This window comes from Aquarana catesbeiana, linkage group LG06 (genome assembly GCF_042186555.1).
Source record: "Aquarana catesbeiana isolate 2022-GZ linkage group LG06, ASM4218655v1, whole genome shotgun sequence".
NCBI lineage: Eukaryota > Metazoa > Chordata > Amphibia > Anura > Ranidae > Aquarana > Aquarana catesbeiana.
The window spans coordinates 129,210,792-129,282,880 of NC_133329.1; positions in this window are offsets into that span (position 1 = coordinate 129,210,792).

Sequence of the window (72,089 nt, forward strand, 5' to 3'; positions counted from 1 at the left end):
CAGGCCTTAACAGGGAACCCTATATTAACCTGTGCACTGCAAGCCAGCAGTGCTGATCAACCATTGTGTGTTAGCTTTCGTGTGTACTTGCTGTGTTTCCTACATCTGTTTCCAGTTACCGACCTTGGCTTGTTCTCGACTATCTCTGTCTGCTTGTGACCCTGACCTATGGTGTATTATGTTTATCCTTGTCTGCTAGTCGCCCTGACATTTGGCTTATCCCTTACTTTCCTTGTTGTTTCAGCCTGCTGCCTCCTACCTCTTCTCCTGTAGTCTACCGTGAGCGTGAGCTGTGAGACCCTGGGGGCCCCGACCTGGAGCCAGACTGCAGCGCAGTCCATCCTCACCACTAGAGGTTCTGGTGAACACCTGCTGGCTCTTAGACTCCGCGCCCTGGGGAATCTATGCTCTAGCTCCCAGTGGGATCTGTGTTAGTGTTCCAGTAGACCTGCTTCCTGAACCCCCCAGGGTTCAATCTGCAGCAGTCAGTCCTAGGGTCCACTACCTTAGCGGTGCACTCCTGACTTCCACGGATGCATCTGTCACTTGGTATCAGGTGACCTGACAGTTTGATCAGCCATGGACCCAGCTGATGTGCCGCTACCCGCAGATGATCCGTTGCAGGGCTTAGTTAGCAGACTTGAGACCCAGGAATCGCATCAGACCCAGGTGATGCGATTCCTTCAGCATTTGGCATCCTGTTTTGAACAGGTTCAGGCCTCATTAGGACCCCTGGTTCAACAACCTCAACCGCTATCTGCTGCTGCACCTATTGCATCAGTCGCAGCCACACATTCATTACAACTGCCAGCTCTGGCCCGTTTCTCTGGGGACTCCAAGGCTTGGAGGGCGTTCCTTAGCCAGTGCACAATTCATTTTGAACTTCAGCCCCAAAGCTTTCTGTCTGATTGGGCAAAAGTAGCCTATATTATATCCCTCCTGTCCGGCAAGGTGCTAGTTTGGGCTGCCCCTCTGTGGGAACTGAATGATCCAGTGGTTTCTAGCCTGTCTGATTTCTTGAAACTTTTTTGGAATATCTTTGAGGAACCGGGTCGTGTCTCCTCAGCGGCTAGCACTCTTTTACGTCTCCGTCAAGAGTCCACTTCTGTGGGACAGTATGCTCTTCAGTTCCGTATCCTCACAGGTGAATTGAGCTGGAATAATGAGGCCCTAGTTGCAACCTTTTTACATGGCCTCTCTGATAGAGTGAAGGATGAATTAGCAGGAAGATCCCTTCCTGCTGATCTGGACGGTGTCATCACCTTGTATAACCAGATCGATATTTGCTTTCAGGAGAGGGCCCTGGAAAAAAGACGCCAGCACTCCCCGTTCCTTAGGCAGCCTGAACTCTCAGTCCCTTCTCTTCGATCCAAGGAGCACCCCCTGCCCGCTGAGGAACCTATGCAGCTGGGCTGGACCAAGTTGTCTCCTGAAGAACGCGCTAGGCGCAGAACTCTGGGTCTGTGCCTCTATTGTGGGGCCAAAGGTCATTTTCGTGACACTTGTTTTCTTCATCCGGAAAATTGCTCGGGGCTAATACATCTGGAAGGTGGAGTATTAGACCTTGAAATATCACCTTCACCTTCTCATCTTCTTCTTTCTGTGCTCCTTCATGTCGGCGCTTCCTCTCGTTCGGTCTCGGCACATTTGGATGCCGGAGCCGCTGGCAATTTCATGGATTGGGAAACTGCATCTTTTATGAGATTACCCTTTTGCCCCTTTCAACGCCATTGGTGGTCTTGGCGATTGATGGCACTCTTCTCCCAGGAGGTCCTATCCACTTCCAGACCCTCCCTGTTAAGAGGTCGGTAGGGACACTCCACCAGGAGTGGATATCCTTCCTTGTCTTACCTAAGGCTTCATCTCCTATCATATTAGGTCTTCCTTGGTTATGGTTCCATTCTCCACACATTGACTGGACTGCTGGACGGATCCTGGCTTGGGGTTCCTCCTGTTCCTCTTCCTGCCCAAAAGAGAAAATTCCTGTTGCCACCATCCCAGTATCTTCTGCTCTTCCCGCTGCATATAGCGATTTCTGGAATGTCTCCTGCAATAGTCGGGCTGAGGCACTCTCTGGGTCATGTGGCACTCTGGATGAGGAGCCCACCTGTGAACTTGAGCCGATCATTCACTCCACTTTGCATGGCCATTTACTTTTGCCTGTCCCTGGACCCCCTTGGACGCACACCCAGGCTGACTCGTCCACCAGTTCCACAGTCGCTACGCCCTGTGATGCGATTCTGGTGGTCGCTGCACCTGGCAATGCTGTTCAGTCGGCCTCTGCACCAGTTCAGCCTATGCCCAGTGAAGCTATCCAGCTTGACTTCTGTGACACATCACTTTCTAACCAACCTGGTCTCAGGGATCCACTGACTTCTGCCCAGTCTGATGATCCTGTGCTGGATGTTCAGCTCATCTTTTACGGTCTGGGGGACCCTGCTCAGACTCCTGATGGTCTTCTTATGCTTTTGCCCATTCCTAAGAAGCCTTTAGCCCACAATAAGTCCTCTCATCCTCTCCCTACCTAGGTTTCAGTCTCTGAGGATAATCTTAAGTACGAGGTTAGTCAAGTTCTGGATTCCCGGCGCCGTAGAGGCATTCTTCAGTACCTCGTACATTGGGAAGGGTTTGGTCCTGAGGAGAGGTCTTGGATAACTGTATCTGAGATCTTTGCACCCCATCTGTTGAGGAGGTTTCATCTGGAGTTTCCCTTTAAGCCAGGGCCCAGGCGGGGGAGGCCTCATAAGAGGGGGGGTACTGTCATGGATATGCAGTAATCTTTCTCTGTCAGCTTACCTTCTCCTCTTGTGTTCAGACTAAGAGGCCAGCCACTCACACCTATCTGGTTTTATAACCTCTCCTCTAAGCATGGCCCCCACCCCAGGCCCTATCAGGGAACCCTATATTAACCTGTGCACTGCAAGCCAGCAGTGCTGATCAACCATTGTGTGTTAGCTTACGTGTGTACTTGCTGTGTTTCCTACGTCTGTTTCCACCTTGGCCTGTTCTCGACTATCCCTGTCTGCTTGTGACCCTGACCTTTGGTGTGTTATGTTTATCCTTGTCTGCTAGTCGCCCTGACATTTGGCTTATCCCTTACTTTCCTTGTTGTTTCAGCCTGCTGCCTCCTACCTCTTCTCCTGTAGTCTACCGTGAGCTGTGAGACCCTGGGGGCCGCGACCTGGAGCCAGACTGCAGCGCAGTCCATCCTCACCACTAGAGGCTCTGGTGAACACCTGCTGGCTCTTAGACTCCGCGCCCTGGGGAATCTATGCTCTAGCTCTCAGTGGGATCTGTGTTAGTGTTCCAGTAGACCTGCTTCCTGAAACTCCCAGGGTTCAATCCGCAGCAGTCAGTCCTAGGGTCCACTACCTTAGCGGTGCACTCCTGACTTCCACGGAGTGCATTTGTCACCTGGTCTCAGGTGACCTGACACTTGACCAGACATATGTTGACCTGCCATGCAGTTCATTGGCAAACGTACCTAAAAGACCCACACCAAAGAACAAAGAGGACCTCTCCTTGCTCCTCATCAGCTGGGATCTCCAACCCCACTATACCTTCAGTCCTCTCTGAGACCTGCACTGAGAGGAATGAAGGTGTAGAATTAGGTGTGTCACAGCCAAGTACTTGGGGGCAATCTGCTATCGGTACACCGACGTCAGATTGTTCCAGGCAAATTTCCCTGCCCCAGCTGCTGCACCGCCGAAAGAAGTTTGCTGCCAGCCATCCACATGCCCAGCAGTTGAATGCTAGCTTGGCTAAATTGCTAGCACTTCAACTGCTGCCTTTTCAGTTGGTAGACTCTGCCCCCTTCCATGAGTTTGTGGAATGTGCGGTTCCTTGGTGGCAGGTTCCCAAATGCCACTTTTTCTCACGGAAGACGATTCCGGCTCTCTACCGGAATGTGCAAGGCAATGTCTTGGCCTCGCTGGACAGGGCGGTCAGCAGTAAGGTGCATATTACCACTGACTCATGGTCCAGCAGGCATGGACAGGGACGTTACCTATCTTTCACCGCGCACTGGGTGACTCTTCTGGCAGCTGGGAAGGATGCAGGACAGGGTGCAGTAGTGTTGGAGGTTGTTCCACCACCACGCCTCCAAAATACTACTAGTGGTGATTCTGCCACACCTCTCTCCTCCACCCCTCCTCTTCTTCTTCCTCCATGGCCTCTTCCTGTGCTGATTTGTCTTCGGAATCAGTGGTGCTCTGTAGGCGTTCAAGGTGCTACGCAAGCACGCAGGCCAAAAGATGCCATGCCGTGCTTGAGCTGGTGTGCTTGGGGGACAGGAGCCACACTGAGGCAGAGATTCTGTCAGCTCTGCAGGGGCAGATTCAGAGGTGGTTGATGCCACGCCAGCTTAAGGCAGGTATGGTGGTTTGTGACAATGGCACCAGCCTCCTCTCTGCCCTCCGACAGGGACAACTGACCCATGTGACCTGTTTGGCTCACGTCCTTAACTTGGTGGTGCAGCGGTTCTTGGGCAGGTACCCGGGCTTACAGGATGTCCTGAGGCAGGCCAGGAAAGTCCGTGTGCATTTCCGCAGGTCATATAATGCCAGTGCTCAGCTGGCTGACCTCCAAATAGAATTTAACCTGCCCAAGAACCGCCTAATCTGTGACATGCCCAGCAGGTGGAACTCAATGTTGGCCATGCTGCAGCGGCTGCATATGCAGCAGAGGGCCATCAATGAGTACCTGTGCGATTATGGCACCAGGACAGGGGCAGGGGAGCTTGTTTGTTTTTCCCCACGCCAGTGGGCCATGATCAGGGATGCATGCACTGTCCTGTCACTATTTGAGGAGGCCACGAGGATGGTGAGAAGTCACAGTGCATGCATCAGTGACACTATCCCCCTTGTCCACCTGTTGGAGCACACGCTGCATGGAATAATGGACAGGGCACTTGAGGCAGAACAGAGGCAGGAAGAGGAGGACTTCCTTAGCTCTCAAGGTCCCCTTTATCCAGACAGTGTTCCTGCGTGCCCGCCGATCACAGAGGAAGAGGAGGAGGAGGAGGAGGTGGAAGAGGAGGATTGTGTCAGCATGGAGGTGGAGCCTGGCACTCAGCATCAGCTGCAGTCTTTAAGGGATCATTTACAGTCCCAAGAAACCCATGGACTTGTACGTGGCTGGGAGGAGGTGGCTGCAGATCAGGTCGTCCTTTGTGAATCAGAGGACTCCGGACCGAATGCCTCAGCAAACCTACGCTGCATGGCCTCCCTGATCCTGCCAAGCCTGCGGAAGGATCCTTGTATTCGTGGTATCAAGGAGAGGGATCAATACTGGCTTGCAACCCTCCTTGATCCACGTTACAAGGGTAAGGTTGTGGACCTTATCTTGCCATCGCAGACGGAGCAGAGGATGAAACATCTTCGGGAGGCCTTGCAGAAAGGTCTGTGCAACGCGTTCCCAGAGACTGGGAGGTTACAAACTCCTGTTCCTGGACAACGTGCTGCTGAGGCTTCGATCAGTCAAAGAAGGAGCGGTGGAGAAGGTGGCTGTCTGACCGATGCGTTCAGACAATTTTTTAGTCCACAGCCCCAAGGTATGATCGGTTTCAGCAACCATCGCCAGCATCTGTTTTACATGGTGCAGGAATACCTAGGGGCAAGATCCCACTTGGACACCTTTCCCACCAAAAATCCTGGGTTACTGGGTCTTAAGGATGGATCACTGGCCAGAGCTTGCACAGTATGCAATTGAGCTACTGGCCTGTCCTGCATCCAGCGTTCTTTCAGGAAAGCACATTCAGTGCTGCTGGAGGCTTTGTAACAGATCACAGGGAGCGCCTGTCCACTGACTCGGTCGATCGACTGACCTTCATAAAAATGAATCAGTCTTGGATCACCACCAACTACCAAGCACTTGATGCTGATGTAACCGAATATTTTTTTTTGAAATGTCAGATCCCTTCAAGACTGCCTATGCTGATGCTGAGTGACTATCCTGTTATGCTGAGTGACTATCCTCTTCCTCCTCAATGATCATGCTGATAGCTTGTAAGAATATTTTTGGTTCTGGGCGCCGCCACCAGTGCTCGTTTCTGCGCTCCAACTAGAGTATCTGTGAGGGGTTGCAGTGTTGTGTCACCAGCACCAGTGCCTAAGGCCCAATTTTTCAGCCCCTGTTTAACAGGGGCGCGTAATTACAATTTTTGATGTAATACTTTGCAGCAGGGCTCGTTCCTGTGCTCCAACTAGAGTATCTGTGAGGGGTTGCAGTGTTGTGGCACCAGCACCAGTGCCTAAGGCCCAATTTTTCAGCCCCTGTTTAACAGGGGCGTGTAATTACAATTTTTGATGCAATACTTTGCAGCAGGGCTCGTTCCTGCACTCCAACTAGAGTATCAGTGAGGGTTGCAGTGTTGTGGCACCAGCACCAGTGCCTAAGGCCCAATTCTTCAGCCGGGCGTGTAATTACAATTTTTGATGCAATACTTTGAAGCAGGGCTCGTTCCTGCGCTCCAACTAGAGTATCTGTGAGGGGTTGCAGTGTTCTGGCACCAGCACCAGTGCCTAAAGCCCAATTTTTCAGCCCATGTTTAACAGGGGCATGTAATTACAATTTTTGATGCAATATTTTGCAGGAGGGCTCATTCCTGCGCTCCAACTAGAGTATCTGTGAGGGGTTGCAGTGTTGTGGCACCAGTGTCTAAGGCCCAATTTTTCTGCCCCTGTTCAGCAGGGACATGTAATTACAATTCTTGATCTAATATTTCATAGCAGGGCCCGTTTCACACAATGTGTGTGCCCCTGCAATCCGGTGCCAAACACCTCAGCTCTGCTCTCCTCCACCTCTCCCAGCCGCCAACGGGGGACCCCGCCCCCCCTTTGCAATGCTTGGAGCGGAGGTCTTGCAGGTCAAAAAGGTAGGTTTTATTGGATCAAACCAATATACAAATAATTAAAAAACGTGATCACATGAAATAAGATAAAATGAAGTGTAGAGAATGATGTGCCTTACTGACGCGTTTCGTCCAATTGGACTTCTGCAGGGGCATCAAACTGTTCTCCTACACTTCATGAAATATATAAATAATCTAAAAACAATACAACCAATCAGAATCAATGAATTTAATCAGGAAGTGATTTGGCGTTTGATCCAATAAAACCTACCTTTTTGACCTGCACCATTGGAGCACTCCATTTTTTCTTTCCTTACACTCTTTGGATTGGACACGAAATTTGGATGCCCTCCATTTCATGCAAGGTCCCTTCCGGATGATGAACACCATTACAGTAGGTCTAGCGTAAAAGAGATGTCCTTTGTGATCCAGGACTTCCATCTCTTCTCAGGACAACTATCCATCTGGATCTCTAACCCTGTTCGATTCGGTGTCGCTGACATCCGAATCCACCAGTTCTGGTAAGAGTATTTCACCTCTCTCTACTTCAAGATTTTCCATACTGATGAACCATACACTAGAAGATTTTTCACTTGCACTGGATTTCATATCTTATTGCATTGTGGGACTTTATCACTTTTGTTGTTTATATTCATCTTATAGTGGATATTACCCACTGGTCATTGAACTTTATTCACTCATATATTTTGTTTTGTTTTGGTTTTAGCGCTACATTTTCACACTACCCCATTTGAATACTTGTCACATTTTTGTGTAGCAGCTTCATGTTTTTTCACTGGGTTAGCGCAGTGATATTATTGTTTTCACTAGGGTGCAAAATAGTCTAGCGCCGGCCCTGGCTGGAGTACATTCTACAGTTGTGCTACTTCACATGCAGAGTTAAGGTACCCTCAAAGGATAGTATTTAAAGGAACTGTGCATTTTTAATGTCGCCCTTGAAGCCTTATTAAAGCAGAGCTCCAGCCCCCCTCCCCCTCCAAAAATTAAAAGTCAAATACTGTAGCTACTGACTTTTAATATTAGGACACTTACCTGTCCAGGGATCCTGCAATGTCGGCACCCCGGCCAATTTATCAGTCGGCTCTCGTGTGCTGCCGCCGCCATTCCTTTTAAGGGAAACAGCCGATTCCCTTCTGTGCATGTGCGAAGTGTGCTGCACTTCCTGAATGGCCCAGCAGCAGTGAAAGGAGGAGGGGGGATAAACTTCTGGAGGACCTTGCCACGGCAAGGGCTCCCTGAAGTGGGGACAGGTACCTGTCAAAAACAGGTACTCGCTCCCCCCCAAAAGGTGACAAATATGGCAGCGGAAGAGGGGAGGAAGCAAAAAAGTGGAGCTCTTTAATGACTTGCTCCCTGAGATCCAGTATTTTTACAAAAAGTTTGTATTGATACATTTCCCCAATGGCAGTGCCCAGCTACCCATGCCTTTTTTTTTAACTAAAAATTTCAAACTAACCTTAGAAATGCCAGGTCCAAAAGCTGGTGTGGTTTGTGTTCCTTGGTTAGAGTGTGGAAACAACTGTTTTTCAATTTTAATGTACTACAACATAGGCTAATGGGCACAATAGTGCTTGAGAAGCTTACCTCCATTCCATTCAACGCCCATGCCAAATTCCTTCATTGCTGGGGGAGACCCCCTCTTGCTCCCAGACAAGGTTCCCTTGTAGCTCTTCTCACTGTTTATCTTTTCCATCTACAGTGCCTTGAAAAAGTATTCACACCTGTTGAAATTTTCCACATTTTGTCATGTTACAGCCCAAAACATAAATGTATTTTATTAGGATTTTATGTGACAGACCAACACAAAGAGGCACATAATTGTGAAGTGGAAGGAAAATGATAAATGGTTTTCAACATTTTCTTACAAATAAATATGTGAAAAGTGTGGCATTTATTTGTATTTAGCCCCCTTTACTCTGATACCCCAAGTGGAATCAATAGCCCTCAAAAGTCACCTAATTAGTAAATAGAGCCCGCCTGTTTGTAATTTAATCTCAGTGTAATTACCGCTGTTCTGTGAAGCCCTCATAGGTTTGTTAGAGAACCTTAGTGAACAAACAGCATTGTTAAGGCCAAGGAACACACCAAGCAAGTCAGGGATAATGTTGTGGAGAAGTTTAAAGCAGGGTTAGGTTATAAAAAAATATCCCAAGCTTTGAACATCTCACGGAGCACTGTTCAATCCATCATCTGAAATTGGAAAGATTATGGTACAAGTGCAAACCTACCAAGACATGGCCATCCACCTAAACTGACAGGCAAGGAGAGCATTGATTACAGAAGCAGCCAAGAGGCCCATGGTAACTTTGGAGGAGCTGCAGAGATCCATAGCTCAAGTGAGAGAATCTGTCAACAAAACAACTATTAGTCGTGCACTCCACAAATCTGTGGCAAGAAGAAAGCCATTGTTGAAAGAAAGTCATAAGAAGTTCCTTATGCAGTTTGTGAGAAGCCATGTGGGGGACACAGAAAACATGTGAAAGAAGGTGCTCTGGTCAAATGAGACCAAAATTAAACTTTTCGGCCTAAAAGCAAAATGCTATGTGTGGTGGAAAACTGACACTGCACATCACCTTGAACACACCATCCCCACCGTGAAATCTTTGCTGCTATATGTTACCGTGACACCGAAGCCTCTTATGAAGTGTGCCTTCCCTTGCCATACTACTTGCACTATTTCACTGTGCCTTTGCCTGCTGTTCACTCCTTTTTTTATTGCAAAACTTGAAAACCAATTACATTTTTTTGTAAAACAGAAATGCCAGGTCCAATGGACTGCAATGGGTTTTAGGTGCTATATTTGGAGCTTGTAGGTTTTTTAACATTTTTAGTGAACGTCCAGAAAACTGAACTTTGGTTCACTCATCACTAATAGCCCATCAACAGGTTCACTTTAAAGTGCATCTGTACCCACAAAGCACTCCAAATTAAAGATATGTCTCAATGTCTGCATCAACCACTTCCAGACCACCCTATAGCAGATTTACAGCTACAGGGCGACCTCCTGTGCAGGATCACATATATCCACACGTGATTGATCATAGCAGAAGCCAAACTGCGGGTCCCGGGCACTGGATATCCGCCGGTACCCACAAATCATCGGTAAAACACACAGAATAGAGATCTGCCTGTGTACACAAGGCATATCTCCGTTGTGACAGGGGGAAAGGGATGGATTTTGTGTACTTGCAAAGCAGGGAATAATAGCCATCTCTTCCCCTATTAAAAGCAGCACATACAGTAAACAAAAACACTGGCTAGGCACACAGTTAACCATTTGATCGCCCTAGATGTTTAACCCCTTCCCAGCCAGTGTCATTAGTGCAGTGACAGTGCATACTTTTAGCCCAGATCACTGTATTAGTGTCATTAGTTTCCGCAAGTGTCAAAAGTGTCAGCTAGTGTCCAATTGTCTGCCACAATATTGCAATCGCTGTTCGCTGCCATTACTAGTATAAAAATAAATAAATAAATAAATAAAAATTCCATAAATATATACCATAGTTTGTAGACACTATAACGTTCATTAAAACCAATCAATGTACGCTTATCAGGATTTTTTTTACCAAAAATATGTAGCAGAATACATATTGGCCTAAGTTTATGAAGAAATTAGATTTTTACATTTTTTTTATATATTGTTTTTTTTTCTCAAAATTGTCAGCCTTTTTTTGTTTATAGCGCAAAAAAAAAAATGCACTGGTGATCAAACACCAGCAAAAAAAATCTCTATTTGTGAGAAAAAATTACATACATTTTATTTTGGTATAACATTGCATGACCACTCAATTATCAGTTAACGTAGTATTATCAGTTAACAAGTAACGCAGTGCCGTATTGCAAAAAATGGCCTGGTCATGAAGGGGGGTAAATCGTCTGCAGGTCAAGTGGTTAAGTAGCCAGGCCACAGGTTCACTTTAAATATGAGGCTTGATTCACACCTATGCATTTTTAGTGCTTTTTGCATTTTTCAGATTTGCTCTACAGAACGTGTTCCATAGGAAACCATGTTAAATGGACTGTAGTGCAAATCTGCAAAATGCAAAAAGCACTAAAAATGCATAGATGTGAATCCAGCCTCAGTTAGAGATTATTATCTTCTGAGTGTTTTAAATTACTGCTTGTTTTTTTATTGTACACTAATTTAGACATATCTTCGTTTAAAATACTCAGAAGATAATAATCTCTAACTCATATTTAAAGTGGACCTGTGGCCTGGCTATTTAACCACTTGACCTGCAGAAGATTTAAAGTCAGCAGAGCGCATCATGAAAAAAATAGAAATAAGGACAATGGAAAATAAATTACTGCTTGTTTTTTTATTGTATACTAATTTAGACATATCTTCATTTATTTTACATTGTCCTTATTTCTATTTTTTTCATGATACGCTCTGCTGACTTTATCATAGAGATCCCATGAGGGTAGTAGAGAAGAAAGAAATGAAAGTTAATGAAATAACTTCCAGTATGTTTGAAGGCTAAATAAATGCAAGAGATAAAGATGGCACAACAAAACGTAAAATAAACATGACTTTAGCTTAGCTCTTGCTGGTGTTCTGGGTCAATGATGCAGAACATATTGAAGCCAGAAGTTCAGCCTGACATCTAGGCATATAGGATTTTCAGAAGAAGGTCAACAGTGGTATCTTCCTCCATATTTTTCTCATAACAGGTTTCCTTTTATGAAATGCTATGAGCCAAAGGTTCCACAGGAAAAAAACATAGCATTTATTATGTGTTTGTTAAATATTATAGGCTACACAGAGAATAACTTTAACCTCAAAGGTAACAATTACACAGCATTTAGATTTCAGTTTTTCCAGGAAACATTGCACTTTATTATAAATATAGCAAAAAAAAGAGATGAGGTGAAGGTACGAGAAGCATTTTACCTAATGGCCATTTTATTTGTTGTAAGTTTCCACTTTTAAAAACTGTAAGCACCTATCAAATATACTGCATGATGAGTTATCAAAATTACAGCATTTTATCATCTTATTTCCAAACGATACAAGCACGGCAAAATTACAAACTGTAATCATCAACCCTCAGTGCAATACTTCCCTCCTCTTCTGTGCTGTCACCTGCAGAACCACAGATCTGCAATTCAGCACTCCGCTTCTTCCAGGTAAACTGAGTCTTTTATGGACATGTTCCCTGAGGGTTCATCATCCTGCTGGCCTGGGTTCAGGGTAATCCTGTACAGAATGATGTTCACAAATAATTACATGACCGCCACTCTGTACACTGTGCACCGCTGTCACCAGAGGAAAAGAAGAAGGACCTGTGATGTCACATGAATGGCTTGAAGACTGCTAAAAAATACATATACGGTGGAACCTCGGATTACAAGCATAATCCGTTCCAGGAGTACTCGCATATCAAACTGCACACCGCTTTTGGCCTGAATCCTGCTCGTTTTGCGAGACAACACTCGCAAACCGAGTTAGGATTTTTAGAAATACAGTGCTCGTTTTGCAAAACACTCGTTAACCGTGTTACTTGCAAACCGATGTTCCACTGCAAAGTGATTTTTTAAAACAAATGAGAGGAGAAGCTTCATGGGGTGGGGGAAGGAGTAGGGGAGTGTAATTACAAAATATGGAGTTGGGCTTTAAATAAATTAATAAAAGACATATGTGACAACTTACACACCAATTATCCATTGCTATTGTTATCTGTATTTTACTTTGTGTTTTTTAAGGTTCTTTGTAGTGGTGCACCGAAATGAAAATTCTGGACTAAAACTGAAAATTTGGGATGCACTTCGAAGAAAACCGAATCCGAAATGGACAGTTTTTGAAAATTTTTTTTTTTATATATATATAATTCTATTATATTCAACTTTTTATTTTATTTCATGTATTTATTTCAAATGATTTTAATTGATTTGAAAAAAAATTTATAGCACGAGCATGACAGTTAAGAAAATAGTGTTACAAATAACAGCTTACAAATGCAAAGGTAGTAGTACAGACCTAGCAAAGGATGTGGTCACAATTTCACAAATGCTTATAAACTTAATGGCTTTTAAACTACTCATGTATTTTTTTTTTTTATTTCAAATGAATATAATGAATTTAAATGAATATGAATTTTAAAAAGATGATCCAATAACGTAAAATATATTTTATAGAAACGAATGCACAAAAATTAGACATAAAATAAAATGAAATATATAAAATAAATTAAGAAACTTAAATCTGCTGCATATAATACAATAATTTAGAGAAAAAAAAAAACAGACAAAACATAGAATGGCAAAGAGCGTCTATGTTTATGTAAAGAAAGGGGAAAGGTCTGGTGTCCCCAGTAATACACTTCCATCCCTGTAACATATAATAAAACAAAGGATTCACCCCGGGACTTTAAATGAAGTGGGTACCGTTTCCACCAGTAAACATAACAGTATTAAATACAGTATATGATTTATTCAAGTAAAATTGTTTACATGCATAGATATCACCAACAGTTGGCAATTTAATAAAAGATACATAAACAAGGAATATTGATACATAACTGTAATAGCAGTCATAGTACACGGGCATCATACTACCCGACTAGTTTTGCGAGAAGCAGCTCGCTCTTCAGGGGTGGATGTGTGTAACGATGTACCGTTGAGCTTGACCATGGCAACAGGTATGCGGCTCCAAGACGGCGGCAGCAGGTGCTTCACCAGGGAGCTGAGGGGGTGGAGTCAGATGGGCCAGGGACCAAATGGAGAGCAGGCATGGCATGGGTGTAGTGATGTATCCCTAGAGACCTCGTTAGTCCATAAAGAGTATAGGCTGAGTATGGTGAATATCTTGAGTATAAGACTCAATCTGACTCCGCCCCCTCCCTGGTGAGGCACCTGCTGCCGCCGTCTTGGAGCCGCACACCTGTAGCCATGGTCAAGCTCAGTGGTACATTGTTACACACATCCACCCCTGAAGAGCGAGCTGGATCTCTCGAAACTAGTCGGGTAGTATGATGCCCGTGTACTATGACTATTACATATATGTACCAATATTCCTTGTTTATGTATCTTTTTTAAATTGGCAACTGTTGGTGATATCTATGCATGTAAACAATTTTACTTGAATAAATCATATACTGTATTTACTACTGTTATGTTTACTGGCGGAAACGGTACCCACTTCATTTAAAGTCCCGAGGCGAATCCTTTGTTTTATTATAGTCTATGTTTATGTAGACGTATTTTCACTTTTATTAATTATTGTGCAATACAGTAGTAATAAACAGAACTACCCAGTAGAATGGCAAAAGGTCTCTAATCTTTTTCATGTAAATGTATTTTCCCTTTAATTGCAAAGTTACTGTGCAAAACAGTAATAACCAACAGAATGGCAGAAGGCCGTTATTCCATTTTATATAAACATTTATATTTTAATTGAAGATTATTGTGAAAATTTTTTTCTAAACTAACTCTAAAATATTTCCACATTACAGACATGGTGATATGGTAAGATTAACAGCTAGAGTGAGAGTGAAATCTGAGGGGAAAAAAGGGCTAAACAATTTTATACTAAACCCTTGCTATAAATGAAAAAAGAAAAAGTGAAAGTGACTAGTTTCATAAAAAATGAACTGTTTGGGAATGGGTCCGGTGGGCGGAGTTAGCGAGCGTGGGCTGCCTCGAAGCAGAGGCGGCAAGCACCGCCGGCAGGCGGGGTTGAATGGGAGCCATTCTCCCAGCGATCGCTATGGGAAAGAGAGAGGGAAGGACGAGGAGAGCTGGCCGGATCTTCACAGAGTGGGAATTGCCCGCTGTAACAGCTTTCATTTGAATAGCCGTCCACTCGCAGTCACACACAGTCCCGTCTCCTGACCCGGAGCCTGGGACAGACAGAACACGTCCCGGCATTGGACCGGCCTTCTGTCTGTCACAGGTGACGGGTCAGGAGGCAGGACTGTATGTGACAGCGAGCGGACGATAATTCAAAAGAAAGCTGTTACAGTGGGCAATCCCCGCTCTGTGATGATCCAGCTGCCCTCTCTCTTCCTCTGCACAGGTCATGCTGCAATGATGGGCACTGATCACGCTGCAATGATGGGCACAGGCAAGGCTGCATTGGTGGGCACTGGTCACACTGCAATGATGGGCACAGATGAGGCTGCATTGGTGGGCACTGGTCATGCGTCAATGATGGGCACAGGTAAGGCTACATTGGTGGGCAATGGTCACACTGCAATGATGGGCACAGGTGAGGCTGCGTTGGTGGGCACTGGTCACACTGCATTGATGGGCACAGGTCAGGCTGCATTGAGGGGCACTAGTCACACTGCAATGATAGGCACAGGTGAGGCTGCATTGGTGGGCCCAGGTGAGGCTGCATTGGTAGGCACTGGTCACAATGTAAAGATGGGCACAGGTGAGGCTGCATTAATGGGCACTGTTGCCCATTAATTAATGGGCACTGGTCACGCTTCATTAATGGGTACAGGTGAGGCTGCATTGGTGGGCACTGGTCACGCTGCATTGATGGGCACAGGTGATGCTGCATTGGTGGTCACTGGTCACGCTGCATTGATGGGCACAGGTTAGGCTGCATAGATGGGCACAGGTGAGGCTGCACTGATGGGCACAGGTGAGGCTGCATTGATGGGTAATGGTCAGTCTGCATTGATGGGCACAGATGAGGCTGCATTGAAGGGCACAGGTGAGGCTGCATTGATGAGCACAGGTGAGGCTGCAATAATGGGCACAGATGAGGCTGCATTAATGGCACAGATGAGGCTGCATTGATGGGCACAGGTGAGGCTGCATTGATGAGCACAGGTGAGGCTGCATTAATGGGCACTGATAAAGTTGTTGTTCATATTTATTTTTGTAACTTAATTCTTCATAAAATATTTAAGTGTAATTTCATGAGATAATTTATAAGGAGAGTGTTTAGGGGTGGAATTAGGGGCGGGGCAGGGTAGGGGTTGGTTGGGGCAACTGGTGGCAAGTAACCCTTAAGGCCTAAACCCTGGGCGGAGGTCACTGTCAGGAATGGTTTCACCTGCTGGTGGCGATGTCAGATCTATGGGCCGCAGTACTGGTGTCCACCAGCAGGTGTCTCCCAACAGGCTGGAGCCGACATCATCTCCTGCAATCAGGCGTCACCTGAGACTAATTGCAGGAGGATTACTTATACCCGGCAGATGCTTGCACTCATTGCCTTGGTATTGTTTCTTGAGCCCTGACCTGTATTTGCAATCCTGAAACCTGTATTCCTGTACCTTGTATCCTGTGTTCCTGACCCTGCAACCCTCCCTGGACTCCTGTCTTGCAGTCTGATCCCTTCCACCTCATGTCCTCTCCCTGTCCCGTCCTGTTCCCTGTTATATCTAATTGATCTCCCGTGTATGACCCTGGCTTGGTTACGTTTATGATTGTATCTTACACCTGTATATACATTTGGTTTGGAGAGTTATTATTGTGTGTCACCGTGGTTGGTTGCTGGTTTATTTTATTGTTTGTCACATCAGAGGTGCGTCTACTTTGGTGTATCACTTATCCTCATAATAAATCATATTATGATTCCTTTACATGCGTTTGGTCTTCTGTATCGCAGTTCACACATTTCTGTTCGCACTGGTTCATGACATAATACCAAGGCCACCCCTGAACACAAGTGGCTGTACAGAGGAGCAATCTTGGTTCTGCTGTTTTTGCTAAAATGCATTCGGAAGAAGTTTTCCATCTTTCCTTACTGGTGACGGAGGAAAATAATTATTGCCGTCAGATATTGAAGGAGTGGGCCAGAGATCAACGTTTAAAGTGTATCTATCTTGCCCATTCTTTAGTTGATCGGGCAGTATGCTGTTTTAAAATGTTCAGCCTTTGATTCAGGTGTGTGCAGAGCTAGCTTTGTCCAGTATTGCTAAAGGCAGTGATGACTTTTCTCCCCCCTTCAATATGGCTCAGGTAGAATCTCTGGTGTGGTTATTGGAGGATGACTCTGTGTATTTCTTTGAACACTATTCAGCATGTTCCCAACTGGTGCTAATGGAGTGCATTAACGCGGTGCAGTCTCTTGTCAGACATGCAGCATGTAAACTGAATTTTGTTCAGCCATTACTCCAAGCATGGTCAGATATATTGCACTCAGCCTCAGTCAGCTTGCAGCAACCCATTCCTGCTGCCAGACACCTGCCTGCTCAAATGTCTCTCTCTCCATCACCCACGGCAACCCCAGTCTCAGCCCAATATATCCTGCTACCAACTAAGTATCAGTACCCTGTTTCCACTTGCTGCCCCTATCCTGCCTTTTACCCACCTGCCTCTTCTCTGCTGCCTGCAACAATCCCACAAAAATTCCCTCTTCCTTACTGTATTCCAGCCCTTCTCTTCAACCAGCTGCACCCCCTACTTACAGCCCTGCAGTCACTTACAGAACTTCAGTGGCTAAACTGAAGAAGAAGCAGAAGTTTTTCCCAACTTATACAATCCTGCCATTATCCCAGCCTGCCTCCACACCAGCCAATCTGCTCCAGCCTGCTTCAACATCAACCAATCTGTTCCAGCCTGCTTCAACACCAGCCGATCTGCTCCAGCTTGTTTCCAAGCCAGCCGATCTGTTCCAGCCTGCCTCCATGCCAGCCGATCTGCTCCAGACTGCCTCCACACCAGCCGATTTGCTCCAGGCTGCCTCCACGCCAGCCGAACTGCTCCAGCCTGCCTCCACGCCAGCTGAACTGCTCCAGCCTGCCTCCATGCCAGCCAATCTGCTCCAGCCTGCCTCCACACCAGCCGATCTGCTCCAGCCTTCCTCCATGCCAGCCGATCTGCTCAAGGCTGCCTGATCCTGAACTTGATGACCCACCTAACCCTGCCAACCTTCTGCCTGCTATTCGGCCTGATGCTCCAGTGTTTGCTGTTCAGCCTGATGTTTCAGTGCCCACGGTCCAGCCTGATGTGCCAGTGCCCATTACCCAGCCTGCTGGGCCAGTGTCCGTCACCCAGCCTGTTGAGCCAGTGTCCGTCACGCAGCTTGTTGAGCCGGTGCCCGTCACCCAGCTTGCTGAGCCGGTGCCCGTTACCCAGTATGCTGATACGGTGCATGTTAAAACAGTTCCAGCCACTGCCCAGCCTGTTATTCCAGTGCCCACTGTTCAGCCTGTCACTCCAGTGCCCACTGCCTGGCCTGATGTTCCAGTGCCTGTTGTCCAGTCTGATGATCCAAAGCCTGATATCCAGCTTGATGATCCAGTTGCTGATGCCTGGCTTGATGTTCCAGTGCCCTCTGGCCAGTCTGATGTTGCGGTGCCCTCTGTCCGGCCTGATGTTCCAGTGCCCTCTGTCCGGCCTGATGTTCCAGTGTCTGCAGTCCAGTCTGATGCTTCAGTGCCCGCTGCCCAGCCTGATACTCCAGTGCCTGTTGTCCAGTCTGATGATCCGATGCCCGATGTCCGGCTTGATCCAGTCCCTGATGCCTGGCCTGGTGTTCCATTGGCCATTGTCCAGCCTGATGTTCCAGTGTCTGCTGTCCAGTCTGATGACCCGATGCCTGATGTCCAGCTTGATGATCCAGTTCCTGATGCCTGGCCTGATGTCCCAGTGCCTGCTGTCTGGCCTGATGTTCCAATGCCCATTGTCTGGCTTGATGCTCCAGTGCCTGCTGCCCAGCCTGATTTTCCAGTGCCTGTTGTCCAGTCTGATGATCCAAAGCCCGATATCCAGCTTGATGATCCAGTTCCTGATGCCTGGCTTGATGTTCCAGTGCCATCTGTCCAGTCTGATGTTCCAGTGCCCTCTGTCCGGCCTGATGTTCTAGTGCCCTCTGTCCAGCCTGATGTTCCAGTGCCTATTGTTCAGTCTGATGTTCCAGTGTCTGCTGTCCAGACACTGCTGACCCAATGCCTGATGTCCAGCTCAGTGATCCAGTACCTGATGTCCCAGTGCCCGCTGTCCGGCCTGATGTTCCAATGCGTGTTGTCCGGCCTGATGCTCCAGTGCCCGCTGCCTGGCCTGATGTTCCAGTGCCTGCAGTCCAGTCTGATGAGCCAAGGCCCGATGTCCGGCCTGATATTCCAGTGCCCGCTGTTCTGGCTGATGTTCCAGTGCCTGCTCCCCAGTCTGATCTGATGCTTGATGATCCAGTTCCTGATGCCCGGCCCGATGTTCCAGTGCCCGCTGCCCGGTCTGATGTTCCAGTGCCCGCTGCCCAGTCTGATGATCCGATGCCCGATGTTCGGCTTGATGATCCAGTTCCTGACACCCGGCCTGATATTCCAGTGCCCGCTGCCTGGCCTGATGTTCCAGTGGCTGCTCTCCAGTCTGATGATCGGATGCCTGATGTCCGGCTTGATCCAATTCCTGATGCCTGGCCTGATATTCCAGTGCCCGCTGTTCGGCCTGATGTTCCAGTGCCTGCTCTCCAGTCTGATCTGATGCTTGATGATCCAATTCCTGATGCCCGGCCCAATGTTCCAGTGCCCGCTGCCCGGTCTGCTGTTCCAGTGCCCGCTGCCCAGTCTGATGATCCAATGCCCGATGTTCAGCTTGATGATCCAGTTCCTGATGCCCGGCCTGATATTCCAGTGCCCGTTGCCTGGCCTGATGATCCAGTGCCTGCTCTCCAGTCTGATGATCGGATGCCTGATGTCCAGCTTGATGATCCAGTTCCTGATGCCCGGCCTGATGTTCCAGTGCCCACCGTCTGGTCTGATGTTCCAGTGCCCGCTGTTCGGTCTGATGTTCCAGTGCCTTGGCCTGCCATCCAATCTGATGTGCCTCTGCCCAGCTTAATGTGCCTTTACCTGCTGCTCAGCTTGATGTGCCTCTGCCCGCTGCTAAGCTTGATGTGCCTCTGCCCGCTGCTCAGCTTGATGTGCCTCTGCCCGCTGCTCAGCTTGATGTGCCTCTGCCCACTGCCCAGCTTGATGTGCCTCTGCCCCCTGCCCAGCTTGATGTGCCTCTGCCCGCTGCCTGGCTTAATGTCATGGACTTTTTGCAGCTACTAGTTGGAGTGTCCGGAGGTCACTCCTTCGAGGGGGGTACTGTCAGGAATGGTTTCAACTGCTGGTGGCGCTGTCAGATCTATGGGCCGCAGTACTGGTGTCCACCAGTGGGTGTCTCCTGGCAGTCTGGAGCCGACATCATCTGCTGCAATCAGGCGTCACCTGAGACTGATTGCAGGAGGTGTACCTATACCCAGCAGATGCTTGCACTCATCGCCTGGGTATTGTTCCTTGAGCCCTGACCTGTATTTGCTATCCTGAAACCTGTATTCCTGTACCTTTTATCCTGTGTTCCTGAACCCTGCATCCATCCATGGACTCCTGTCTTGCAGACTGATCCCTTCCTCCTGTTGTCCTCTCCCTGTCCCGTCCTGTTCCCTGTTCTATCTGATTGATCTCCATTGATCTCCCGCGTATGACCCTGGCTTGGTTACGTTTATGATTGTATCTTACAGCTGTATATACATTTGGTTTGGAGAGTTCTTATTGTGTGTCACCATGGTTGGTTGCAAGTTTATTTTACTGTTTGTCACATCATAGGTGCATTTACTTTGGTGTATCACTTATCCTCACAATGAATCATATTATTGTTACTTTACATGCGTTTGGTCTTCCCTATCGCAGTCAATACATTTCTGGTCACGCTGGTTCATGACAGTCACACAAAAATAGCCAGGCAATTGAGGGCAGACACTGGAGTAGAGTAATTACCGCAGAAACAGAGCGATGTCCGTGGAGGCCAGTGCCATGCCATAATACGTGTGAGGTAAGCTAATCTTTTTGGTCATTATCAGTTCAGTTCAGTTTTTTTCTCACCCAATTTTTGGCTAATCATTTTCGGCAGTGATATATCGGTGCATCCCTAGTTCTTTGCAGTAAAAGCAAGGAAGCATAGAAACCTCTGCAGTGTATTATTGTACTTTTACTAAACAAATGCTGTAAATGCAAACTATTACAATTCTAGGAATACAATACAAGACTGACAGATATACATACAAGCATGTACAAACATTACCTATCTATACAATAGGAATACACTAAAAGTTACTTAACTCTGGGTATAGTAGCTTCACGATTTCCATAGGCAATAAAGGTTTAAGGCTTACTCTACAAGCAATTACAAGAAATAGGACACTAGCATCTTTGGTCCTGTGAAGTTTCCTCTGGCATAGATCTTCCTTGTTGTTGTCTCACCATGGAACCCATCTGTCAGCTTATGTTGCTGACCTTTTATTTGGAGGACTTGGGTAGACAATCCCACATGGTGTATCCTTTCTTATTACTTAGTTTGTATTGGTGAACATTTCCCAACTCGACCTCTAGATGGCACTGTTGTATCATACATGCCATAGGTCATATATGTTAAAAGGTCAAGCTATTATTGACATTGGTTACCTAAATATATAATTTGACCATTATTCCTGTAAGACAATGGAAGCACCTAACTGCCAACTGACATTTGCCCAATATACAACTGTAGTATCCATGTTCCAACTGCATTAGAGGACAGCTTGTACAAATGTTTCCAACCTGCATTTGTTTGAGAAGTGTCCACTCAACAAACAAACTGATTTATATGAGCCTGAGAAAATTAAAAAAAAACATCTATCTATCTATCTATCTATCTATCTATCTATCTACACACATCAAACACAATCTGCAGCTTAGAGATCAAAATGATTCGCACTACCCCTTGTTATCCAATCAGTTGATAGTTTAAAGTAGAAGAAATGCCTAATTATATCTATCCTTAAAAATGTACCCTCCTCCTACCTATCCTGCCTAACCTGTATAGAAAAGATCTGTATACTTACTTATTTTAAATCTATTCCTTCCCAGTCATGTGGTCCTACAGCTTCAGCTCTCCTTTGTCAGTGAGCTGTGCTGCAGGAGAGAGAAGGGAGCACCTACAAACGCTGAACTATGAGAACCTATGGGTGATCTCATGGCTCCCAGAATTCAGAACCATTGTCGAGTGCTTCCCTACACAAAGCTGCAGGATCATGTGACCAGGCCAAAGTAAATTAAAAATAGGTAGGTATACAGATTTTTTTTTTTAAATCTTAGGCAGGGTAGGTAGGAGGAGGGGGAAGGGGACATATTTAAAAATAGATATAGATGGGGTTTTCTTTCACTTTACATTCCAAAGCTATGAAAGCCACTGATGGTGATTCTATTGATGTATCATGGTTCAATGAAAGATAAAGACATCCCTGGTCCGTAGCAGCTCTTCAAGTATTAAATATTGAAAGTGAGAAGGCAGATCTCTGATTAGTTATGGTCCATGAACTGCCAACTTCCTAACCTCCACTGTGCAGGAGAAGCAAACACAGAGTGTGAATCTCTAATTTAGCCAGAGTAACAACATGAAAATGAAATCTTGCAGGATATTGCACCCTTATATCATATTTTAACATTAGACTAAGTATTGAAAAGAGCAAGTAAAGTAGAAACAACTTTCTAAAGCGTTTCTAAAGCCAAAACCTATTTTTTATTTGTTTTTAGATTTAGATAAAGAACGGTTAAAACATCTGTCAATTTTCTTGTCTGAACCATTGGGGAGATTTCCCTTTGCTTATTGTCCTGGAGACATAACAGATTTTCCCCTAAGGGGGAAAATATCCTCTTAAACAGTTTTCCCTAGAAGACATACCTCTAACTTCCCAAATGAAACATTTTGGATATTTAAATGATAATAATCACCTAGACATAAAGTTGGGTCGCCACTTGTCCGGGACTCACCTAGACAGTCTGGATTTTGAATCTTGTGTCTGGGTTTCAGGCTGTCAGGGCTGGGCTCAGCCCTTCCTTCTCTGAGCTGGCCGCTCAGCTGTCAGCTAATTGCCAGCTCCTATCTCTCTCCACAGATACCCAGCTGTAGATGATCCTGCTTGTCAGTCCTGCCTATATAAGCCGCCCAGTCCAGAGGAACTCTGCCTTCACCTTGGTCACATCACAAGAAACTATCTCCTGCGTTCCTGTTTAAAGACTGGATTTGCTAACATCCCTTCTGGCTCCAGATCCTGCTTGCTGTTCCACTACTTTGATCCCTGACTTCTGCTTGGCTGACTATTCCTTTTGGTTACTGAACTTTGGCTATGTTTTGACTACGTTTGTTCTTTTTACTTTTATTATTAAACAAGTGAGATTTAACTATACTTCTGTCTCGGTCTGATTTCATGGTTTCTGACACAGGTGGACTAAAACTCGGACACATTAATCAGACCAGGCTGTGGCTCCCCAAGTAACCAAGATAGTCACATACAAATCTGTTGCCATCTGGGAGCTGCGGGCCGCTGTCTGGGGGCAGGTTCAACATCACTGGGGAGGAGGGTGATGATGTCAGCAAGAGCAATTTGGCTACACCCACTGTTCACTGTGGCACACTATGAGCACCACATTACTACTCTCCTTGGGGAACCCAAAGGTGTCCCAGGCCTCTAAAGTGTTCGGGTTTGGCTTGAAGAAAAGGTGGCAACCCTAACAAGAAGAGAGGGTGAATCCCTCCAGTACAGACACACGCAGAGAGATTTTAGCACTACTGCACTTTTTCCAAAACAAAAAATGTTTTGACTTAGATATACTTTAATGTCGCTACGTTGACGACGCCTTCTTTTTATGGCGGGGGGACGTTGATTCCCTACATACCGTTATGGGACACCTTAATGCTAACGATTAGGGCATTAGGTTTTTCTATGAATTTAGCACCTCCTCAGTTTCCTTTTAAGATTTAATTATCTTTAGAGATCATAATTTACTAACCAAGACCTATTCCAAACTCATAGGAACAGCTTCTTCCCTTTGGGGAGTTGCCACCACCGCAATTGGATGAAAGCAATCCCCAAGAGTCAGTTTCAACGTATGAGGTGGAACTGCTGAAAAAAATATGACTTTATAGCTCAGGCGGCAGTTTTGAAAAATAGGTTCATTCAAAAAGGGTATAATGCAGATGACTTGGAATATGACTATTATACAGTGTCAGCCACGAATAGGGAACAATTGTTTATTCCTAAGAGGAAAGAGGATGTCCCTCCTAATATATATGGGCCTGGCTTCACCACCACATTTTCTACCCAGTATAGGTGGGTCAACCAAATCCACTCTGGCGAGTGTTAAAGGAGGACAAGGTTTTGGGCCCAGTGTTGCCAAAGAGACCAAATGTTATTTTTAGAAGGTCTAACACACTGAAAGATTTTTTGGCACCAAGCTGTATAAAAAATCCCCCAATGTAAGAATAATTGAACACTTGGCTAATATAAGAAAGGGATTTTTTGAACATGGTGTCTCCAAACATTTTTGCCTATGTCACCATAGGGACCCATCTCTGTTACAGGTCATCGCCATTGGAAAATTCACTCCACAATTGAGAGGAAGTAATCTTAAAAGGCAAATCTCCCGCCGTGAGACCCGGTGGATTTTTTACCTGCAGACTTATAATCCAATGGGCCTTAACTCTGAATGGGATATAAACTGCTATATTATTAACAGTTAGGGGGGATCTGGTCAGACGTGATGCACGTGTGACGTCCGTACGGGGGAGGAGCCTAGCGTCAGCTCCAGGTGAGGTGTGGAGACGGAGCGCCCAAGAGTCTTGGTGATGTGGGGCGGGGTGAGAGCCCGCGGGACGGCCGGACGAGAGCGAGTGAGCGGCCGCTCGATCGCCTAGCCCCTTCCCTTCTGCTGAGACTACGAAAGCTGGGTCGGTGAGAGCCTGTGAGTCCCGGTCTGTGGGCTCACGGGCCGGAGCGGCTGCCGACAACAAGAACCCGGCGCATGAGCATCGCGACAGGCAATACTACAATAAAGCAAACTCAGCCAAGCACTGAATGGTGGCGGCGTCCTGAGAAGGAGAAAGCAAGGTATGGGAAGCTCTGCAGTTCTATCTCTACTCATTAATAATCCTCATATAAGAACTGTTGGTATCCGTCCTGAGCTGCCTGCTGTGAGAGAGTGAGGCCAGGAGGACACAAGTTGTCAGGACTTCTACCTGTATATAGTTATTAGCTTTGCTAAGGAAGGGGCTGAATGAAATCAGAGGTTCCCCCCGATCCTCCCCCCAGTATATAAGCTGCGAACATACGGTCACTGATGTGCCTGACAATCAACACGGCCAAATAAATAGGATAGCATCACCAACGTACGGTCTAGGGCTGAAGCTGCTATCTAAATCAGTGTAAACAGGGATTAAAACCTAAAGATTAGTGACGCTGTGCTCTTGCCCTGCAGCTCCCTTTGTGACTGTCTGATGTACACCTTCTATCTGCCTCCCCCCCGTTCAGTTATTGCCACCTAGCGCATTTAACTGACTGGGCAGGGATAAGGAAGACGGCCTGCACAACATACAGTTTTTCTACGAGCAGCAGGCCTCCTAGATCTACAGCACAGGGCGGGAAGGAGATTGCCGAATAGTGAAGTACCTAGTGGCAGTGACTTAGATTCCCCCTTACTCATTTACGTATTATAAGGGGTGATCGGTTGATAAGGAGAGGAAGCATGAGAGGTCGTTCATCCAGAACAACGGAACCCCAGAACACAAGAGAGAGCTTAAACACTAGCTCTATTCAAAAATATTTAAAAGAAGCAAGCACAAAGAGCCCGGGAATGGAGGCGAAACAACTAGGAACGAAGGACAAGAAGAAGGAGCAGCAGAAACAAAAGGGGGGACAGGGGGACAGAACCCGTGAAGAGACTGACTTAGAGGGTGCATCCGCTTGGAGTGCTGCTGATGAGCAAAGAATAATGGCCCTGGTACCAAGTAAAACGGACCTGAGCGAAATGTTTACTAAACTGGAAAACTCGATAAAAGCTGAGATTTTAAATGTCCGTTCGGACATGAGACACCTCCGTCGGGTGGAGGAAGTAGAAGAGGTCTCAGGAACTCAAGCCAAAGAAATCTCGGACTTACAAGATCAAGTCAGGAAAATGCAGAATGAAAACCGTTTACTGGTGTTTAGATTAGAAGAACAGGAGAACCAGAGCCGGCGGCAAAATCTGCGCATCAGGTTCATCCCGGAACAACAAAACGAGGATCTGGGTGAGAAGATGAGGAAGATATTCAACCCTATCCTGGGAAGACGAGAAGAAGAGGTCCTAAAGATCGATAGGGTACACAGAATAAGGAAGCCCCCCAATATAAAGCAATATATCCCAAGAGATGTTATCGTCAAATTTTACTTGTATGAGGATAAAGAAAGAATCTGGAAGAACTTAAAGGGGGCCCCTCCAACAAGTTTTGAAAATAAAAATTTGCAGATATTTTCAGACCTATCAGCAGGAACTCTGGCCCGTAGAAGACAGATGAGACCAATCCTCGATCAACTCAGGAGGGCAAACCTCAAATATAGTTGGGGGTTCTCAACATCCCTGATAGTCGCAAAGGATGGCAGATCATACAGAATGAGATTCCTGGAAGAGACGCAGGACTTCTGTAACAGTCTGGGTATTCCCATCCCTGATATGTTATAAAAAAGGAACAGGGTGCAGGGGGGGATCTAGGGGTTGGGGGGGATTGTTTTTTTTTTTTTTTTTGGGGGGGAGTGGGGTGGGGAAGGGATCTCTGCAGGAAGAGCTCTAGGGGAACAAGGGATAGGGGAGAACGGTTGGTTTAACAGACATGCCTGAGCTAAAAGTTATATCATACAATGTTAAAGGTTTAAATTCGCCCACGAAAAGACATAAAATATTAAGGGAACTATGCCTCCTGTGCGGGGACATAGTTTTCCTGCAGGAGACCCATTTGACTCTAGATACTAGAACCAGGCTTTTTGCTCCTAAGATTCCTCAGTGGTACTACGGGGATTCCCCTGACAGAAGGTCGAAGGGAGTCGCCATAGGGTTCTCAAAGGCTGCTAGCTTCTCATTGCTAGAGAGAATGATCGATCCGGAGGGTCGTTATATCCTTTTAAAAGGCAACATTGGAACTAGGACGTTTACTTTGGCGAACGTTTATTGCCCTAACAAAAACCCAACGGCTTTCCTGGGACAGGTACTGAGGAAGCTGACGGAATTTGGGGAGGGGGAGGTAGTTCTGGCGGGGGACATAAATTTTTGTCTCGACCCTGATCTGGATGGTACGTCCTGTGCCCAGGGGATAAAGAAGGTGTTGTTAGGGTCAATTAGGAGGAAGCTGCTCCGCAGTCAGTTAATGGATGTGTGGAGATTGCAACACGCTAAAGAGAGAGATTTCACCTTCTTCTCCCCTGTGCACGGGACTTACTCCAGATTAGATTACATTTTTGTTGACCACAGCTTATTGGAGTGGGTTGAGGAAACTAGAATAGAAATAATGTCCCTTTCAGACCATTCCCCGGTCACGATGAGGGTAAAGATCCCAGAAGTGTTGAGGCGGCCCTTCTCGTGGAAGCTGAATGAAGGTCTGTTGAAGGACCCCAAAGTAGTAGAGAGGATTCAGGAGGAAGTGGACTTCTTCTTTAAATCAAATGACACGGGTGATGTGTCTCCCTCTATTCTATGGGAGTCACACAAAGCCTACATTAGGGGGATCCTCATATCAATAGGAGCAGGTTTAAAAAAAAAGAGAAGGGTAGAAAGGGGTAAGCTCATAGAGGAATTTTTTTCCCTGGAGCAGGTACATAAAAAGGCAAAGAGGCAGGATCAGGACTGCTATCGCCTATTGGTCGCCAAAAGGGAGGAGCTGAGGGACACGATGGAGCAAGAGGCCAAAAGATCTGTCAATATAATAACCAGGGATAACTATCATTGGGCAAATAAGTCTAGTAAACACTTGGCCAGATTAATAAGGAAAAAAAGAGGTCGGAACTTTATTGATAAAATATATAATAAAAGAGGTGAGGCAATAGTGACCAGTGGAGGTATGGCAGAGGAGTTCAAAAAGTTCTATGCCGACCTTTATTCCATAGGGCAACAGGGGGTGGAGGACAGTGCCCGGATAGACAGGGGCGTGGAATTTCTAAAGGGAGCAGGACTAGTAGGGCTGGCCGCTGAGGACAGCTCTCTCCTGGACAAGCCCATCGAGGAGGAGGAAATTCTGGCTGCCCTGAGAGACGGCCCGGATGGATTCACCATCATCTATCTAGAGAAAATGAAACATATCTTGGTCCCTAGGCTTTGCCACTACTGGAACGAACTAGGTGTCAGCTGTGGAATGGAAGGAGAGGCACTGTCCGCCACGATTACTCTGATTTTGAAGGAGGGGAAGGATGCGGGGCGCTGTTCAAGCTATAGACCTATTTCTCTGCTGAATGCAGATGTTTAATTATACGCGAAAGATATTTTTTTAAAGCTTTAAGGAGCTTAATAGGGGAAGCTGTCTGGGGTGGCAAAAAACCACGTATCTCCTACACAATATTGAGCAGGGGAAAAAAAAAAGGCGGACTGGCTTTACCAGATTTCAACAGGTACTACATGTCTGTAGTGCTTTCACGGGTCACTGATTGGGTTAAAAAAGGGTCAGAGAAGGGGTGGGTTAATATTGAGCATTTTTTGAGTAACACTAATCTTGGGCACTCACTATGGAATCCCCCAAAATTTAGAGCACTTAGTACGGACACATCCTCATTGACGCATAACACTTTCAAATATTGGGATAGAATACACACGCAGCACAAGTGGTCACACAATTCACCACTGATATATATGAAAAATAATAATTTATTTTTTGAACCTGGGAGGAGGGAGGTGGGAGGGAATTGGTTGAAAGATGACTCTATTCCATTGAAAAATTTTATAAGTAAGGGGAGAATTCGTACATTCACTGAATTGAGGAGTGAGTCAGAGTTATGGGTGATGGATAGATGGAGGTACCTCCAGCTCTCTCACTTTATCAATAAATTACCGAAACCACTCAGAAGCGTGGAGGAGCTTAGACCATTCGAGCAGCTTTGTATGAAGGAGCAAACAGGAGGGGTTATAGCTCAAATCTACAGGAAATTGGGAGCTGAGTCGGAGCTGGAGGTGCCCCCCTACATCACAAGGTGGGAGCAGGAATTAGGGTCACAATGTAGTAAAGTTTTGATCGATAAAATTCTGAGGCTGGTTCATTACCTAGCATTAGACACGAGGAGAAAGGAAATTCACTATAAATGCCTTGCGAGATGGTATGCCACCCCAGACAGGGTAAGTAAAATGGATGGGGCTAAGGTCAATACTTGCTGGAGGGGGTGCACAAGTTTGGGAACGATGGCCCATATCTGGTGGGAGTGCCCTATCATCAAGACATTTTGGAAAAAAATGTTATCACTGATAAAGGAGATCTCTGGGATAGTAATAGTGGAGGACCCGTGGGTTTGTCTCTTTCATTGGACTTCGGAGCCGGTAAGGAGTTACAAATCCTCTTTGGTCCCCATAATGTTAGACGTAGCCAAGAGACAGATCGCTTCGAACTGGCTGGACTCATCAAGCCCCAACACTCGTGACTGGCTCCTTTGCCTAAATGAAATATATATTGTTGAGTGTTTGGACGAGGGGGGTGTGGAACCGGAGGAAGAGGAGGAACACACGGGGAAATGGGCAAGTTGGATTAAATTTAAAAAGACCTGGAGTTATCTGAAGGAGATTACTAATACGGCACATTAAGGCAGGAATTTTTCTGAGAGTAGTGAGACCAAGACGAAGGGTGACCCCAGTGAGCAGTATCCTGCAGGGCGGGGTGGGTTGGGGGGTTGGGGAGGAAGGGGGGAGGGGGGCGTGGGGGATAACTATTTTTATAACATTGTGGATTTGTACTATGGAATGTTCTCGGTGGGATAATATTTTGTTATGAAAAATGATAAATAAAGAATTAAAATAACAGTTAGGGGGATAATAAAAATAAGCCCCCTCTACCAGTTGGGTAGCGGTAAGTACCCCTTTAAAGGTTAAACTAGCAGAGATAAGGCAGATTATAAGAATATAAGAATATCAATTATTTGTAGGTTTTATGGGCCAGGGAAAGATATGTACCATTGTAGATGCCAAATACGTAGGACAGAAGTATACTATGGTGACATTTATAACCTATTAGTATTTGCATTTGTATGTTAGGGTTTTGCTTTTAATGTGTTTACAGTAATTATGATTTTATTTACACGCCATCATGTATTAATTTGTTTTGTGCCCCAATATTGACTATGTAGATGAAGACTTGTAGGTTTGAATTGGGGTTAAAAATTCATATTGTTGGTATGGAAGTTTCGGTGCAGTCTTATATCTAGAAACTTTTTTAACCAATTTTTTAATTATAACATTTATATAGAAAAATATTTGAGAATTAGACAATTCATATAAGCTTTTTTATTTCCATCTCCTGGTATTACAATTATTTAGAAAAAAAATACTTTTAAATAAAATAAAAATTAACCCTTAATTATGATTGGTTTTTTTTTAGGAGGTAATTCTAATTTTGGAGAGATGAGGGAATCCTTTTTAACATACTTAATCTAAAGTGATAATTTCCACATAATAATACGTGGAGAATAGTTCCAGTGGTGACACCATACAGGATATATGCCTGTAAGGAACTTCCGGTGCTACTCCTGCTTAATAAAAGACATTGTTAGAGACGTCAAAGATGAGCCTCCTTTCCCAGTTGATGTCTGTTACGGGGAAACACATCGGGTGGAGCCACATCTAAAACATCTGTGTACACAAGCTGACTGAATGGCGAAGTCTGCGGCCGTGTTTGTTATATTAATTGCTGATTTTTATCAACTTAATTGTAAGTGCAACTATTTTTTAATAAATCTGAGTTTTTTAAAATACTGCAATATGAATTGCCTACCTCTTTCTTCATGTGATAACCGTTGAGGATCCTTGTTCCATATATGCTGGGATTCCTAATAGAGAAAGTGTTCACTTGATGATGCTGAACCCTCTCGGTGGATGACAGGGTATCCTTTCTGAATGACACAGGAGTGTGTAGAGTACAAAGCGAGATTGATCTCTAGAACTTGAGATCCACAGTCTCTGGTAAGAGGCATAATACACTGTGGGAAAGGTTCTGTGTGGACACTGTGCCGCTGCATGTTATTATCGTTTCTGCACATTTCAGTCAATGCGAGCCCTATTGTTTATATGGACGTTCATCTAATATTAATATTTTTTCTTTTTGTATTTTTTATATCACTTTAATAAATTTGGATTTAAATCATTTTTGTTTGTGTTTTGAGCTTTCTGCCACTGATTATGAATATTGATCTGAGAAGCGCACCTGGGTTGTGTTAATTACATATCAATTTACTTCCAGGTTTATTAGTGATGTTGTTTTATTACACGTTTTAGGTGGATCAGTGCAGGATCCTTTTCCCTTTTATATACTTTAATGTTTAATGATAGTAAATTATAATTTGAATTTAGATTTAGATCACAATGTACAAACTGAAGAAAATAAGTTTCTCCAGTAATTAAAAGGGCTTTCCTTTTCCTCCAATAAACGAAAAAAGCCTGATGTAGCCCCAGCTACGGACATCATTTGATTTCAAGCTAAAAGAAGGCCAATCAACTCTGGGCTTTCCAGTATCCTCAGAACTACTTTCTAAAGGACAGGAGATGGCATCTGCAATGGGACTGAGCCAGCCTATGGCCACTGATCCTTATCAAGGTCATATAAAAAGGGTTTTAATATGTATTTGTTGAAGCGTAACCCTAAACAAACCTTATCTGATATGTTTTTTACTTGTTTTTTTTTTTTTAATTTAGTACCGTGGAACAACAAATTACATTTCTTTGGAAAAATTATATAATTTCTCTTATTTATAAGCTTACCTGCCACACAGTTTCCTCCCCCTTCTTGGATGGTATCCATGTTCAAAGTTAATATGACATCTGCTGTACACAGTTACTTTCTGAAAGACCATTGACTCACACATACACTCCTACACCTTCACTTCTTGTTTTCAACTGCTCTCAAACAAATATTGCTTTCTCTAACCTAAAAAATCACTGCAGTAAAACATATTTTATAAGGCACAAAGTGATGTATAAAGTTTAGTAACCCACAGCTGTGTCATGTATAAGCCCTGTCTGGGTGCATTTTTTAAATTTGGGTGGGCAGCCAGGGGCAGTAAACCCCCATCTGCCCCAGCAGCCCATCTAAAAGGGCTCTCTCTGTAGTTTTTTTTTTCCCATAATTATTATTTCTTTACCAGACCAAGCTATCGAGCATAATTGGCAATTAGAGAGTCAGGACAAACCATTTACCACTAACAGGGATGCTTGCAATGATTAGCTTTTATTCATTTTCTGTAAAACCTTTATCCCAAAGAGAAAAAAACTGTTGCTGTAACTGCTTAAACAATGTTAGCTGTAGTTCAGCTTCAATTTATTAGTCAAGTCCATCTAAGGCAGGTCATATATGAGTCACTTTTTTTCAATCAATGAGCAGGTTGAATGAAAAAAAATGACTCAATTCCCCCATCCACACACTCTATGTGGATGAGGGAATCCTCCCTGCTGAGCCTTTGCATTGTGGCAGCAGAAAGACTTTCCTGCTGTCAGAATATACGGATCAGTGCTGCTGGCTACTGTGCAGACGCGGCTCTCTGAGCTGTACAGTGGGATGCTACAGCTGGGACCTTCTCATCTTCATCCCCTGCTCGTTCTCCACTCCATCGGGTGATATCCCAAGGGGCAGGCCGTGAGAGGAGGGTCAGTTGTGTTCATCAGGCAATTATCAAGTCTTCTGCCTTGAGTGCAACTTATTGGTTTTATGTTTCACAATAAATATTATTAAAATAGGGCGGCTGTGCGCTCTCCTTTCTTCTATTTTTTTAAGTAAAATTTTTTACTGTGTACGCAAGCAAGACAGTAAATCTCACAGCAAAGAAAAAAGAAATAGGAATAACGAACACAGAGGTACAACTCATATCACAGTTTTTGTAGTGAAGAGTGACAGCACATTCTAGGTACAAGACAGGAAATAATGAAAAATCATACCTGACATGAGATAAAGGATGACATGAGATCGAGAATGTCTAGAGTAGCCTGGTATAACCGTACACATTGAAATTATGATGTAATGTAACCTCTTAATCAAGGTCCTGCATGTGCACTTTTTTTCTTTTCATTTTTCAAAACAGAACTTTAGCATAACAAAAAAAACAAGAACAAAGAAAAAAAAGGATAATCTATACACACAATAGCGTTCCAGGTACTAGTAGTAAATAGCTAGCACCAAGTGTTACATCCTACCATATATATGTAAAATATGAATAATGTGTCTGGGTTTTGGACGGATACATCATTCAGACAGACTTAAATATACTGCTCCTATATGACACATGTGCATCCTCTCATGGGGCCCCCTAGTGACCCCCGGGCCTTTGGGCAGAGCCCGAGTGCCCGAATGGTCAGTCCACCCTTGGCCATGTTTGACCTTTTGGGATGCACAGATGTTCCGTGCATCCATGTGCAAGCAGCCCCATTCATGTCAATTGAGACGAAGTGGCTGTATGGACACAGCTGCTGCTCCTAATTTGACATCCATGTGGGTCCAGGTGCATGTTCCTGAATGCAGACAATGTGAGTCCAGGGACATGCACCCACAGGGATGTCAAATTGGAAGCAGCGGCTGTGTCCACTCAGCTGCTTCGTACCAACTGACATGAATGGTACTGTCTGCACATGTATGCATGCATCCCCTGCGGGCAAACACAGCCCTCACATGGATGTACACTTTAGTATGGCTGTGTGAATAAAGCCTTTGCCATTAGTTTGGCACAAGAACAGGTCCAAAGTGGATGGAGAGAGCTTTTCTAACTCTCTGGAGATATTTAAAGCCTGGGAAGGTACAAAACCCTAAAGCCATGGAGTGATTTTCTTTCCTGCAATAATTTTTCCTCCTGCAAGAAAATTGCTCAATTCCCCCATCACCACAGTGTCAGGAAAGGGTCCATCCGCTGGGAATATCTATCATTTGGCGTGCAGTACTGAGGTCCACCAGTAGCCTGCTGCCCAGCTCGACGACCCGGAGCCTGCTGCCCAGCTCGACGACCCATAGCCTGCTGCCCAGCTCGACGACCCAAAGCCTGCTGCCCAGCTCGACAACCCAGAACCTGCTGCCCAGCTCGACGACCCAGAGCCTGCTGCCCAGCCTGATGTGCCACTGTCTGCTGCCCAGCCTGATGTGTCTGCTGCCCAGCTTGAAGTGCCCATGCCTGCTGCCCAGCTCGATGATCGGGAGCCTGCGGTCTGCCCTGATGTGCTTGCTGTCTGCCCTGAGGTACCTGTTGCCCTGCCTGAAGCGACTGATGCCCTGCCTGAAGTGCCTGTTGTCCAGCCTGACGTACCCCCATCCATTGTTCTGCCTGATGCCATAGACTATGGACATTTTCAACTAGTTGGAGCGTCCGGAGGCCGCTCCTTTGAGGGGGCTACTGTCAGGAAAGGGTCCATCTGCTGGGAATATCTATCATTTGGCATGCAGTACTGAGTTCCACCAGCAGGTGTCTCCTGGCAGTTTGGAACTGTCAGGGGAGCCTTTCTTTGCTGGTGTTATGTCATTGTTGGGCCACAGTACTGGCGTCCACCAGCGGATGGATCCTGGCAGTATGGAGCAGACAACACCTCCTGCGCTCAGGTATTACATGAGGACAAATCTAGCAATCTCATATATACCCGGCTGATGAGTACTCTCATCGCCTTGGTATCTCTCTCCATGTGCCCTGACCTTGCTTGCCTGTTACCTGATCCTGAGCCTGCATCCGACCCTGTTCCTGAGCTTATCCCGACCCAGTTCCACCTGCGTTCCTGTTACCCCCACCTTACCCTTCAGCCCGATCCATCCCCTCCCTATCCTTTTGGTTCCCTGTCCCTCATCTACTGATATCCCTGTGTATGACCTCAGCCTGGCTAACGTTTATGTTTCTGGAACATCCCTTGTCCACCTGTTTATCTGCTGTGTATGACCCTGGCCTGGCTTACGTCTGAGATTCTGGTATTGCCCCTTTGCTGTATATACTATTTGTTGTTTGTGGGGTTTTGTTTGGTTGGTTGTGCACTATTTGTATTTACTTATTTATCACTTATCTTAATAAACATCATTGTTATTCATCTTACATGTATTTGTGGTTCTCTCTGCACAGTCCACACAGTCTGGTCTACTAATTCCCTGACACACAGTCAGTGTTGATGGGGGAATGCCCAACAAGCCATTGTGTTCTCCAAGCGGGGGGGGGGGGCGGGGGGGTAGGTTAGAACAACACAGAGATTACTATTAGCAATTATAATAGATTTGATCAAACCATACATGGTTTAATTCTTGGCCGTTCTTTGCTGAACCGGTCGAGCTTCGAACCATCTAATTATTAAGTTAATTTCTCCTTCTTATTTTTTCACTTCTTATTTGATGGGTGTCAGACAGAGCAGGAAGTATTTGAGAGATTAATAGAGGCTGCCATTATACAACTGAGCGTAAACCACTAGCGTTTCCCTTCAAGCATTGTTTTAATGTTTTCCTTTATTTAAAAAAAAAATTAAAATGTTTATTCTACTTGAAGATATAAAAAGAAAATTCTGAGGGTGGAATACATTTTTTAAATTAGCATTAAAATTGTGGGAATGGTATTATGTGGTAGACACATTGTATTATTATGTGATTGTCTTTATCTTTAAAAAAATGTATATTTTCTTACATGGCTTGACTTGTGTGGGTGTAGACGTATGTGATGAATTCATTAGAGTTATTGTTTATTCATTAAAACAACATGTCAAATGGCATAGTGTCAATTTAGTTTGTAAATGTAAAAGAGTTGTGTGCATCATTGATTATATAAGAAGTGACTGCAATAACAAAAAGGAATGCAAAAATTACTTTTAAAAATGTTATAGTTGAAACCTTAAAATCGCATTAGAGAATGAATCTATCATGAAAATGTTACAAAATAAAAAACTTATCGGGCATATTTATAGGTGATCAATTTGGACATTTACCATTTTGTTTTCTAATTTTTATGCTACCATAGTTTGTCTTATAGGAGCCTTTTTGGGTTTTTTTCATTCACCACATTTGTCACATTTTTTCATCTTTTTCTTTCTTTTTTATAGTTTCACCATTTAGAATGCATTTGAGCCATTTTGTTGAACATGTTCATAACTATAATGCCCCGTACACACGGTCGGATTATCCGATGGAAAATGTGTGATAGGACCTTGTTGTCAGAAATTCCGACCGTGTGTAGGCTCCATCACACATTTTCCATTGGATTTTCTGACACACAAAGTTTGAGAGCAGGCTATAAAATTTTCCGACAACAAAATCCGTTGTCGGAATTTCCGATTGTGTGTACACAAACCCGACGCACAAAGTGCCACGCATGCTCAGAATAAATAATGAGGTGAAAGCTATTGGCTGCTGCCCCGTTTATAGTCCCGACGTACGTGTTTTACGTCACCGCGTTCAGAACGATCGGATTTTCCGACAACTTTGTGTGACCATGTGTATGCAAGACAAGTCTGAGCCAACATCCGTCGGAAAAAATCCTAGCATTTTGCTGTTGGAATGTCCGATCAATGTCCGACCGTGTGTACAGGGCATTAGAGTAAACATTACTTAATTTATTTACTTTTTCTACCTTTTTCCCAATACCCCCAACTTAGAATAGTGAAATATGGACCATAGCATCTTTTATTATATCAAGAAAACCAATAGGTGTATATATATATATATATATATATATATATATATATATATATATATATTCTAACACTGAACTCAAGAAGTCAAAATTTGCTATGTTGCAGGGAACATTTACAAATGTTAACTGCACCTTGTCTTGAATTTCTCCCCCAAAAAAAGCAGTGCACTTTCTAGTAAGTGCACCTAGGTACCCGTGAGCCTATGACTTCATAGCTGTATACCTGCAGTGTAAAATCTTAGACACTGCTGCCCAAGACTGTTAGCCCCATGCTATTTGGGTGGATAAAATGTCACTGCTGTGCTGCCGACTGTTCTCATTGCTGGAGACTCTGACATGAGGGAGCAAAACCCTGCCTCTATCAAGATGGCTGCTCTCACAGTGCAGAACAAGGCATGGTAATTCAATTATGGGCAAAAATAGCTGCAGGGAGGCCACAGACAATATTGGTTCCCTCTGTCTGCATTTTTTTAGGCACATCTTCCAGAGTTCAGTTCCCCTTTAACACATACAGTGCCTTGAAAAAGTATTAATATCCTTTCAAATTTTTCACATTTTGTCATGTTACAACCAAAAACGTAAATGTATTTTATTGGGATTTTATGTGATAGACCAACACAAAGTGACACATAATTGTAAAGTGGAAAGGAAATTATAAATGTTTTACAACATGTTTTACAAATAAATATGTGAAAAATGTGGCGTGCATTTGTATTCAGCCCCCCTGAGTAATTACTGCAAGTCTTTTTGGGTATGTCTCTACCAGCTTTGCACATCTAGAGAGTGACATTTTTGCCCATTCTTCTTTGCAAAATAGCTCAAGCTCTGTTAGATTGGATGGAGAGCATCTGTGAACAGCAATTTTCAAGTCTAGCCACAGATTCTCAACTAGATTTAGGTCTGGACTTTGACTGGGCCATTCTAACACATGAATATGCTTTGATCTAAACCATTCCAATGTAGCTCATGTTTTCTTCTAAGATTGCCCTGTATTTGGCTCCATTCATCTTCCCATCAACTCTGACCAGCTTCCCTGTCCCTGCTGAAGAAAATAGAGTGTTCAGGGTGATGTGCAGTGTTATTTTTCTGCCACACATAGCGTTTTGCTTTTAGGCCAAAAAGTTACATTTTGGTCTCATCTGACCAGAACACCTTCTTCCACATGTTTGCTGTGTCCCCCACATGGCTTCTCACAAACTGCAAACGGGACTTTTTATGGCTTTCCTTCAACAATGGCTTTCTTTTTGCCACTCTTCCATAAAGGCCAGGTTTGTTGAGTGCATGACTAATAGTTGTCCTGTGGACAGATTCTCCCACCTGAGCTGTGGATCTCTGCAGCTCCTCCAGAGTTACCATGGGCCTCTTGGGTGCTTCTCTGATTAATGCTCTCCTTGCCCAGCCTGTCAGTTTAGGTGGACGGCCATGTCTTGGTAGGTTTGCAGTTGTGCCATACTCTTTCCATTTTTGGATGATGGATTGAACAGTGCTCTGTGAGATGTTCAAAGCTTGGGATATTTTTTTGCAACCTAACCCTGCTTTAAACTTCTCTACAACTTTATCCCTGACTTGTCTGGTGTGTTCCTTGTCCTTCATGATGCTGTTTGCTCACTAAGGTTCTCTAACAAACCACTGAGGGTGTCACAGAACAGCTGTATTTATACGGAGATTAAATTACACACAGGTGGACTCTATTTACTAATTAGGTGACTTCTGCAGGCAATTAGTTCCACTAGATTTTAGTTAGGGGTATCAGAGTCAAGGGGACTGAATACAAATGCACGCCATGCTTTTCACATATTTATGTGTAAAATATTTTGAAAACTATTTATCATTTTCCTTCCACTTTACAATTATGTGCCACTTTGTGTTGGTCTATCACATAAAATCCCAATAAAATACATTTACATTTTTGGTTGTAACATGACAAAATGTGGAAAAAAAATTTCAAGGCACTGGATTAGCAACAGCCTGTACCTAACCAACTAAATATGTACAGAACTATTAGCTATTTAAAGACCTGTCATTTGCAAGAATCACGGGGGAGCGGAGGAAGTAGCTGGAAGTATTCAGAGCCACCTACCAACAGAATCAATGCCTTGCTCATGTACAGAAAAGCTACATGCTATTTTTTTTTTTTAAAGAATCCACATGCTCATTTTAATGTGGATCTCCCCAAATGTTTACACTCATCTTCCTTTCTCTCTCTCCTGACACTCTGTTAAGGGTTCTTGGAGTTTAAGGAAAGTCCTGAATAAGCTGTAAGTTCATACGTAGGTGCACCTACTGCATGCATTTATATTTTTATGTATATGTACATAGGGGTGGAGAGCTACATTTTTTTGTGTGTTTTTTTATTTTTTATACGTTACTTTATTTATTTTACTTTTTACAATTAACTTTTTGTCTATCACATAGGGAAGCAATAGCACCCTTCAATAGCATACTGTTCTCCCTATTCTCCCTATCCCTGCCTTCCACTGAAGTGGATGGAACATAGATTGTGCTCCATTAGCTTTTTCCCTGGCCATAGCGGAAAGGGAAAGTGACAAATCCAGAAGTAGCAAAAAATAACAGGTAGCTTCGGTGTTCATTCACCGGGAGATCAGCAAACTATATTCATTGCTCTCCTTCCATTCTATTCACTGACACCTACCATGCTGGATTTAGTTCTGCAGATGAGACAGTGGAGCCCAGGATACAAGGCAGTGGCAGTGAGAAAGGGTGTGGTATCTTCGGCTGGCTGTTGAACTGATTGGGTGGCTTTATAGACACCTGAAAACCCATCACCTGCTCTACAAATCTGAACACTATAGCAACTGGGACTGTGTTTAAAAATTCCTGTCTACCAGCCACCATTTTAAATGGTGCTGGAAGACAAGTGGTTAAAGTGGACTTGAGCTCAAACATTTTCTCTATTATAGAGAACATTTAGAAATGCTAATTGCACTTAATTTCCTCCAGAGAAATAGCAGAACAGATCCTGTTTTGTGAGGGTGCCTAGGAACTCCTGTGCCTATAGCCTCATAGCTGTACATCTGCAGTGTGAGATCTAAGTCACTGCTGCTCCTGACTCTTACTCTAAACAGGTCTAGTGCAAGAATGGCAATGCCTGTACTGTAATCCCCGCTGTTCATCATGCTGAAGGCTCTGACAAGTGGAAGCAAAGCCCTGCTTCTACCAAATTAGCCATCTCCGTACAGAGACACCGCAGAACATGGCATGGTACATCAATAACAGGGGAAATATCATCTGCAAGGGGAAAACAGGCAAAAGTAGTAACTGATCCTTTATCCTCTGCCTGTTTTTTTCAGGCACAGCATCTTGAGTACAGTTCCTCTTTAAAGGTCACATAATCATGATGTTCTAAAGTTCACCATCAATGCATTGCAGATGTTGTCACCTGATTTCACAAATCACACTAAATTATTTTAAATGGGAATCACATAAGGGAACTACATTCATGCTGTTCTGAAAGACATTTACATCTCTAATGCATTCAGACATGGAGGTGGTCACTTCAACTAGCAGTAAAAGCTGAAATCAAGAACCTGATTGCTTGCTACAGCAACAAATGCATGCTGCTGTATGAGGCTTTTTAACACAAGAAGTTCAATGCTTTTTGAATTAGTATTTTTCTACCATGTTGTACTATGTAAAACCCTTTGTTTGAATGAGCTGTGTTCGATCTCATATAACTTAAGCTTCCAAAAAGCCACACAGAAAAATACAAAATTTCAATAGCATTAATACTGTTCAAGTACGTGAACATTTTTTATTCAATTGCTTTCAACAGAAAATACATTTTAGGTGCATTTGAAATTATTTTACCATTCATTTTCATTTTAATCGACAATGACTTTATTTATGAAACCTCTTGCAAATGATAAATCATGCATGTGGAATTATCCTTTGAGCTACATGCTGAAGTTGAACTCCAGGCAGACTTAAAAGCCTGCAATTTATTTCAGTTAAGTTCCAAGGGTAGCCAAGGCACTCTATGCTTGAAGTAAACGCCCAGGTGCTCACCCAGTGAACAGTCTTATAAACCCAAAACCCCACCAACCAACAACACCCCCTAGTGGTGACCTCACACAGTGCAAGGATTAAAAGACACATGCAGGGTAGAGGTCAAAGAAAGATCACACAAGGAACAAATAAATCACAATAGTTAATCAAAAAGCAAAAATAGCTCCTACATAAAAATAGCAAATTGCAGAAAAAATGGAACAAACAAAGCATGTGATAAACATTCACAAGATGGCCGCCATAGCACATGGCAAACACCAGGCAGGCATGGACCACCCCTAATTAGTACCATGAAAAAATAATAATAATAATAATTAACAAGTGATGTGCTAGGACAACATAGCAACAAATTAAAAATGACCAGATAGCTTTTTGATAAACTAGTGTGATTTGCTCCTTTTGTGATCTTTATTTGACCTCTATCTACCCAGCATGTATCTTTTAACCCTTGCACTATGTGAGGTCATCATTAGGGGGTGTTGTTTGTGGGTGGGGTTTTGGGTTTATAAGTCTGTTCACTTCCACGTTGTAGTGTCTTTAGAGGTGGACTGAGCTGAATCGAAACGTTGACAATAAAAACATTGCTGTTTTTGATCTTCCTCCTATAAACCAAGATCCTCTAAAGCAGTTTTGGATTTATTTTAGTTATGAATCATTAAGCTCTTTAAGATAGAAACCAAACTTTTTTTCATTTTAATTTCACTTGAGTAAAGAATGGTTAGAACTGTTGTCAGGTTTTTTAATGATCAGTGAGATTTAAAGCGGCATTAAACCCCAAAAAACAATTTTTCTTACATCACAGCTTACCAGTCCCTGGATGTTGTGGTCGCATTATTTTTTGTTTTTTTTTTGTTTTATTTTTCCCTGGTGATTTTGCCTGTAACACTTTTCCTGTCTTATGGAAACTTTTCTGTCTATGAAGGAGCAACAGAGCCACCCTTGAACAGCATCATTGTCTAGAGAGGGTAGACTTTCCGACCGGACTTTTGACAGACTTCCGACTGACTTTTTTTACGAACGGACTTGCCTACACACGACCGGACTACGGACGGACTTGCCTACACACGACCGGACTTTCCGGCAGACTATGTCCGCCGGTCTTCCTGACGGAGACGACGGACTTTCCGAATGAACGGACTTGCCCACACACGAACAAGTCCGTTCATTTTGAACGCGACTCGGGTATGACGGAACTAGAAAAGAAAGTCAATCTCGCCTCTTTTATCAGCGAGATTGACACCTTGCGAGCCCTGTCGCGGGGCATACCAGGCCCTTAGGTCTGGTATGGATTTTAAGGGAAACCCCCTACACCGAAAAAACTGTCTGGGGCCCCCCAAAATCCATACCAGACCTTTATCCAAGCACGTGGGGATGGGCGTGGGGACGAGCGAGCAGCCCCCCTCCTGAACTGTACCAGGCCGCATGCCCTCAACATGGGGGGTGGGTGCTTTGGGGGAGGGGGGCCCTGCGCCCCCCCAAAGCACCTTGTCCCCATGTTGATGAGGACAAGGGCCTCTTCCCGACAACCCTGGCCGTTGGTTGTCGGGGTCTGCGGGCGGGGTCTTATCGGATCCCGGCCCCCCACCCTATGTGAATGAGTATGGGGTACATCGTACCCCTACACATTCACCTAGGGAAAATGTGTCAATAAAAAAACACACTACACAGGTTTTTAAAGTAATTTATTAGACAGCTCCGGGGGTCTACTTCCGACTTCGGGGGTCTTCTTCCGACTTCAGGGGTCTTCTTCTGACTTCGCCGTTCTCTCCGGCCTCTTCTCCCGGTGTCAAGTTCTTCTCCCGCTCTCCGGGATCTTCTCCCGGTGTTTGACCTCTTCTCCCGGTGTCCGGTTCTTCTGCCAGCTCCTCCGCTATCTTCTGCCGCTCTTTTGTAGTGGTGGCCCAGACTTCTGCGTCGTCTTCTTCCCTCTTCTCTTCTTCCGATGTTGACACAACGCTCTCTCCCGCTGTAATGCTGTGTGAGAGCTCCGCAATGACTTATATAGGTGGTGACCCCACCCCCTTATGGCGTCACAGTCCCGGGGCATGCTGGGACTGTGACGTCATAAGGGGACATGGTCAACCGTGATGTAGCATATGTTACATACGTTCCATAAGTAGACTCAAATCTAATATATTTCTAATGAGTATAGATGGGACCTCTATTCGAAGGCGATAGCTAGTGCTGCCAGCATTGCCGCATCGGGCATGCGATAACGACCCCAAACACACCTACAAGACGACCACTGTCATGCTAAAGAAGCTGAGGGTAAAGGTGATGGACTGGCCAAGTATGTCTCCAGACCTAAACCTTATTGAGCATCTGTGGGGCATTCTCAAATGGAAGGTGGAGGAGCGCAAAGTCTCTAACGTCCACTGGCTCCGTGATATTCTCATGGAGGCGTGGAAGAGAACTCCAGTGTACTGGGTGTACTGACTTTTGTTGCCAGCGGTTTAGACATTAATGGCTGTGTGTTGAGTTATTTTGAGGGGACAGCAAGTTTACACTGTTTTATAAGCTGTACATTCACTACTTTACATTGTAGCAAAGTGTCATTTCCTCAGTGTTGTCACATGAAAAGATAGAATAAAATGTGAGGGGTGTGCTCACTTATGTGAGATACTGTATATTTTCTGTAAAAAACACATATATGATCAGTCCTTCAGAAATCCTCCAATCACCGTGCCTTGTAACAAAAAGTGACTTGCTATCCAGTTGAAGAGCTCCACCACAGTGACCACCAGTTAGACACTCAAGTCACAGTCTGACTGGTTTGGATCCATCATTCTACCATCTGGGGACCGTCTGGAGAGTGATCTGATGATTCTTACTGGAGTATTATGAAATGTGATTCAGGCCTTTAACCGCTTCAGCCCCGGAAGATTTTACCCCCTTCCTGACCAGAGCACTTTTTGCGATTCAGCACTGCGTCGCTTTAACTGACAATTGCGCAGTCGTGCAACGTTGCACCCAAACAAAACTAATGTCCTTTTTTTCCCACAAATAGAGCTTTCTTTTGGTGGTATTTGATTGCCTCTGCGGTTTTTATTTTTTGCACTATAAACAAAAAAAGAGTGACAATTTTGAAAAAAACGCATTATTTTTTACTTTTTGCTATAATAAATATCCCCCAAAAATATATATTAAAAAAAGTTCAGTTTAGGCCGATATGAATTCTTCTACATATTTTTGGTAAAAAAATCGCAATAAGCGTATATTGATTGGTTTTTGCAAAAGTTATAGCATCTACAAAATAGGGTATAGTTTTATGGCATTTTTATTTGTATTTTTTTTTTATTAGTAATGGCGGCAATCTGAGATTTTTATCGGAGTGCAACATTATGGCAGACACGTCGGACACTTTTGACACTATTTTGGGATCATTGTCATTTATACATACAGCGTTCAGTGCTATAAAAATGCACTGATTACTGTGTAAATGACACTGGCAGTGAAGAGGTTAACCACTAGGGGGCGATGAAGGGGCTAAGTGTGTCCTAGGGAGTGATTCTAACTGTGGGGGGTTGGGCTATTAGTCACATAACAGCGATCATCTCTCCCAATGACAGGGAGTGATGATCTCTGTCATGACACAAGCCAGAACAGGGAAATGCCTTGTTTATATAGGCACTTCCCCATTCTGAGGCTCCATGACACGATCGCCGGGAGATCGGCGGACATTGAGTCCGCCAGTCCCGCGGGCACAGTCACGCTGTACGCATCAGGCGTGCGTGCTTGCCTGCTATCCCCGGCTCTTAAAGGGAATGTACAGGTATGCCCATTTGCCCACCGCTGCCATTGTACCGATGTATATCGGTGTGCAGCGGTCGGCAAGTGGTTAACTTCAAAAGGATAAGAAGTCACTATTTATTACAAGTCACAGTGATTGGAGGATTTCTGAAGGACTGATCACTTATGTGTTTTTTACCAATGATAGATATACATATATTTGTAGTTTTTATAAGTATTGTAATTGTAATGTGTTTCACTTTGTTTTATTTAATAGTAGCCCCTTACTTTTTTATGTTTTCGCTTGCTAAAATTGGTGTTTTTCACTTAAAGGGGCAGCTGCTTATTTATGTAGATTTTATCACTATTTTGGTTTGTTGGCACCCATTTTATCACATTTTTGTTAATGATTTAAATACAGTATACGTTCAAAAAGCTATGGCAGTTGCAGGTAAACTTTTAGAACATATGAACACTTGCACAATAGCCTTTGCTTCTGGTCTGGATAAAATATAGTATTGCAGTAACACAGCTTCGGTATGTGTTACGGTAGGTGTCAGCTACTCTCTCTCTCTCTCTCTCTCTCTCTCTCCTTTTTTTTTTTATCCAATAATCCAAATACAGGAAGTGACATACACAATTAATGCTGTGTTATATATCAAACAAATGCTATTTACAAATTCAGATGGTAGAGGGCAGCTGATCCCAACATACTCATAAATGTTGTTTTTCCCTACAGTTGTCATATAAGTTTAAACTTTCCAGCTGTTTTTTTTTTCAAGGGCAGGTTAAAAAAAAAAAAAAAAGTTTTTAAGTGATAGATACATGAAGCCCAATTATATCCCCTATTCACTTTGAACATGGTTGTTGTAAAGTACATGTCACAAGGTATGAACACATTAAAACTTTGGGGGGAAAGAATAAAAAAGCAAAGGAATAGTTACACAAATTTCATTAATGCTACGGAGTGTTGTTACCCGTCAAAAAAAAAAAAAGAAAGAAAATAGTGATGGGACTGCATTGTCTGAAATCCGATTACAGTATTTGAACATCCTTGCTGCTCTGCTTGTTTCAATTCTTTTACTGAAACAGTAACTTTTTTGCAAAGACAAAAGATCAAATTATGTCATCTACTCAGGTGACTTTTCAAAGCAGATTGGCAACTACGTGATACATTTTCTTTTCCCTCACTTCTGGCTTTGGTGTGGTTTGAATATCAGGGAGATTGTCAGGCTTTGTGTTTACTAAAGAATCCAGTTTAGCAGCTACAGCAGAATCTCAGGGGATGCAAAACTGTCAGTCACTGTTCTGCATCACAAAGTAACAGTGCAGAATAGCGACTGACACACTGATCTCCCAAGAGGTATCGCAAATACCTACATACGTCGCCTCCAATCATTCACTTGGCTTGTCAGAAGACGAGGGCGTGGGCTATCAAGGGATGTCTGAATTGTAAAGAGAGTCATTAGGTGTTATTTTTATATTGCTCTTTATAGCAATAGGAAATGTATTACTCATTTAATGGAATACATTCTGTTTCATTCGTTATGAGTTTAGTTTTTGCTTATTTGTGCTTTCTCAAGCATGAAGGTGAACTATAGGCAGCTATAGAAGAATAGGGATGAATGAATGTGCCTGGATTCAGTTTGCAAACTTTAATTTGAACCCTATTGAAATCTATTGGGGCAAATCTTGAAAATAAGTTTTGCCCATTTTCAAGTCTAATAGACAAGGGATTATTTTAATTCAATCTTATTTTATTGATTAAAGTGCAGGTGAGCACCACTATCCACTCAACGAGTGGCGTCCACCTATTGCAAACAAGCTAGTGCTATTGTTGCTGTGTTAAATGTATTTTCTCTGATGGGGAAGCTCAGTGTGTGTCACATTATTTGTCTGATGAGATTAGAGAGAATGATTTAGATGATCGTATAGCGCTGTAACATATAAGGGGAGAAAGAGAAAAAGAGGAGTAGGAATAGAGGGGACAAGGGAGTAAGGAATACAGGTATTAAGAGAAAGACATTCCACTCTGGTCACACAGTTGCATTAGTGGAGTCCTCTGTAGCCCATGGAATAAATTCAGCGGAATAGCGGAAGATAGACCACGAGGTCCAGGTCTTGGAAAATTGTTCCTCCTTACCCGTTTCCTGCGACAACATTCGTTCCAGTCTATTAATTTGGTCCACTTCAATTGCCCAATCCCCCAGGGAAGGCATGCTTGTCGACTTCCAATGTCTGGGCAGAACCGTTCTAGCTGCCGCCAAAAAGTGACGCAGAATGTCTTTTTTGACTGATTTAAGCGGGCCAGGGAGCATAGATAGCAGGGCTACCTCAGGAGAGGATGCAACCGAGGTCGCCATGAGTCTGCAGTACAGATCGAGGATCTTTTGCCAGAACCTCCGCACAGGGGGGAACTCCCACCAAATGTGGAATAAGGTTCCCTTTGATGACAAACAACGCCAGTAGGTATCCGGGAGTGCCGGGTTTATCCATCGTAATGTCGAGGGGCATCTATACCAACGGGTCAGTAATTTGAATCCCTTTTCTTGCAATTTGGAGGCTAAGGATATTTTATGAGTCAGAATAAAACACTTTTGCCAATCTACAGGTGAGATGGGGTGACCCAAATCTTCCCTCCAGGCCTGTGAGTATGGGGGGAGGTCAGGATTATAGACCATATGTATGAGAGAGTATAGTTGAGAGACCACATGCGTAGGAGGGTCAATCTGGAGCAGCATGTTCTCCAAGTCTGTTGTGTCAGTAAGTACATCAGGTAAGGATGGGAAGGTTCGAATAAAAGATAGTACCTGTTGCCTCTGCAGCCAGTGCGTCGAAGTATGGGAAGGTGGGCCGGAGGGAGCGTCTTGAATCAGAGAAGAATCTGAACGCAGGACTTGGGCAAGTCGTCTGTGGTCCTTCTTGCACCACGGGCCAAAACTCTCTACTTGTAGGGCCGGTGGAAAAGCCAGATTCCAAACAGTGGAGTCATGGGTCCTTTCAGAGGAGATAGGGTCTTGGAGGAATTCATTTGGGTCCAAATTTGTATAGTTTGTCGGGTGAGGTCGCTCAGGGGTAATCCCCCTTTTAGGAATTCAGTAGGCGTCCACGGTAGTGCGCGGAGATCTACTGAATTGAGATGGCTCTCTATTTGTACCCATAATTTGGTGGGGTAATGATGGAACCAGTTAACTATACGTGTTAATACTGCTGCTCTATAGTATATAGAGGCATCCGGAGCTCCAGCTCCACCACGAATCTTGGGAAGCGATAGCGTCTCATAGCTTATCCGAGGACGAGCCCCCCCCCAGATAAAGGAGGAGAACAGTTGGCGGAGTTTCTTAAAGAACCAGGAGGGTATTGAAATGGGAATTGTCTGGAACAAATAAAGAAACCGAGGGAGGACGTCCATTTTTAGAGCATTCACCCTGCCTAGCCACGATAGGCGTTTTTTCGTGTAGTTTGATAGATCAGTCTTGGTTCTAAGCAGAAGGGGAGCATAGTTCAGAGAGAACAATTGGGACCTTTCTGTGGGTATTTGGATTCCGAGGTAACGGATGGAAGTGGAGCCTGTTTTAAAGGGAAACTTAATGGAGACTTGGCGGAGGGCCTCCTGTGATAAAGAAATGTCCAGTATTTCTGACTTAGTATGATTCACTTTGAAATTGCTCAGCTTCCCAAACCTCGTGAATTCCTGCATAATATGTGTTAAAGATAGATGGGGTTGGGTTACAAACATTAGTAGGTCATCCGCAAAGAGAGCCAGTTTGGAATGAATAGGGCCTATCGATACACCCGAGATGTTAGGGTTATTGCGCAAGGCAATTGCCAGGTGTTCCATAACAAGGACATAAAGAAGGGGAGATAAAGGACAGCCTTGTCGTGTCCCATTATGGATGGAAAATGAAGGTGATAATGAGCCGTTCACCCGTATTCTAGCAGAAGGAGAGGAGTTAAGGGACATAATTCGGGATAGCATTTTGGGGCCCAGACCTATCTGTTTCAAAGACATCTGGAGGAATTGCCAGTCAACCCGGTCAAATGCCTTTTCCGCATCGACCGTCAAAAGACATAGAGGGACATCATGGGTGCGTGCATAGTCGGTAAGAAGCAGAGTTTTCAGGGTGTTATCTCTTGCCTTGCGACCACTTACAAAGCCCACCTGGTCCAGGTGTATGAGGCGGGGGAGAAGCGGCTTCAATCTAGTGGCTAAAATTTTGGCGTATATTTTCAAGTCCACTCCAATTAACGATATGGGCCTATAATTAGCGCACAAAGTAGGGTCCTTATCTGGTTTTGGGATAATGGTAATGTGGGCTTCAAGCGTTTGTGGAGGAAACGCCAAGCCTTCCGATATGGAGTTGAATACTCTAGCCAAGAAGGGGGTCAATAGGGGAGCAAATGTCTTGTAAAATTTAGGGGTGAAGCCGTCAGGCCCCGGGCTTTTACCAGACGGGGTGGCCGCTATCGCCCCCAAGACCTCACCCGCTGTAATTACCTGTTCTAGCTCTTCTACAGTATCGCCGTCCAATGTAGGGAGCTCTGTCTCCTCAATATAAGACTGTCTATCGGTGTCAGGTGTAAGGGTGGGGCTAGAAGAGACGCCGGGTGAAAGATTGTATAGTGTTTGGTAGAAATCTTGGAATGTTTGTGATATCTTGGAGGGCTCACTGAGCATTTCTCCAGAGGGGGCCCGAATCTGGGGTATAAATGTGGAAGACGTGTTTGGATGAAAGGGTGCGAGCTAACGGTCTACCGCATTTATCTTGGAATCGGTACTGATGTAATGCAAGTCTGTCTGCATGGGTGCGAGCCGAAGCCTCATATAAGTCCTTGAGTTGGGATTGAGCCGTTGAGACCTCTGTAAGGGTCCCCACCGTTGGAGCACGTTTATGTTGGGTCTCAAGGTCTCGAAGCTTTTGCATTGCTGAGGTTATTGCGGCTGAGCGAACCTTTTTCAAGTGGGTCCCCATCTGAATAAAGATTCCTCGCAGGACAGCTTTAAGTGCCCACCATTGTATGGGTAGCGAGGTAGTGTCTGATGCATGATCTATTAAAAAATTAGAAATGGTTTCTGAGACCTTTTGGGAACAGTCAGAGTTTGTGAGAATGGAGTCATTCAGCCTCCACGTCCACTCCCTCACCGGTGTGGAGGGAATCATTAGTGTCAGATATATAGGCGAGTGGTCGGACCAGACCATTGAGTCTATCTCACATTCAGGTGACCAATCCAAACAGCTGTGGTCAAGAAGAAAATAGTCTATACGACTATAGGAGTGATGGACCTGTGAGAAGTGGGTATAGTTGCGATTTTTGGGGAACAGAACCCGCCAAATGTCGATTAGACGTAAATCGTATATAGCCCGTTTAAATGCCCTTAACTTAGTAAAGGAGATGGATGAGCGAGATGTTGATGAGTCTAAGAGTGGATCCAGGGGGGCGTTAAAATCCCCCCCTATGATTATTTTACCCTCTGCAAATTCCGACAAGATCCTCATGTACCGCAGAGCAGACGATATTTGATTAGTATTTGGTAGGTAGAGGTTGGCAATAGTGAATTTCGTGCCCCATAAGGAGAACTTTACGAACACATACCTTCCCTGGGGGTCCGAGATCTGGTCTATCAGGTCAATCGGAAACGTTTTGTGGAAGGCAACAGAAACGCCTTTGGTTTTCTGAGACGGGTTTGTACTGTGAAACCATCTGTTAAAGTACCTGTTGGAGCAGGAAGGGGTGGAGTTTGTGTGGAAATGAGTTTCCTGTAACAGTAACACATTGACCTGTTGTTTATGCATTTGGTAGAGGATTTGCCCTCTCTTGGATGCTATATTGAGGCCATTTACATTGTAGCAGCAAAATTTCAGGCGAGGATGGGATAGTACTGTGTGAGCCATAGTGGAATGAGAAGAAGAGAGTCAGCTTAGAGACAACAGAGGGAGGAAGAGGGATGGGGGGGGGATTATAAGGTGGCAAAAATATACCAGGACAGAACTAGGTAGGGGGGACACCTAAATAAGGAGCCTAACAAATCTAAGGGGTCCACGAAAACGGGACACCACGTGAAAAATCACGTATAAAGGCACTATCCGTGCCCGGCCTATTGAGGGTGGGAGGTCGAAGTGGAGAGTCTGAGCCGTGAGCCCAGTAGCATGACAGGCATATGTAGCTTACTTGAGGCACATCAGTGTAACAAACATTTAAACAGCAGAACACACATCAGATCGTCTGTGAAGGAGGGTGGCGGTCCGCGTGGGCAAATGACTCCGCACAAGCCCACCCTCCCTCCCTCACAGAGGAGACATCAATCCGCAAAATAACATCTTGGATAGGGGGAAGTGAACATTTTCAACATATGCTATCCATAGACCCCAACAGGGGCCCCGGAAACAATTCTGTGTAATAATACTGAAGTCAGTAACAATGTGTAATAACATTTTAAGGTGGGACTAAGCAGTGTATGAGAAACCGTATACGGAGAGCTAGAGGTGTCCATGTGGATAATGGCAAGAGACCGTGGACCCATCCAGTCCATCTATCGGCCCCTCTACCTGTATCCAGGTGGAACATTTCCCCTAAATACCTAAATATAAGGCCATTGTGGTAGAATATGTTAGAAACTCAATAATAGCATAATCAAATCAAACATCAGAAATTTGCAGTCCTTTAGCCTCTCCCGAACCCCAGCCAGGTACAATACACTAGCGAAGGGCAGGGAGAAGGCCTGCCTATGTATTGCTCCCTCTATCCTGAGACATTGGGGTACGGAGCAGGTCATCTTGTCTCCTAGCGTAACATATCTTGCTGAAATCCGGTGGAACAAAGGAGGAAAAATGTAAAAAGGGAAAAACAAAAAACAAACAACAAAAAAACCTCCAAAAATTCTGTAGAGGGGTAGTGGGGATTCCAAACCTCAACCTGATCAGGAGACAAGAGAGGAGCAGCGCACTGAGAGGGTGCTAGTCATGTGGGGAACGTTGAAATGGCTTCATGTAACGTCTTAAAGGTACCTTAAGCTTCTGGGGAGGTAGGCCGACGTATTCTGGGGCCTATAGAATGTGATCTGGACCTCGGCTGCCTGCGTCGTTGTGGGAGAGGGTCTCGTATTTGCACTCTAATGCGGTCATCCGGCGGGTCCAGCCAGTTCGGTACCTCAATTGGGTCTTGTTCCAGAAAGCTGAAAAAGGCTGGGAGTTGATCCGGGTCGGAGAGGATAAATTTGTGCTCAGCTCTGGTCACCTTAATACTGAAGGGGTGTCCCCACGTATAAGTTGCTCCGGCTTGGCGTATCAGATCTAGTAGTGGGCGGACCATTCGGCGCATGTGGAGAGTATTGCGAGAGAGGTCTGTATATAAGTTGATAGCAGAACCATCAAAGTCCACGGGACCCAAACGCCATGCCTTGCGCATAAGTTCTTCTTTAAGGGTGTAATAATGAACCCTGCAGAGGACATCGCGTGGGCGGTCACTTTGTTCTATCCTCGGCCCCCCCACTCTGTGCACCCGGTCTAGTTCAATGGGTGATGAAACCTCTCTGCCCAGGACTATGTTGAGGATAGCAATGACGGAAGGTTTTAAGTCTGTACCCGCTGTGGCCTCTGGTATGCTCTGTAACCGTATATAATTCCTGCGGCTCCTATTTTCTCTGTCTTCTATGCGCAATTGATGTTGTCGTATACGGTGCAAGTGCTCCCTGGAGGCCTGCTCAAGGGACGTGATGCGGGCTGCATGATCATATTGAATGTCAGTTAGGGCAGACAATGCAGTCTTATTAGTCGAGACCTGCTGTTGGAGGGCCTGGAGGTCTTTGTGGAGTGAGGTCTCTATTTTGATCGCCCAGGACTCAAACTCCGCTCTGAAAGCTGCCAGAAGGGTCGAGGCCTCGGATCTATTCGCTCCTCCTGAAGCTTGAGGGGCCACATCTCTAGGACCCGTGTCCGAAAGAGGGGCAGCAGGGGTCTCAGACCTGGACGCCACATCTGATAGGTCCGAGTGCAGGACGGAAGGGCCATCCGAATCCTCGCTGCTGTCTGTCGCCGGCTGGGTGGGAGGAGGAGGCTTGCTTTTCCCCGGGTTTCTAGTGGACGCCATCTTGTCTTTGGGAGTGCGGGAATCAGACTGGGATGTGCGGAGCAGGTATCGTTGGATTGTGCCCTGTTGTAGGTCCGTGGACTCAGTAGATCGAGCACTGTGTGTGGACATGCTTTTCAAAGATGTGCGACGACTGAAGAATAGCCTGTCAGCTACGGGCAGTTACGGAGCTCAGCAGCTCATTGCTTAGCCATACATGGTCTGTCCTGCTTCTCTGCAAAGTTGTATGGATGGGGACCACTGGTGGGTGCCGACCCTGTTGGGCTTCTCTTGTGGCTGTGTAGAGAGCGATCCAGGCTCAGAGGGGTAAGAATATCAGGAGCCTATGTAGATACCGCAGCTTGGGTGGAGCAAGATGGCCGCCACTCGTGTTCAGGGCCGTGGTGACAGTTCATGTACTTATGGGGGTAGATGCTTGCTAGTGCCCCCGTCTAGGACCACAGTCTGTCAGATCAGGGTGCCCCCAGGGGGTGGGTGAGGCTAAGATTAGGCCCAGAGGAGACAGGGGGCTTCCAGGGTGTAGCAAGATGGCCGCCACATTCAGTCTCTGGAGCTAGGGCAGCACCATAAGTACATGCTGGGGTGAATGTTCACTAAATATCCCCGTCGGGGGTCTCAATTGGCCAGGCCAAGGTATTCCTGTGGGTGGCGGGGGTTCAGATTGGGCCCAAGAGAGATAGATAGGCCGCCGGGTGTAGCAATATGGCCGCCGTCACTTACCAGGTCCCTCTGGCAGGCCTCCTAGAGCGGTACGGAGGGGATCACAGGCCCCCAGTAGCAGGCTGAATGTCCCCAATGATTGTGCAGGAGGTAGGGCACGTGTAGCGGCCGGAGACAGGGCCGGCACGGCCTCTGGGTGCAGCAAGATGGCTGCCGTTCCCCGTGAGTAGGCCGGAGCCGCGGCCTTTCCTAACAGTCGGCCTGGAGCTCCGCGATCGGCGCGAACGCCGCGATCTCGGTCTCAAAAAGCTCCCTCCTTGTCTGTATCGCTGTCTGAGGCACAAGCAGGGTCAGCGCTGGTCCGTGGGTGAGTATATCTCCAGGTGTGCTCTATGTCTGGAGGAGCTCACCCCAGGCACGTCTGCTCAGATCTCCGTTCGGCCACGCCCCCCGACAAGGGATTATTTTAATAGCTCCATAGAGCATCGGTTCAACACTACATTAGAGCCATTAAAAGTATGTATCTTTAGGAGGTTCTTTCTGTTGAGCTATTGAGGTATAATTGAGTATATGCTTTGTTACATATGCACTGTACATATCCACTGTAAAAAAAACAGTGAGCACGAGATAAACAATCCACGTTCGATAAAATATGGTCCCCTTGACTTGGTTACCTGCAGGTCCCGAATGAATGAAGGTGACTGTATGGATAGTTAATAGAAGATCCCCGGATGGATTCACCTCTTTTTTACTTCCCCTCTTCCAACCTCTTCTATTGTTCCCCTGACTCTAGCCAGCCTTGGCATCAAGTCTAACAGCTTTTTTTCTTTCTTACTTAAGCTACTCATGTTTACAGTCAGGGGATTTATTGCATTGTAATGGGAAATACTTCAGAAGCTATCATCACTGGATTAAGGCTTTTCCATTTTGTAGGCCTATTTACAGTGATTACGCTTTAATGAGGTCTCGACCTCAAGATCTTTATGATTTATTGTTCCATATTCTGATTTAGTGGGCAGTCGTCTGGACGGCTACCTCCCAGTGTTAACAATGTTCTTGTTGTTTTATATTCATTCCATAGCTCAATGCTTTTTTTCTCTTTTTACTTCTGTTGGTGTCCATGTGTTCACTCATGGCCTCATGGAAGACCTAACCCGACTACCAAGATCTTCTTTTGTTTTCTTTTTTCTCCCAACCACTTGAAATATTGTTGTGAAAGTAGAAATATGCTTGAAAGTCTGAGAAGAGATAAATTCTCCCTGTTTTTAAAACTCTGTACTGACACAACTGAGCATGCCCAGACCGAAAAATAGTCACAATCTTACTCTCATTTAATTTTAGCCCCGTGCTATAGTAAATTCCGAAATGTGGGAAATGTGGGAATTTCGGTTTCCGACTGGGAATTTGTGAGAGCTAGCAAACTATGTACTATTTATAAATAAATGCAAGTGTCAACCATTGAATCTCATTGTACAACTATTACTTCAACAAAAACATTTTAATTTTGAGATGAACTCTTTAACCCCTTCCTGACCAGCTGCCGCAGTTGTACTGCGGCAGGTTGGCTCCCCTGGGCGAACCGACGTAGCTGTATGTTGGTTCGCCTTTTGACCACTGGGAGGCGTGCGTGCCACGATGCCAGAGCCGATGCGCGTGCCTGGCGGAACGAAGATCTGTCAATGTAAACAGACAGATCTCTGTACTGTCAGGGGTGAGGAGAGCAATCTGTTGTTCATACTAAGTATGAACAACGATCGGTCTCCTCACCCAGTCAGTCCCATCCCCCCACAGTTAGAATCACTCCCTAGGGAACACAGTTAACCCCTTGATCGCACCCTAGTGTTAGCCCCTTCCTGCCAGTGACATTTACACAGTAATCAGTCCATTTTTATAGCACCGATCACGGTATAAATGCCAATGGTCCCAAAAATGTGTCAAAAGTGTCCAAACTGTCTGCCAAAAGGTTGCAGTCCCGATAAAAATTGCTGATCACCGCCATTACTAGTAAAAAAAAAATATTAATAAAAATGCCATAAATCTTTTCCCTATTTTGTAGATGCTATAACCAAACCAATCAATATACACTTATTGCAATTTTTATTATCAAAAATTTATAGAAGAATACATATCGTCCTAAACTGAGGAAAAACTTTGTTTTTTTAAAAAAAATTGGGGATATTTATTATAGCAAAAATTACAAAATGTGTTTTTTTTTTTCAAAATTGTCGCTCTTTTTTGTTTATAGCGCAAAAAATAAAAGCCGCAGAGATGATCAAATACCACCAAAAGAAAGCTCTATTTGTGGGGAAAAAAAGGACGTCAATTTTGTTTGGGTACAACATCGCACGTTCACCTGTTTGATTATATGTCCCAGAAGGAAGCCTCTTCTAAAGATGATGCACAAGAAAGCCCGCAAACAGTTTGCTGAAGACAAGCAATCTAAGGAGATGAATTACTGGAACAATGTCCTGTGGTCTGATGAGACCAAGATAATCTTATTTGGTTCAGATGGTGTCAAGTGTGTGTGGTGGCAACCAGGTGAGGAGTACAAAGACGAGTGTGTCATGCCTACAGTCAAGCATGGCGGTGAGAGTGTCATGGTCTGGGGCTGCATGAGTGCTGCAGGCACTGGGGAACTACAGTTAATTGAGGGAACCATGAATGCCAACATGAACTGTGACATACTGAAGCAGAGCATGATCCCCTCCCTTTGGAGACTGGGCCGCAGGGCAGTATTCCAACATGATAATGACTCCAAACACACCTCCAAGATGACCACTGCATTGCTAAAGAAGCTGAAGGTAAAGGTGATGGACTGGCCAAGCATGTCTCCAGACCTAAACCCTATTGAGCATCTGTGGGGAATCCTCAAACGGAAGGTGGAGGAGCGCAAGGTCTCTAACATCCACCAGCTCCGTGATGTCGTCATGGAGGAGTGGAAGAGGACTCCAGTGGTAACATATTAAGCTCTGGTGAACTCCATGCCCAAGAGGGTTAAGGCAGTGCTGGAAAATAATTGTGGCCACACAAAATATTTACACTTTGGGCCCAATTTGGACATTTTCACTTAGGGGTGTACTCACTTTTGTTGCCAGCGGTTTAGACATTAATGGCTGTGTGTTAAGTTATTTTGAGGAGACCGCAAATTTACACTGTTATACAAGCTGTACACTCACTACTTTACATTGTAGCAAAGTGTCATTTCTTCACTATTGTCACATGAAAATAATAAAATATTTACAAAAATGTGAGGGGTATACTCACTTTTGTGAGATACTGTATATATATATATATATATCTATCTATATATAGATAGATATATATATTGTTAACATATTTGATATAGATAGTGTAGCAGGGCGGTACCCTGCCTGGGTCCAGGTCTAGTAAACAGCCAGTTCACTAATGAGTCAGCTCTGTTCTGGGCTTTAAGTAATGACCAGACCAAGGCTCTAGGTTTGCACTTGGAGATAGCTCCACCCTACAGGCAGGAGGCCTGGTCTAGGAGTTGGGAGGGTTCCATATGGAGACGGCTCCACAAGAGAGAGACTGGAGGTCTCTTGGAGTCCAATGCCGCGTACAGACGATCGGAATTTCCGACAACCAAACCGTGGATTTATTTCCGACGGATGTTGGCTGAAACTTGTCTTGCATACACACGGTCGCACAAATGTTGTCGGAAATTCCGATCGGCTAGAGCACGCTGACCTCTGCTAATCTCGTGTTAGTAGAAGCTTGGTGAGTAGTCGCGCTTTTCAGCCTCATGCTTTTCCGATCGTTACTGCTCTAGTTTGTGCTTGTGGGTTCGTATCTGGTTTTCAGTGCGAGTAGTCAGTTTGCATCTGGTTTTCAGTGCATCCTATTTGTAGTACATATTTGATCTTCAGTGTGTTCTTGTCCACTCCTTTCTGATTTTCAGCTTGTTCTTCTCAGGTTCTTTCTGATTTTCAGTGCGTTCTGTTAGTTCGTTCTGACCAGCCGACCATTTTGAAGCCATGTTGCGGTTACATACTCGTCATAGAGTTCGTGCTGTGCAGGGGCTTGGTGTTGGGGTTTTTACTTTGGCCCAAGCTGAGTCCACGAACAGGGCGGGGAGGAATTCATGGACGAAGAATTGGTTGCTCCAGCGTGACCAATTCTCGCACATGCCATTGTTGCAGGAGATCCGTGAGAATTATCCTGCTGATTTCAGGAATTATCTCCGGATGTTGGACCCCGTTTTTCACCTTTTGGTGGCTTTGCTGTCCCCTTATATTACAAAGCAGGACACCTTCATGCGGCAAGCCATCACTCCTGAACAGAGGCTCATCACCACCTTGCGGTACTTGGCAGCGGGGAGAAGTCTGCAGGACATCAAGTTCTCGACAGGCATCTCCCCCCAGGCTCTGGGGATCATTATTCCAGAGACCTGTTCTGCCCTCATTCAGGTCCTGCAGAAGGACTATATAGGGTAAGATTTCTACTTTAACATTGCATTCTATGTATTTAATGTTTGCTAATGTATTGTATTTCTTTCATCATTCCATAATTACCATGATTGTAATATGCTGTGAATGTCCCCTTTATCCTCATGCATGCTTGAATTTTTTAATGCTCCTTTTTGTTCTTCATGCAAATTTGCCTTCACTAACCTCCCCGGCATGCTATCCTGGGCCCATACATACCTAGCCTAGTCACTTAACAATGTATAAATCCTGTATAATAATAATAATAATGTATTTTGTCAGCTCAATTGTACTGTTTTACTCTAAAAACCCCCTAAAATGTGTACAGATGTTATTTTTGTCCTTAAATTCAGGCAGAGTGAAAGAAGCTTTTTTTGGGGGGGCCCAAACTCATTTGGAACCCTCCCTCCCAACTGCTAAGTCAACCGATACCAATACTCTGCTGACTTTGCCAAACCCATACACACTATACCTACCTCTTTTGTGGTCATATTTATGGATGAACTCACCAAAGCATGTAGTGAAAGGTCCTGCCTGAATACTTTCAAATGGTACTGTTTAAAGATTTGTTTTTCTATTATATTGATAGGTAATTGCAGAATGTAAAAATGTGCTTCAATTTGGACAGTGTGTATTCATATTTTTGGATTATGACAAGGAGGGGCTGGCCAAAGTAACACACATTATGTATGCAATCAGCTCTCACTGAAGTGGAGAGGGTTACCTGTCCAAAATATCCCCCCCCCCTAAAATTTTTAAATGGGCCATCAGAGGGGGTAAGGAATCTGAGGAGGTGTGGACCTTATATGTTTGTCTTTAAATACTCCTTAAAATAAATGTTTTATACTTATGTTGGCCAAGAATGTTTGAGTCTAATCTGCTTGCAATGTTATGTGCAAAAATACTAATTTATTTTTTTCTTGTTTGACTCCACAGTTTCCTTCAATGCCACAGGAATGGCAGACGGTGGCTTCCCAATTCGCCCAGCGGTGGGGCTTTCCCAACTGCGGAGGGGCAATTGATGGGAAACACGTCCACAACTAGGGGTCATACTATTATAATTATAAGGGGTTTAATAGCATTGTGATGTTGGCAGTGGTGTCGGTGACATACGAGTTTCTCTATGTGGACGTGGGGAAGAATGGCCGTATGTCGGATGGTGGAGTCATCGCTCAGACCGAATTCTACAGACAGCTCCAGAGTGGTGGCTTGGGCTTGCCACCTGCAGAAGACAACGTGGATAGTCTAACGTTTGTCTTTGTCACTGATGAAGCATTTGGGCTGGGTGATCAAGTGATGCGGCCGTTCCCGATGAGGACCCTCACCCTGGAGCAGAGGGTTTTTAACTACCGGCTGGCCAGAGCCAGAAGAGTGGTGAAGAATGCTTTCGGGATGATGGCCAGCCTGTTCCTGATGCCAATCAACATGGCGGAATATAAACTAAACCATATAATACTTGCATGCTGCATTCTACACAACTTTCTCAGGAGAAATGCTACAAACTATGTGGCCTCAGTTGGGCCTGAGGCTGGATTTCCAGAACAAACAGCAACCCTGACAGCGCTTGAAGCTGGCTGTCCTGGCTTGCCCCCCCCAAAGTGCCCGCGAGGTCCGTCAAAAAAAATATGGAATACTTTGCAGGTAGGGGGGGCCATTGATATGCCAGCAAATGTTTGATAAGCATTTTTAAAATCAAAATTTTTGTTAAAATGAAATAATATTTCATATGATTTACTGCTTGTGTTTCTTTTAGCTGTCTCCTAGGTTCTCCAATGGGGTTTTCTTTTTGGCCATTTTCTTCAATAATAACGTAATTTAGTTGATACATGAGGTGACAATCTCTTCTTCAACTAACTATTATGTTGTTAATGTAAGTAATGCATTAATGATTAAAAAAAACACATCCTTTTCAGCACCATGAATTAATTGTTTTTTGAGTCCCCAAACTGGCCTGATTGGGGCAAATCTTGGAGCACTGTGGGGGTAATTTACTAAAGGCAAATCCACTTTGCACTATAAGTGCACTACAAGTGCACTGAAACGGCAATGAAAGTGCACTTGTAGTGCAAAGTGGATTTGCCTTTAGTAAATAACCCCCATTGTCACTGTAAACACCAAATTACTACAAAAACTGGTATTGAGTATTGAAAGAAGAAGCCACACTTTGTTGAATAGAAAACATTTTACTCAAAGCACATTCACATGTGCGTTAGAAAAGGGTTTTTGAACAATCCAACATATTTGTTGTATAACATTTTTAGGTTTGACAGTACAAATAGAATTTTTTGGGTTAAACAGGCATGTTTAAAACCATAAACATACACAACTCAGGAACTTACAAAGTTCAACTTTGACAAAGTGAAGGCAATATCAGACATTAGAATGTCCAAACTGTGCTGATATTGCCTTTATCAGATGGGGTGATATCACCCCTGTGAAAGCCAAATTTTGAAGATGCACACAAATTGGGAGTGAAAATGTGGATTTCCCTCCTGATCCCATGCCTAATGTCAACATGTGCTAGCTCCCATCATGGGGGATCAATGGATGTGTTTCGGGCTTGCAACCCCTTCCTCTCATCTACTTTAGTTGTGAGGAAGGGGTTGCACCCACAAAACGCGTACCTTGATATCCCGTGATGGCAGATAGCACATGTTGACACACTGTGTGCATCTTCAAAATTTGGCTTTCTAAAAAATATTTAAAATGTGTGAAAATCAGAAAAATACAAACAAACTAGAATCATTTTGTGGTGTTTTAGATTCTGCCTAAAACATGTTTTTGAGTCTTTTTTCCACATCATTGATGTATTCCTTGATCTTCTGTAAATCATGATTGCACACCATGATCTCCCCGATGAGGATGTGTGCACTTGCACTTGTGAAATGCGATTCTTCTTCCACAACATCCACATCACCTAAAATAAAAAACACACCATGTATTATAAATACAGTCAGGTTCATAAATATTGGTATATATAGTTTGTATATGTGCCTCCCACTTTTTAAGGGACCAAAAGTAATGGGACCAATTAACAATCATCCATCAAACTTTCACTTTTTAATACTTGGTTGCAAATCCTTTGCAGTCAATTACAGCCTGAAGTCTGGAACGCATAGACATCACCAGATGCTGGGTTTCATCCCTGGTGATGCTCTGTCAGGCCTCTACTGCAACTGTCTTCAGTTCCTGCTTATTCTTGGGGCATTTTCCCTTCAGTTTTGTCTTCAGCAAGTGAAATGCATGCTCAATCGGATTCTGGCCATTGCATAACATTCCCCTTCTTTCCCTTAAAAAACTCTTTGGTTGCTTTTGCAGTATGCTTCGGGTCATTGTCCATCTGCACTGTGAAGCGCCGTCCAAGGAGTTCTGAAGCATTTTGCTGAATATGAGCAGATAATATTGCCCGAAACACTTCAAAATTCATCCTGCTGCATTTGTCAGCAGTCACATCATCAATAAATCCAAGAGAACCAGTTCCATTGGCAGCCATACATGCCCACGTCATGACACTACCACCACCATGCTTTACTGATGAGGTGGTATGCTTTGGATCATGAGCAGTTCCTTTCCTTCTCCATACTCTTCTCTTCCCATCACTCTGGTACAAGTTGATCTTGGTCTCATCTGTCCATAGAATGTTGTTCCAGAACTGTGAAGGCTTTTTTAGATGTTGTTTGGCAAACTCTAATCTGGCCTTCCTGTTTTTGAGGCTCACCAACGGTTTACATCTTGTGGTGAACCCTCTGTAAATTACTCTGGTGAAGTCTTCTCTTGATTGTTGACTTTGACACACATACACCTACCTCCTGGAGAGTGTTCTTGATCTGGCCAACTGTTTTGAGGGGTGTTTTCTTCACCAGGGAAAGAATTTTTCGGTCATCCACCACAGTTGTTTTCCGTGGTCTTCAGGGTCTTTTGGTGTCACTGAGCTCAACGGTGCATTCTTTCTTTATTAAAGATGTTCCAAACAGTTGATTTGGCCACACCTAATGTTTTTGATATCTCTCTGATGGGTTTGTTTTGTTTTTTCAGCCTAATGACGGCTTGCTTCACTGATAGTGACAGCTCTTTGGATCTCATATTGAGAGTTGACAGCAACAGATTCTAAATGCAAATAGCACACTTGAAATTAACTCTGGACCTTTTATCTGCTCCTTGTAAATTGGATAATGAGGGAATAACACACACCTGGCCATGGAACAGCTGAGCAGCCAATTGTCCCGTTACTTTTGGTCCCTTAAAAAGTGGGAGGCACAAACTGTTGTAATTCCTACACCGTTCACCTGATTTGGATGTAAATACCCTCAAATTAAAGCTGAAAGTCTGCCGTTAAAGCACATCTTGTTTGTTTCATTTCAAATTCATTGTGGTGGTGTATAGAGCCAAACAGATTAGAATTGTGTTGATGTCCCAATATTTATGGACCTGACTATATGCAGGCATACATCTATTACCTGAAGCTGTGGTCTCAGACACTCACCTGTTGTGGTCACTATTTCACTCACTTCATAAACCTCTCCTTCCTCCACATTATGAGGTTGTGGTGTTGTGAGTCCCCCTTCTTTAGGAGGCTGGGGGTCCCTGGTGACCTCAGACGTCCTGAGTCTTTTCTCCCCTATGTGAATTAAAAAATAGGTATACTTAGCACACAGATATTTTGAGGCCAGAAATATGAATATGAAACATTGCTTGGACGTGACGTACAATTGTCTGTTTTGGTAGAGTTCCAAGCTGAAAACATGATCTTTTTGCCTTTCTAAAGCTGGAATAATTACCTTTTTTGTGCAAGTTTCACACATGTAGAGATCCCTAGTATCCACTGGAGCACCTGTGTGGGACACCCTAAAAAGTTTGTTCTGGTGTCCCACACTAGTGCTCCTGCATCCAGATGTGTAAACAGCTGCTGAGTGTCAACTTCTTACACTGAATCAAGTTTGCATTTCATTCTAGTTACAAACCCATCTAGATAACAATGTAATAAACTTATTTTAATACAAATAGGCATGAACAAATGTAGTTAACCTGCATCTGCCAAAAACATCGTATTAGTGGGCGAACGAACGATGTTTACTACGAATGATTACTGTGCCCACGAACCTGTAACTTCCCATTTTAAACTGTACAACAGTAAAGAAAAGCACATGGAGCAGCACGAACGTAATAATAATAATAGCAACACACAACAAAATACTTACTTTTTTGCAGCACTCTCTTGATTCTTCTGTACTGGTCCTGCTCCCTCAATTTGAGGTCTGACCATCGTTTCCTCAGTGGATCCTTGGATCACCGTACCCCAAAATTCTTTTGCAGACTTTTCACAACTTTAGCCATAATCTTGGCCTTTCTCACATTTGAGTTTGGGTAAGGTCCATGCTTCCCATCATAGTTGGCCCTCTTCAAGATGTCCACCATCTCCACCATCTCTACAAAGGACATATTTGAGGCCTTAACCACTTGCCGACCGCCTAACGTAGATATACGTCGGCAGAGTGGCACGGGCAGGCAGAATCACGTATATATACGTGATCTGCCTCCCGCGGGCGGGGGGTCCGATCGGACCCCCCCCCGGTGCCAGCGGCGGTCGGCATCTGACTGGGAGCGTCGGGAGGCGAGGGGGAGACCATCCGATCGTGGCCCCCCCCTCGCGATCGCTCCCAGCCAATGGGAATCCTCCTCTGCCTGTGTGTAGTTTCACACAGGCAGAGGATGTGATGTCATCTCTCCTCGGTCTGGCAGTTTCCGTCCAGCGCCGAGGAGAGAAGACATGTAAGTGCACACAACACAAACACACACAGTAGAACATGCCAGGCATACCTTACACCCCCGATCCCCCCCCGATCCCCCCCCAATCACCCCCCCCCCGTCACAAACTGACATTAGCAGTATTTTTTTTTTTTTTTCTGATTACTGCATAGTGTCAGTTTGTGACAGTTACAGTGTTAGGGCAGTGTGTGTTAGGCCCCCTTTAGGTCTAGGATACCCCCCTAACCCCCCCTAATAAAGTTTTAACCCCTTGATCACCCCCTGTCACCAGTGTCACTAAGCGATCATTTTTCTGATCGCTGTATTAGTGTCGCTGGTGACGCTAGTTAGTGAGGTAAATATTTAGGTTTGCCGTCAGCGTTTTGTAGCGACAGGGACCCCCATATACTACCTAATAAATGTTTTAACCCCTTGATTGCCCCCTAGTTAACCCTTTCACCACTGATCACCGTATAACTGTTACGGGTGACGCTGGTTAGTTTGTTTATTTTTCATAGTGTCAGGGCACCCGCCGTTTATTACCGAATAAAAGTTTAGCCCCCTGATCGCCCGGCGGTGATATGCGTCGCCCCAGGCAGCGTCAGATTAGCGCCAGTACCGCTAACACCCACGCACGCAGCATACGCCTCCCTTAGTGGTATAGTATCTGTACGGATCAATATCTGATCCGATCAGATCTATACTAGCGTCCCCAGCAGTTTAGGGTTCCCAAAAACGCAGTGTTAGCGGGATCAGCCCAGATACCCGCTAGCACCTGCGTTTTGCCCCTCTGCCCAGCCCACCCAAGTGCAGTATCGATCGATCACTGTCACTTACAAAACACTAAACGCATAACTGCAGCGTTCGCAGAGTCAGGCCTGATCCCTGCGATCGCTAACAGTTTTTTTGGTAGCGTTTTGGTGAACTGGCAAGCACCAGCCCCAAGCAGTGTCAGGTTAGCGCCAGTACCGCTAACACCCACGCACGCAGCATACGCCTCCCTTAGTGGTATAGTATCTGATCGGATCAATATCTGATCCGATCAGATTTATACTAGCGTCCCCAGCAGTTTAGGGTTCCCACAAACGCAGTGTTAGCGGGATCAGCCCAGATACCTGCTAGCACCTGCGTTTTGCCCCTCCGCCCGGCCCAGCCCAGCCCACCCAAGTGCAGTATCGATCGATCACTGACACTTACAAAACACTAAACGCATAACTGCAGCGTTCGCAGAGTCAGGCCTGATCCTTGCGATCGCTAACAGTTTTTTTGGTAGCGTTTTGGTGAACTGGCAAGCACCAGCGGCCTAGTACACCCCGGTCGTAGTCAAACCAGCACTGCAGTAACACTTGGTGACGTGGCGAGTCCCATAAGTGCAGTTCAAGCTGGTGAGGTGGCAAGCACAAGTAGTGTCCCGCTGCCACCAAGAAGACAAACACAGGCCCGTCGTGCCCATAGTGCCCTTCCTGCTGCATTCGCCAATCCTAATTGGGAACCCACCGCTTCTGCAGCGCCTGTACTTCCCCCATTCACATCCCCAACCAAATGCAGTCGGCTGCATGAGAGGCATTTTCTTTATGTCCTCCCGAGTACCCCTACCCAACGAACCCCCAAAAAAGATGTCGTGTCTGCAGCAAGTGCGGATATAGGCGTGACACCCGCTATTATTGTCCCTCCTGTCCTGACAATCCTGGTCTTTGCATTGGTGAATGTTTTGAACGCTACCATTCACTAGTTGAGTATTAGCGTAGGGTACAGCATTGCACAGACTAGGCACACTTTCACAGGGTCTCCCAAGATGCCATCGCATTTTGAGAGACCCGAACCTGGAACCGGTTACAGTTATAAAAGTTAGTTACAAAAAAAAGTGTAAAAAAAAAAAAAAAAAAAACACATACAAAAATATAAAATAAAAAAAAATAGTTGTCGTTTTATTGTTCTCTCTCTCTCTATTCTCTCTCTATTGTTCTGCTCTTTTTTACTGTATTCTATTCTGCAATGTTTTATTGTTATTATGTTTTATCATGTTTGCTTTTCAGGTATGCAATTTTTTATACCTTACCGTTTACTGTGCTTTATTGTTAACCATTTTTTTGTCTTCAGGTACGCCATTCACGACTTTGAGTGGTTATACCAGAATGATGCCTGCAGGTTTAGGTATCATCTTGGTATCATTCTTTTCAGCCAGCGGTCGGCTTTCATGTAAAAGCAATCCTAGCGGCTAATTAGCCTCTAGACTGCTTTTACAAGCAGTGGGAGGGAATGCCCCTCCCCCCCAACGTCTTCCGTGTTTTTCTCTGGCTCTCCTGTCTCAACAGGGAACCTGAAAATGCAGCCGGTGATTCAGCCAGCTGACCATAGAGCTGATCAGAGACCAGAGTGGCTCCAAACATCTCTATGGCCTAAGAAACCGGAAGCTACGAGCATTTTATGACTTAGATTTCGCCGGATGTAAACAGCGCCATTGGGAAATTGGGAAAGCATTTTATCACACCGATCTTGGTGTGGTCAGATGCTTTGAGGGCAGAGGAGAAATCTAGGGTCTAATAGACCCCAATTTTTGCAAAAAAGAGTACCTGTCACTACCTATTGCTATGATAGGGGATATTTACATTCCCTGAGATAACAATAAAAATGATTAAAAAAAAAAAAATGAAAGGAACAGTTTAAAAATAAGATAAAAAAATAATAATAATAAAGAAAAAAAAAAAAAAAAAAAAAAAAAAGCACCCCTGTCCCCCCTGCTCTCGCGCTAAGGCGAACGCAAGCGTCGGTCTGGCGTCAAATGTAAACAGCAATTGCACCATGCATGTGAGGTATCGCCGCGAAGGTCAGATCGAGGGCAGTAAGTTTAGCAGTAGACCTCCTCTGTAAATCTAAAGTGGTAACCTGTAAAGGCTTTTAAAGGCTTTTAAAAATGTATTTAGTTTGTCGCCACTGCATGTTTGTGCGCAATTTTAAAGCATGTCATGTTTGGTATCCATGTACTCGGCCTAAGATCATCTTTTTTATTTCATCAAACATTTGGGCAATATAGTGTGTTTTAGTGCATTAAAATGTAAAAAAGTGTGTTTTTTCCCCAAAAAATGCGTTTGAAAAATCGCTGCGCAAATACTGTGTGAAAAAAAAAAATGAAACACCCACCATTTTAATCTGTAGGGCATTTGCTTTAAAAAAAATATATAATGTTTGGGGGTTCAAAGTAATTTTCTTGCAAAAAAAAATTATTTTTTTATGTAAACAATAAGTGTCAGAAAGGGCTTTGTCTTCAAGTGGTTAGAAGTGTGGGTGATGTGTGACATAAGCTTCTAGATGTTGTGCATAAAATGCCAGGACAGTTCAAAACCCCCCCAAATGACCCCATTTTGGAAAGTAGACACCCCAAGCTATTTGCTGAGAGTCATGTTGAGTCCATGGAATAATTTATATTGTGACACAAGTTGCGGGAAAGACAATTTTTTATTTTTTTTATTTTTTTTTGCGCAAAGTTGTCACTAAATGATATATTGCTCAAACATGCCATGGGAATATGTGAAATTACACCCCAAAATACATTCTGCTGCTTCTCCTGAGTATGGGGATACCACATGTGTGAGACTTTTTGGGAGCCTAGCCGCGTACGGGACCCCGAAAACCAAGCACCGCCTTCAGGCTTTCTAAGGCCGTAAATTTTTGATTTCACTCTTCACTGCCTATCACAGTTTCGGAGGCCATGGAATGCCCAGGTGGCAAAAAAACCCCCCAAATGACCCCATTTTGGAAAGTAGACACCCCAAGCTATTTGATGAGAGGTATAGTGAGTATTTTGCAGACCTCACTTTTTGTCACAAAGTTTTGAAAATTGAAAAAAGAAAAAAAAAAAATTTTTTTTCTCGTCTTTCTTTATTTTCAAAAACAAATGAGAGCTGCAAAATACTCACCATGCCTCTCAGCAAATAGCTTGGGGTGTCTACTTTCCAAAATGGGGTCATTTGGGGGGGGTTTGTGCCACCTGGGCATTCCATGGCCTCCGAAACTGTGATAGGCAGTGAGGAGTAAAATCAAAAATGTACGCCCTTAGAAATCCTGAAGGCAGTGCTTGGTTTTCGGGGCCCCGTACGCGGCTAGGCTCCCAAAAAGTCCCACACATGTGGTATCCCCATACTCAGGAGAAGCAGCTAAATGTATTTTGGGGTGCAATTCCACATATGCCCATGGCCTGTGTGAGCAATATATCATTTAGTGACAACTTTGTGCAAAAAAAAAAAAAAAAAATTTGTCACTTTCCCGCAACTTGTGTCAAAATATAAAACATTCCATGGACTCAACATGCCTCAAAGCAAATAGCTTGGGGTGTCTACTTTCCAAAATGGGGTCATTTGGGGGGGTTTTATGTCATCTGGGCATTTTATGGCCTTCAAAACTGTGATAGGTAGTGAGGAGTAAAATCAAAAATGTACGCCCTTAGAAATCCTGAAGGCAGTGATTGGTTTTCGGGGCCCCGTACGCGGCTAGGCTCCCAAAAAGTCCCACACATGTGGTATCCCCATACTCAGGAGAAGCAGCTAAATGTATTTTGGGGTGCAATTCCACATATGCCCATGGCCTGTGTGAGCAATATATCATTTAGTGACAACTTTTTGTAATTTTTTTTTTTTTTTTTTTTTTTTGTCATTGTTCAATCACTTGGGACAAAAAAAATGAATATTCAATGGGCTCAACATGCCTCTCAGCAAATTCCTTGGGGTGTCTACTTTCCAAAATGGGGTCATTTGTGGGGGTTTTGTACTGCCCTGCCATTTTAGCACCTCAAGAAACGACATAGGCAGTCATAAATTAAAGGCTGTGTAAATTCCAGAAAATGTACCCTAGTTTGTAGACGCTATAACTTTTGCGCAAACCAATAAATATACACTTATTGACATTTTTTTTACCAAAGACATGTGGCCGAATACATTTTGGCCTAAATGTATGACTAAAATTGAGTTTATTGGATTTTTTTTAGAACAAAAAGTAGAAAATATCATTTTTTTTCAAAATTTTCGGTCTTTTTCCGTGTATAGCGCAAAAAATAAAAACGGCAGAGGTGATCAAATACTATCAAAAGAAAGCTCTATTTGTGGGAAGAAAAGGACGCAAATTTCGTTTGGGTACAGCATTGCATGACCGCGCAATTAGCAGTTAAAGCGACGCAGTGCCGAATTGTAAAAAGTGCTCTGGTCAGGAAGGGGGTAAAACCTTCCGGGGCTGAAGTGGTTAAATCTCCTCCGGGATCAGGACGTTTGGGGCTCCGGGCTTTCGTCATCCTCTTCGTTGCTGCTCTCCTCTACATGCACCTGCTCTTTCTTCGCCATGTGCTCTCCCACTGCGCCAAAAGAGAAGGGGCGGGGAATATACTAGAAAGAAGGTCAGGGGCAGGCGGGGTTTCACACATGCGCAGTGTATATAAAGTGTAACACGCGTGTGTCGTATGTCCAATCTGTGACGACGGAGTAGTGTATGCGCCGATCGTGATAACGAAGGTACAATTTGAACTTGGGGCATTAGTGGTCTATACTCCTAGATTGAGGCCTATATTGGGACAAGATTAGGAGAGTTTAGCCTGACATTAGGGTATGTCTTGTGTTGTGTCTTGCAGATAAAATGGATCGATTCAATGATCACAACTTCCTCCCCCAATTCATTGATATGTACAGAGAGCTGCCATGTCTGTGGCAAGTAAAACACCCCTTTTATACTAATAAAAGAAAGAGGCAGGCAGCGCTGGATCAATTGCTGGAATTAGTGAAGCCGCAGATCCACACGGCAAACAACTATTTGAAGGCTAAAATTGGTGGCCTGAGGAGAACATATAATAGGGAGCTCAAGAAGGTCCTGGATTCCATGAGATCCAGAGCAGCAACAGATGACGTTTATGTCCCCAGGCTCTGGTACTACAACAGACTGCGATTTATGTCAGACCAGACTGAAATCAGGCCATCACTCTCAACCCTTCCTTCCATACTTCCTTCCATTCTTACTTCCACCTCAGATGAAGCTTCAGAAGTCCAACCTGGGCCTTCCACCCAGAAAGAAGATGTGGAGGAGCCCAGCTTGCATCAGGTATAGCATTGTTTAACATATTTCTCAAAATTGTGTTTGATTGATGAACAATAAACTAAAAATATGTCCCATTTTCATACACAGGAAAGCCTCAGCCAGGAGGGGGCTGTGGAAAGTGGCAGCCAGGAGGTGGTGGGGGAAAGTGGCAGCCAGGAGGTGGCCGGGCCCAGTAGCCTGACCCAATCCCAGGTTCCTCCCCTCTGCCTTGCAACAAAAAGTATCAGGAAGGGGAGGAACGTGCAGGAGTCAGCACTTTCTTTGATTCGGGAGGCTACTGCGGCTCTCAGAACCACCCCCAATCTTCAAGAGGCCTATGCCTGCATGGTAGCCAGCAAAATGCAGGAAATGGAGGTGGACCAATGCCTCTTTTGTGAGGAAGTGATCTATCTGACCCTAAATAAGGGGTTGAGGGGCGAACTCACAAACAAAACCCACCTGTGTGAGTTGGACCATCCTCCTCCTCCACCTCCTCCATCTCCTGCCACAACTCCAGCACCAGAGCCACAGCACAGACACAAGCGTGGAAGCAAGCGTGGAAGGATGACAAGAGAGTGATGGCCTGGGTTTAGTCTGGTCTCACAAAAGACGCAGGTTGTTGTAAGACCACAGCCTCAAGACATACATGTCATCTGCTGCTGCTCCCGATCTTGTAGTCCTGGACCGGATTGTGCTCCCTGTTAAATGGACTCCTCAGGCTACCAATTTTGCCTGTGAAATAATTTAAGTCTGCCCTGGGGTACAAAGGCTTCGCCAATTTCACCAGTTTATCCAGCGTTGCCTTCCTCTTTATTTTGTTATGACCCCTAATAAATGCCTTTTTTATTTTCACAAATACTTGGCTATGTGTTTTAGTTCAAAAAGGACAGTTTGTTTGTGAGTAAGCAGGTACATTTCAAAAAGACAATGTCAAATTAACAAGGGACACCAACACCATCCAATCTCTTTGAGGTTAAAAAATACAAGATAATAATGGTGTTGTGGTAACTTGACACACAAAACGAGAAAAAATATTATGGAGACCACTATACAAAAATAAATTAAAAAAAAAAAAAATCAGGAGATCTTGATAAAAAATTTTTAAAAAAGTAGATCACTATAAAAAAAAACAAAAAACATTATTCTGGAGATCTGGCAATAAAAAAAAAAGATTATTCATGAGATCACAAGAAATAATAAAGAAATCAGTTTGTCAGAACTCTGTGTGAATATCAGCAACAAAACAACTTCATTATTCTAGCATTATAAAGAAGAAGAGAATGCGCTGCATTAAAAGATTAAAAACTTTGCACCGTGACGAATGTATTAGTTTTACCAGACTGAGCGCTTCCGTTTTGTACTTGATTCAGAGCATGCATGGAATTTTGTGCGTCAAAATTGTCTACACACGCTCTGAATTTACGACTTTTATGGATTTTGTTGTTGGAAAATTTGAGAACCAGCTCTAAAATTTTGTTTGTCGGAAATTCTGACAAAAAATGTCCGATGGAGCCTACACACGGTCGTAATTTCCGACAACAGGCTCACATCGAACAATTGTTGTCGGAAATTCCAATCGTCTGTACGCGGCATAAGGCTGCAGGTGGCAGTCTGAGCATGCATGTCTGCAGAAGGCAGATGTGGTCTGCGACCAAGCAGCACGAAGCTGAGCAAATAAGCTCCATAAGGGAGTGTGATTAAGTAACAGTGAGTAAGCCAGAAGGCGAAAGTTTGTGTTATGCAGTGATGGTGGAATCTCATGCAAGGGAAGATTACTGTTTGTGTGAACTTTTCATTTCTTTTGAATAAAAGTAAGCTGCCGTGCCCTTAAAAATACAGTCTGGACTGACACATGTTCCTAAAACAGCATGCACCACTTGAGCATAATCACCCCGGATCTTTACAATTGGTGGAGAATGCGGGCAATTTGTAAAGCTCTGGGGTGAATCCTGCACTTAAATTTTGATGGGGGCGGGGTGCTGAGAGTTGGTATACCCTAAAATGTTTGACATGGTTAGTATTCACTTTATTTTTGTCCATGCTGTACACTATAAAATGTAAGTTGTGTCCAATTTAAGTGTTTCTCTTTTAGATTGTAATCTCTTTAGAGCAGGGCCCTTCTAACCATGTGGTAAAGTGCTGTGAAAAATGTTGTAAAATTAACCACTTAAGGACCAGCCTCGTTTTGGATTTTAGGTGTTTACATGTTTATAAGAGGTTTTTTTGCTAGAAAATTACTTAGAACTCCCAAACATTATATATGGTTTTTCTTCTAACACCCTAGAGAATAAAAATGGTGGCTGTTGCAATACTTTTTTTTTTTGCACCGTATTTGCGCAGCGGTCTTAAAAGCGCACCTTTTTGTGAAAAAATTCACTTTTATGAATAAAAAAATAAGACAACAGTAAAGTTAGCCCATTTTTTTTTATATTGTGAAATATAATGTTACGCCAAGTAAACTGATACCCAACATGTCACGCTTGAAAACCTAGCCAGCTCGTGGAATGGCCTCAAACTTTTACCCTCAAAAATCTCCATAGGCGACGTTTAAAAAATTCTACAGGTTGCATATTTTGCGGTACAGAGGAGGTCTAGGGATAGAATTATTGCTCTCGCTCTACCGGTCACGGCGATACCTCACATGTGTGGTTTGACCACCGTTTTCATATACGGACGCTACTCGCGTATGCGTTCGCTTCTGCGTGCGAGCTCGTCGGGACGGGGGTTTTTTTTTTTTTTTAATTATTTTTATTATTTATTTTACATTATTTTATTTATTTTTACACAGTTTTTTTTTTTTTTTTAAAAACAATTGTTTCACTTTTATTCCTATTACAAGGAATGTAAACATCCCTCGTAATATAAAAAAGCATGACAGGACCTCTTAAATATGAGATCTGGGGTCAAAAAACCTCAGATCTCATATTTA